This window comes from Myotis lucifugus, unplaced genomic scaffold (assembly GCF_000147115.1).
Source record: "Myotis lucifugus unplaced genomic scaffold, Myoluc2.0 scaffold_108, whole genome shotgun sequence".
Taxonomy (NCBI): domain Eukaryota; kingdom Metazoa; phylum Chordata; class Mammalia; order Chiroptera; family Vespertilionidae; genus Myotis; species Myotis lucifugus.
In genome coordinates this window covers 2052823-2124104 of record NW_005871156.1, presented here as the reverse complement: position 1 = coordinate 2124104, position 71282 = coordinate 2052823, and the positions used below count along the sequence as shown (strand labels likewise).

The 71282-nt window shown below is 41.7% G+C and overlaps 5 protein-coding genes and 1 pseudogene across 10 annotated transcripts in view; 1 reads left to right on the top strand and 5 right to left on the bottom strand.

The window, feature by feature from the left end:
• Nucleotides 1-20986: 20986 nt before the first annotated feature.
• C1D (C1D nuclear receptor corepressor) lies at nucleotides 20987-37736 on the bottom strand. 4 transcript variants are annotated; one of them, XM_014459398.2, is made up of 5 exons: nucleotides 37652-37736; nucleotides 25904-26050; nucleotides 25125-25191; nucleotides 24766-24821; nucleotides 20987-22275 (listed from the first exon to the last, which is right to left on the bottom strand). In XM_014459398.2, exons 2-5 carry the CDS (start codon nucleotides 26039-26041, stop codon nucleotides 22111-22113), a joined length of 426 nt encoding a protein of 141 aa, XP_014314884.1. In that variant the 5' UTR covers nucleotides 26042-26050; nucleotides 37652-37736; the 3' UTR covers nucleotides 20987-22110. The 4 variants fall into 4 exon arrangements, with proteins under 4 accessions (XP_014314884.1, XP_006093055.1, XP_023613221.1 ...); XM_006092993.3 differs by having other exon boundaries at nucleotides 25904-26047; nucleotides 37652-37680; XM_023757453.1 differs by lacking the exon at nucleotides 37652-37736 and adding an exon at nucleotides 27382-27403.
• Nucleotides 37737-38528: 792 nt separating this feature from the next.
• On the bottom strand, nucleotides 38529-39769 carry LOC111826884 (ATP-dependent RNA helicase DDX39A-like). The gene is made up of 3 exons (XM_023757455.1): nucleotides 39656-39769; nucleotides 39262-39367; nucleotides 38529-39030 (listed from the first exon to the last, which is right to left on the bottom strand). Exons 1-3 carry the CDS (start codon nucleotides 39767-39769, stop codon nucleotides 38606-38608), a joined length of 645 nt encoding a protein of 214 aa, XP_023613223.1. The 3' UTR covers nucleotides 38529-38605.
• Nucleotides 39760-40228, bottom strand: LOC102421998 (transcription elongation factor SPT4-A-like). Its single transcript, XM_006092992.3, has one exon. The coding sequence runs from the start codon at nucleotides 40190-40192 to the stop codon at nucleotides 39839-39841; it is 354 nt and encodes a 117-aa protein (XP_006093054.1). The 5' UTR covers nucleotides 40193-40228; the 3' UTR covers nucleotides 39760-39838.
• A 470-nt stretch (nucleotides 40229-40698) lies between these two features.
• LOC102421678 (splicing factor 3B subunit 5-like) lies at nucleotides 40699-41046 on the bottom strand. Its single transcript, XM_006092991.3, has one exon. The coding sequence runs from the start codon at nucleotides 41009-41011 to the stop codon at nucleotides 40751-40753; it is 261 nt and encodes an 86-aa protein (XP_006093053.1). The 5' UTR covers nucleotides 41012-41046; the 3' UTR covers nucleotides 40699-40750.
• A 1033-nt stretch (nucleotides 41047-42079) lies between these two features.
• LOC102421386 lies at nucleotides 42080-42581 on the top strand (annotated as a pseudogene). Its single transcript, XR_001349101.2, has one exon. The product of XR_001349101.2 is annotated as a protein UXT pseudogene (transcript).
• Nucleotides 42582-69800: 27219 nt separating this feature from the next.
• The window catches only part of WDR92 (WD repeat domain 92), a 23456-nt gene continuing 21974 nt past the window's right edge, over nucleotides 69801-71282 (bottom strand). For both annotated transcript variants that reach the window (XM_023757448.1, XM_006092988.3), the window contains one exon: nucleotides 69801-70742. In XM_023757448.1, coding sequence (XP_023613216.1) covers nucleotides 70535-70742 — 208 coding nt within the window. In that variant the 3' untranslated portion in view covers nucleotides 69801-70534. The remainder of the gene's footprint in view (nucleotides 70743-71282) is intronic.

Sequence of the window (71282 nt, the reverse complement as noted above, 5' to 3'; positions counted from 1 at the left end):
CCAACCTGACATAATTGAGGCCTTTCAACAACCGCTGGAGAAAGTTGGTATAATGTCGAAAATATTTCAAGAAATAAACACTTCTTAATTTGTTAATAAGTTCTGTGTCAATCAGCTTTAATAGGGTAAAAGCCCATCATTAGAGGCTCGAGGCAAACTCAGAGCGGCTGCCGTCACCTACTGCCCGCTGGGCCCTTTCCCTTGACTGTTTTTGGTGTGTTTTTTTCTCTTCTAGCAATGCTAGCATGACAAGCAGAGTTTTCTGGTGCCTCTCACACAGCCGGCTCTTCTGTCCACGGATTTGGGTATTTTTCTTTCATTCCCTTGATGATTTTATTAGATCAGCACATCAAGCTGTGAGTTTTGCAAACAGGAACTGTCAACACAAACACAGATAACGTCCCGAAAAGCAGCATTCCCTCTGCCCACAGCAGCCATCACCCTCCGCCCACACTTCCAGCCTTTCCTCACTCACAACGCTGTCCTTCTCCCCAGAATTCCGCTGCAGCCCCACTGACTGGCAATACCCAGGAGTGCTAGTGCTGTCCTTGCTCTTAAAGGGGACAAGCACACCAGAGAAGCAGGACGAACACAGGCTACGCACATGCAAAGAAGTGGCGGTCCACCTTTAAAAGGACATACAGGTGGCCTCCGTCTGCTTAGACTGAGTAAGGGCAGCCTCAAGGCAAGAGAGCGCATAGTCTTGAAAGGTAGAGAGAACGGCCTTCTCAGAGCAGAGTTTGCGATGTGGCACCTGAGCGAGTCCTGAGGAGAGAATGGTTCATGGGGCTGCGGCAAGAAAGAAGGAGGGAGTGGAGGCCCGTGCACGCTGAGCAGGGTAACATAGTTCCTCCCTAGATTGAGGACTTTCTGGAGGCAGCATCCAGGGACACTGAGCCCTGGATGGTTCCACGAAGGTTCCAGCCCACAGCTGGGATTTAAACCCTCAGCCACCCAGGAAATCTAAGGCCTGCAGGTAGACAAGGATAGAATCACCCGGGCCATAACTGCAGGCCATACCGACTTTGCAGCTCACTAGTTGGGTGCACCAGGACAGGTTCTCTGGCCTTGTTGAGCCTGCTGACTGATTTATAAAATGGGATAATCATCGTACTTCTTAGGTCTGGCTGCTGTCACAAAATACCACTGACCAGTGGCTTAAGCAACAGAAAGTGACTTCTCACCGTCTTGGAGGCTGGAGTGAGATCAGCTTGCCGGCACCTCCGGTTCTGGTCCAGGACCTCTTCCTGGCGCGTAGCCTCTTGGCTTTGTCCTCACCTAGTGCAGAGGGAGCTCCATCCAGTCTCTTCCTCTTCTTAGAGAACAGTTATCCCATCCGGGGGCTCCCCCCTGGTGACCAGCCTTATTTAAACCCACTCACCTCCCAAAGGCCCCCCTTCCAATGCCATCACACTGGGGCTTAGGGCTTCGGGGTATGAATTTGAGGGGGGCACGGGCATTCAGACCATAACAAGTACTTGCACGGAGAGCTGTGATGAGCAAATGGAATGGATCCCTGCTGGGCTTGGTTAGCAGGGCGCTGGGCACATCATGGGAACTCACCTGCGAGGGCCGCTATGCTCACTTGTTTAGGGAGTGGGCAGAGGAAGCCTTTCCACAGGCCAGAACCACCAGAGCTGTGCTTGGCAGGCAGTTGCAATGTTTCCAACAAGGGAGTTTTTAGCTTTCACCGGGAGGTAGCTGGGGCCTTGCTCATTGGTCTCAGGACCCCACGCTCAGAGGCCTGGGGTACCGTGAGGGGCATTCTTCCTCCAGGCCTGGCGTCAGGGCCGCTTGGGCAAGAATCCAGGCAGGAGCCTGTGACTAGATGTCACATCCTCATTTGTCTTTTCTTCTGTAACATGGAGAACTTGAGTATAATCCAGAATCACCTGGAGGGCTTGTTAAAGCACAGATTGCAGGGTCCGCCTGCAAAGTCTTGGGTTCAGCCAGGCTGGGATGGGCCCAAGAATTTGCATTTCTAACTAGTTTCCAGCTGCTGGAACCACATGCTGAGGATCACTGGTGTAGACCATGAAGTGGAGGCTGCAGTAGCTTATTTCCAAGACAGTCCAATAATTTTATAAAAGATTGATATTCTGTCCAGCCAGTGTGGCTCAGTGGTTGAGCGTCGACCCATGCACCAGGAGGTCACTGGTTCGATTCCCGGTCAGGGCACATGCCCGGGTTGTGGGCTTGATCACTAGTGTGGGGTGTGCAGGAGGCAGCCGATCAATGGTTCTCTCTCATCATTGATATTTTTATCTCTCTCTCTCTCTCTCCCTTCCTCTCTCAAATCAATAAAAATATATTTTTTTAACTAACAACTTGTTTCAATTGCATTAACTAACACAAGTTGAATTGATTGAATTAATTTAAATTACAGCACTATTCAGAAAAATTCAATATCCACCTAGGATTAATTTTAGCATCTTTCTTACCAAAAGAAAGTTTTGAGTTATTCTAAACTTAATAGAAATAACTTAAGGTCAATTTAAAGGAATTTTTCAGATTTCAAAAGTACCTCAGAAAATAATATTTATTGATGTATCTATTTGTTTATTTGCTATTTAGCCTCAATTTAAAAGATGAATCATGAAGATCTGGGAAGGAGAAAGTATGGAGTTTTTTGTGATGCTAGATAAGGATGGTAGTCCTAAAATTCAAAATAATACTTTAAACACACACCCACACATCTTTTTAAATTAATAAACACATTTCAGACATTTTCATTCGGCATAAAATATGTATCATTTTAACTAGAAACACACATCCTTTTGAAATATTAACTATTCAATAATTCATGGAAGCTAAATAATAAAATGTGCTCTACTAAAAAATGGAGCACGCATAGATTATTTCTACATCAACTGGAGAACTTAAAATTCTGGGTATGTCATTACAAAGTAAAGCCGATTTCAGCAAAATCTAGCCTCATAGGACAATTTGGAAGCACTGTACCTGCTTCTGCTTGTTCCCAGCACCAGATGTACAAGTCACCCCATCCAAGAATCTATGGGCTTTACCTGGGAGAGTCTTTTGAGCCAAAACGTAATGAAAGCAACATATCTGTGAGAGGAGCTAACTCACGTTGTAGAACGAGAACGGTACACATCTTCTCCAGCTGACCTGGGGCGAAAGGCACACAGCAAGCGTGGCGTTCTGACAGCCAGCTCCTCCCCCACTGCGGTCAAGGTCACAGCCCGGCCCTCTCTGGGCACTCAGTCTCCTTACGTGTGTCTCGTGATCATGAAACATTTGACCTTCATCATCATCACTGAAATGTCAGTTTGTTTAAAACATCTTACAAATAGGTGATTATTTCAAAAATTCTTTCAGCCTTTTCATTCAATGTGGTACAGTGAGGCCATGCTTTGACTCAACACCCTGCCCCATAAAGAAAGCAATGGTAGCCCTAACCTATGGTTTGGCTCAGTGGATAGAGCGTTGGCCTGTGGACTGAAGGGTCCCAGGTTCGATTCTGGTCAAGGGCATCTACCTTGGTTGCGGGCACATCCCCAGTAAGGGGGTGTGCAGGAGGCAGTTGATCGATGTTTCTAACTCTCTATCCCTCTCCCTTCCTCTCTGTAAAAAAATCAATAAAATATTTTTTTAAAAAAAAAAGAAAGCAAGCAATGGTAAAGCGTAAAGACAGAAAAACAAAAATAAAAGCTTGAGCTCAAAACCCAGATAAAAATCTCTGTGGGCCAGAAAAGAACATAAATGCGAAGCAGTGAGCTGGACTGGAGCTGCCGACCCATTGGGGTTGTGTCAGAAGTAATGACACAGACAACTTGAAAAGGCCCCCACTGGCCAAAGAAGGGACAATTAGGACATCCAAAAACATAATATCTACAAAATTTGAAACACAGAGTTAATATAAAAACATTTTTAAATTATGAATTTAAAAGGTAAAAATTAATGAAAAGGTAATTTTAAAATACTGAAAAAATAATACTTAGAAAGTTTAGTCACCTTTTGAGAATGCTAAAGAACCCAACTCATTATTCTGAAGGCTGAAAAACAAAAGAAAAAAGTCAAGTACTTATTCAGCTATTCCTATACAAACTGTACCTCAAGGTAACAATCATTGAGGAGGAAAAATTCCCACCTATGAAGTGTTCTTGCCAAAAACAAAAAGTCAAACCCGAATCTCGTCAAATCATGTCAAATCTATGACCATTTTACAGGTAATAAAGGAGGTGAAAGAACATATTAAACCATATCATGGAGGAAAAGAGAAACTTTTCAGTACATCAGTTTTCTTGATAAACAAATTGTAAGAAAGGGAAATGTCAAAACTTTTTATATATTTGATGGTTTTGAGATGTAGTGCTTATGCTTGAAAAGGTTCCTACTAAAGTATTTACAGATGAAATGATGCAATGTCTAATTTTACTTCAAAATAATCCATTTGGAGGGATTGAGACAGTCATATGCTGAGAATTGCAGAAGTTACATTACTAGTTGATATAGAGAGATAGGTGGGGGGCAGGGGGAGACTTCAGACACAAGGGGGATTTCATTGACTCTATCCACCTTAGGTAGTCAGTGTAGTTCAAATACAAGGATCACCTGCCTGCTTGTTACAAATGTGGAATCTCAGGCCACACATCGAACCTCCTCAATCAGAAACTGCATTGAACAAGACTCTTTGGTAATTTGTGTACGAAGTAAAGTTTAAGAAGTACTTTTGTAGGTCACTTTGAAGAAAATTATTATCCTCCAATCCATGAACTGTTGTACTACTCCATTTATTTCGGTCTACCCTAAAGGCTGTCATTCAGTGAAAAATATTTTCCGATTTTTATTGTTATTTCTTCTTTGTCTCATGGATTATTTAGAAATACATTTCTTAATTTCCAAATATATGGGAATTTTCTGGTAATCTCTGTAGTTAATTATCTGGTCATCTCTGTAGTTGTGATAAGAGAATATAATATCTTCTGTTTCATTTCAAGTACCTGAAATTAGCTTTTATGGCCCACTATTAATTTTAAAGATACTTTCCCATATGTGGTTGAAAAGAATTCCACGGGTATTTGGTGCAGAATTCTATGTCAATTAGGTCAAGTTTATTAATTATGTTACTCAAAATCACAACACCTTTGCAATTGTTTTTCTGCTTGTTCTATCACTTACTGAGAGAGGTGTGTCAACAGCAACTAAAAGTGTCCATTTCTCTATTACTTTTAGTTTCTGTCAATTTTGCTTTATACATTTGAGATTATGTTATTACATACAAAAGTAGAATTGTCACATCTTCCTGTGTATCAAACACTTTAGCATCCTTTTACTGTCAACTTTTCTGTATCCTTCTGTTTTAGATGAATCTCATGAAGTTTTCATACAATTGACAATTTTAGTCCATTTATAATTTATCTAATGCCTGATTCTTTTAAAGTCTACTGTCATACTCAGTACTCTTTACCTGTCCTGCCTATGCTATGGTTCTTTTCTTTCCTACCTTTCTGATTTAATTGAAACAACATTTATTATTTTGTTTCTCTCCCATTAGAAGTTATATACTCTTTTAGCAGTGACTTTGGATAGCAACAACTATCAAAAGTATTCTCTGATGAACAAAAGGCCTTAGAATACTTTTTTAAAAATGTTTTTTATTGGTTTGAGAGAGAGAGAGACGGGAGAAGAAGCGATAGAAACATTGATGATCAGCAGCCTCCTGCACGCCCTTTACCAGGGATCAAGCCTGCAACCCGGGCATGTGCTCTGACCCAGGAATCAAACTGGGGACCTCTTGGTAAATGGGATGATGCTCAATCAACTACCAGCCGGGCAGAACGGTTTAACTGCATGTATCTGTCCCTTACAACTTATGTGACATTTTATCATGTATTTTACATATTTTATTCATTCATTCACTCATTTATTCATTCACTTAAAACCTCATAAGACAGCTCTGGCTATTATGGCTCAGTTGGTTGGGTATTTTTTTTTTAAATATATTTTATTGATTTTTTACAGAGAGGAAGGGAGAGAGATAGAGAGTTAGAAACATCGATGAGAGAGAAACATCGATCAGCCGCCTCCTGCACATCTCCCACCGGGGATGTGCCCGCAACCCAGGTACATGCCCTTGACCGGAATCGAACCTGGGACCCTTCAGTCCGCAGGCCGACGCTCTATCCACTGAGCCAAACCAGTTTCGGCAGTTGGTTGGGTATTGTCCCATGCACCGAGGGGTGACAGTTCAATTCCTGGTGGGGGCATATGCCCAGGTTTTGAGCTCAGTCCCTGGTTGGGGGCAACTGATCAATGTTTTGCTCTCATGTCAGTGTTTCTCTGTCTCTCCCTTTCTTTCTCTCTAAAAATCAAAAACTATTTTTAAGAAACCTCACAATGCATTATTGTTATTATTGTTGTTTTATACAATGACTATTAACTTACATTTACTCATATAGTTTCTTTGGGGATGGGGAGAAGGTCTTCGTTCTTCCCTTCATCTCCAGACTTACATCTGGATTCATTTTCCTTTTGTGTAAAGAAAAACCTTTAGAATTTCATTCTGTGGGAGTCTGCTAATGATGAATTTTCTAAATTTAGTGCTTGCCCAAAATGTCTTTATCTTCATTCCTGAAGGGTATTTCAACAGGCTTAGAATTTTAGGTTGGTAATCATCTTTTTTCAGGACTTTAAAATATGATTTAATAGCTTTCTAGTTAAATCATTTCTGTCAGTTTATTACTTCTTTGAAGGCAATCTATTTTTTAAGCCTGTCTTTTAACCTTAATTTCAGTAATATTACCATAATGTGCCTAAATATAATCCTATATAATAAAAGCCTAATATGCTAACTGTCCAGCTGTCCATTCAACCAATCAAAGCATAATATGCTAATGATATGCTAACGTCCCTCAACTGCTCACTTTGCCGTGCACTGACCACCAGGGGGCAGACGCTTCGACCAATAGGTTAGCTTGCTGATGGGGTCCAGCCAGTCAGGACTGAGTGAGATGGGCCAGACATGCCCTGGAGCCCTCCCGCGGTCCCTCGCCGGCTGGCCAGCCCCGATCATGCACCGGTGGGGTCCCTCAACCTGGCCTGTGCCCTTTCGCAATCCAGGACCCCCTTGGGGGATGTCGAAGAGCCAGTTTCAGCCCAATCCCACAGCATAAAAGGCTAATATGCAAATCGACCTAACAGCAGAATGTCCAGTCACTATCACACACACTGACCACCAGGAGGTAGACACTCAATGCAGGAGCTGCCCCCTGATGGTCAGTGCACTCCCACAGGGGGAGTGCCGCTCAGCCAGAAGCTGGGCTCATGGTTGGCAAGCGCAGCAGCAGTGGCAGGAGCCTCTCCCACACCACAGCAGCACTAAGGATGTCTGACTGCTGGCTTAGGCCTGGGTCAGTTGGACATCCCTTGAGAGCTCCCAGACTGCAAGAGGGCACATGCCAGGCTGAGGCACACCCACCCCCCGAGGGCACGAATTTCATGCAGCGGGCCTTTAATTTTATTTATATTTATCTTGTTTCAGATTTGTAGGTATTCTTTGGGGCTTGATGAATTTCATTCTTTCTCCTCTCCTTATAGAACTGCAATTAAGTTAGAGCTTTTCACTTCACCTTTCCTGTCTTTTACCGTCTATTCTGATTATCCTTTTGTTTCCCCATGTTTCATTCTGGATATTTTCTTTAACCCATAAGGCAGTTTACTAATTCTCACAACAGCTGAGTCAATCTGCCGTTAAACCCAACTACTGAGATCTTCCAATGTCATCATTAAATGTCCTGGTTCTAAGATTTCTAATTTTTATTTTTTTTTTAGTTTTCCACCATTGGCCAAATTTCTCTATCTTGCCCTTTACTACCTTTACCAAAGTAAATATGTTTGCTTTGAATTCTACAGCTGATAATTCTAACATCTGGAGCCCTGTGAGTCTATTCCCAATGTGTTGTTTCTGTTGGCTTTCATTCATGTCTCCTATCTGGATATTTTTTATTATGCCCTAAATATTATATTTGTAAAATTCCTTGTAGAGATAATTTGAGGCCTTGCATAATGATGTTTCTGCAGAGGGGATTTGTTTTCTTCACTGGGTGCCTAGAAATACTCTGGATCCACTTCCCATCCACCTTTCTCTGCGCCCAGATTGCAACCCTTTGGAGTCCCAACTCAAAGTCGGGGAGTGAAGTACTAGAACTCTTCTCCACCTTGGTGGGCCCTGGACAACAATCCCTGTTGTGTTAGTTTCATGGAACATCAAAACTATTGCATGAGGCCCTGGGCAGGTAGCTCAGTGGTTTAGAGCATCATCCAGATACACCAATGTTGTGGGTTCGATCCCCAGTCAGGGCACTTACAAGAATCAACCAATGAATGCATGATCACTTGACACCCCAGACTTTATCTCCAAGAAAAGGAAAAAGCAACCTCAGATCCAGGATCACCTCTCTGAGTCTTGCTCTATCTATAAATCCTCGCCTTGGAATTCATTACTACGTTGTTCACTTTCTAGGATCTTTAAACTATTCTTGACTATTTGTTTGCTAGTTTTATTTCAGCTCTTCAAATTGGACTCAGCAAGAGGGACAGTCCAAGTGACTGCGTCTACCATTATTAAAAGCAAAAGACAAATATAATTTCCTCCTTTCTTTTCAATCTTAAATAAGAGGAATTAGGAAAACAAAAAGTTTTCCTAAGTGGTTTCTCGATTTATAATTAGCTAATCTAAAGTAACAAAATATTCATTTGACCAAAATAATGTCTTTTAAAAATGTTGATTTAGGTGAATGGTTATATCAGACTATAACTTCCATATTCTTCAAAATCTTAAAACTGTGTTTCATAGCCACAAAGTTTATCATAGTTGATATAACGATAGATGTACACCCTTGTAGTTTTTTCATTGAGATTATGATTTTTTAAAAAAGGGTTAAAGAGTTTTTTAAATGGGTTAAAAATATTTCAAAGTTTGCTATAACTTTTGTAAACTTTTCAAAATGATTATGTAAGTTTATTAGTCCAAGCGCTATCTAAATAAAAATTGTCATTTTTCTCCCATTATAATTTTTCCATTTTTACTGGATTCAAATTTTAACCATTTAAAGAAATCCAATCTAAATGAAAAAGTATATATTTGACTGAAAAATACTGATTTTTTGAACCTCTTTAAACTAACATTTGAGACTGAGAAACTGCTTTTGAACCTTTTAAATCTCTTCACCATTTAACAAACTTTTGTTGAGCACCAACTATATGTCAAACATGTAAGTATATTGCTAGGTTCCTTTTAAAAATATGTCAAACTCTTGTTCATGTAGTTTGCTGATTTATGTGTCATATTAAACATTAGTGTCTACAACATAATCAGTGAAAAGGTTATTTCCCAGCTCTCCATGTAATGTGTCTAAGACATCTTTGAAATTTCAATATCTGCATTATCTTCTTCATAAAAAAGGAACAAATACAATTGATAGCAAATGACATGAACATTCTTTTTTATTCACCCAGTAAAAATTATCACCTGTGACCAAAATGTTTCTAAAGCAGGTCTAGGACTAATTGGAACTTCAAATCTCTACAGCAGGAATGATACTGAATGAGCATCATAGTATTAGATAAAGTCACAGATGCAACCCCGTTTTATAAATGAGGAAACTAAAGTTGAGTGAGAATAAAAGAAACGTTTAAGGTTCATAGGTCGATGCTCAACCGCTGAGCCACGCTCGCCAGGCTGTATAGTTTCTAAAGAAGAAACTAAATACATCTCACACAAATCTCTCTTGCATTGGGAACAACAAAAAAGCTTCCCCTCACCCCCAAAAAAAAATGTTTCAAAGGGAGGGAATGGTGGAAATAATTTCTCTCCCTTTGTTCTTCGTTTACAGCAGACACTGGCAGCCAGAGTCCAAGCCAGGAAGGTTATCAGCTATGTTCCAGGTCTCAGTTCCTATCAATACTGCTGGAACATCTTATTTGAGTACTCTTAATGGAAAGTGGCCATACACCTCATTATGAGCAAAAAAATTTCCCTATTTTCAAAACATTCATTTCCACTAAGAGTCAAGTAACATAAGGTTCGCACATATATCTAAAAGCAATGATAATGTTGCCAACAAGAAATAAAATCAAACCTGGCTGGTGTTGCTCAGTGGTTGAGCGTCGACCTATGAACCAGGAGGTCACGGGTCAATTCTCCTTGATCCCCGGTAGGGAGCATGCAGGAGGCAGCTGATCAATGATTCTCTCTCATCATTGATGTTTCTACATCTCTTTTCCTCTCCCTTCCTCTCTGCAATCCATACAAATATTTTTTTATAAAAATAAATAAAAACAAGAAGGGCTGAAGCTCCAAGTACAACTGGTAGGTCCCCAGCTCAATAGGGAAAGAAACACAAATGCATTTCTTCCATAAGAATAACCCTCCAGGAATAAGAACAAGATCCTGGCTTTGCCTAACACTCAGCACTCTGGGCAAAAGCAACCTTCCCAGCCAGACCTGGCCAGTGTGGCTCAATGGGTTTGGTGTCGTCCAGAACACAGAAAGATTGCCAGTCATTGATGTTTCTCTCTCTCTCCCTCTCCCTTCCTCAATCTAAAAAAAAAAAAAAAAATCAATAAAAAATCTTTTTTTAAAAAAAAAGCAACCTTGCCGAAACCGGTTTGGCTCAGTGGATAGAGCATCGGCCTGCGGACTGAAAGGTCCCGGGTTTGATTCCGGTCAAGGGCATGTACCTGGGTTGCGGGCACATCCCCAGTAGGAGGTGTGCAGGAGGCGGCTGATCGATGTTTCTCTCTCATCGATGTTTCTAACTCTCTATCTCTCTCCCTTCCTCTCTGTAAAAAATCAATAAAATATATTTTAAAAAATACATTTAAAAAAAAAGCAACCTTTAGAAGTTTCCAGATAGGCTAAATATATTTTTTCTAAAAATCAAAAGAAAATATTTTTAAGTATTGTGTTGAAACATATTTGAGAGAAAGGGGAAGCTGTGTTTTCTCCTAAACAGATTTCAAATATTTATACAAAATAATAAAATGACAAATTTTTGTTACCAAATCACTACCTCATGATTATTTCACATTTTTAGTTGGAGCTGCATATCACATAAAGTATCAGCTTGGAACTAAGCCATTGTAACTTTATAGGAATGGGATGAAATCTTCAAAGAGACTCACATTACTTAAAATCTGCTTGCAAGTGATCTTTTAAAAGAAAAAGGAAAACAAACTCTTGTCTATGAACAAGATCTCCAAACTCAATTTTTCCCTAAGAATGCCCTTTGAAACAGGCTATCTCAAGAGGACAACTCCTTTCCATTGTTCCATGACATTTAAAATCTTCGTTCACAAGTTTCTTACTAAACAAGGTTTTCTTAGTATCTGGTTTGGGTCTTTTTTTTTAACCTTTATAAATAGGAAAGTAATTGATAGGAACCTTGACCAAAGAAACTGAACTAAAAGAAACTGAAAGAGAACTTTACAATATGGTTTTGGTAATAGTAAAGCATAAATTTAATTTTGACACTAGGGTAACATACACTTAGTGATGAGTTGTGTTGGGGTCTCATCTGCTTTAGTTAAATGTCAAGCTTTAATCGCTATCTTTTTTTCTCCCCATCACCCATTAAATCTAGAATAGCTTTCACTTTTTTGTATACACAAAAGCAAAACTAGAAAATCTTCTATGTTCTCTTGCTGCCACCCAGTGGTTCAAATTAGTAAATGCAATAATGACAAATCTAACATGGAAGAGACATAAGCATACCTTTAAGAAAATCCACTGTATGAAAATTCAAATTATTAAAAGTGATAAATTTTAAGCGAGTCGTTATACTATAAAAGTTTACTTTGTTTTGATAAATACTGAACAAAGATGTCCATTCCCCCACCCCCACCACAAATTATAATTCAAGCAAGAATGGGAGCACCGTACTTCACTTTTCATAGTCTCAGAGGCTGGCTGGGGATCAGCACATAGTAGGCACTCAATAACACTTATTTATTTCAACCAACTATATCTTCAAACTGTTTCATTAGAATGTCTATTATAATCAAGAGAAGAAACACAAACAACGTATTTGCTGTTGAGCATATGAACTGATCAATCATAGGCTAAAAGAACACATTTTAAATATTAATGAGTTATCACCAGGTGGGGAGAGTTTCTTCTCCTTATTTCCTATAAAGAGCATGTTTTACATGGCCAGGAGGAAGGGTAATCAATAAATTAAATCAAGTAACTTGAGGAAAGAATTCTTTTTGAGAAATATACCTAGGTGTATCGACAGCGCGCTTCTTAAATAGCTTAAAGATGGTCCGAGTTCAGGGTAACTTGTCAAACCTGGTCAGAATGGCCAGGATGGCTTGCCTACGGCCAACACTAGCAATAGAGCAGCCCATCAGAAACGGGATATGGCTCCAAATCCTGCTTTACTGTCGTGTGCACAGTTACCACTGACACCACATAAACCAAAACTGAACCCAGCTACAGGATGTGAGAATTCAGTGCATGTTGGCCAATGGCAAACAGCACCGGGCTGACCCATCCTTCCCTTCTGTGAAGCCTCCTCCGTCCCTGGGCGGGAGAAAGGCTGAGGGCGAAGGCTCCCTGTGTCATCCCCACAGGCCTAACCTCCCGAGCCGCCCGTGGTAACCTTGTAAAATGAAAATAGTAAGTGCCCACCTCCATCTGCTCATGTAGATCACAACTGAAGTTACTCAAGGCCTGGATCATTCCCAGTTAGGACTGGTGTCAGCTGCCATAAATGCACAGATCCTCACACAGAGACAATGCCTGACATTAATACACAAACACAAGAGCAATTACCATTCAGAGAGGGAGGGGTGACTGAAGAACCTTTTCATTCAGTAGTAAATAATATTTTAAATAGAATACTCTATGCTGGAATATACTAGTACAAGGGGAAAAAAGAGTAAAATTAAGCCTGGATTCCAGCTATAAAAATGACAACCCAGTGGGAATATTAAGGTATTACTTATTCCACTTTAGTCACTTTATCTTGATACAAGGCAAAAACATTTAAAACAATTGGTAAGGAGAGCATTAAAACAATGTCTTAATACATTCAATTGTGCTTCCCAACTCACATATGCACAAACATGTCTTATTTATCTCTGAAAAAAAATATATATTTGTGAAAAAAGATTCCAATACTTGGCTTGTAGAAATGTGAATGTATTGAAGATGTCTTCCAAGGTGCATGGAAATTTAAGGAATTTGAAGATGCATTTTAAATTAAAGCTCATGTCTTATTCTGAATAAAGTGTTCTAGTTGCTAGCTTCTCAGGTGCAGTTCCTAGTTCCACACCAATTTTATCACTAAGAATTTTTTTCTATATCTCCTTTGGTCACTTAAATCATTTTTGCTTTAAACTTCTACAAAAAAATATATGGCAGAACTACGAATAAAAGCTTTTAAAATAAATTATATTACCACCAAATGCTGGCAAGAATGTAAAACAAGAACTCTCGTTAGTTGCTGGTGAAGATACAAACTGGTACAGCCGCTTTGGAAAACAGTTTGGTGGTTTCTTATAAAACTAAGTATTCTCTAGCCATATGATCCAGCAATCACACCCCTTGGTATTTATCCAAATAAATTGAAAACTTATGCCCACAAAAAAACCTGCACACAGATGTATATAGCAGATGTATCCATAACTGCCCAAACTTGGAAGTAACCAAGATACCCTTCGGTAGGTGAATGGATAAATAAACTGTGGTACATCCAGACAATGGAATAGGAATAGTACTCAGCACTAAAAAGAAATGAGCTAGCAAAGCCGTGGAAAGTCATGAAGGAATCTTAAATGCATATTGCTAAGTGAATGAACGCCAATCTGAAAAGGCTATATGTTTATATGATTTCAAGTATGTGATACATTCTGGAAAAGGCAAAACTATGCAGACAATGGTGGCCAGGGGTTGGAGGCAGGAGGGATGAACAGGCATAACAAAGAGGATCTGGGGGTTAGTGAAACTACTGTATTCTGTATGATACTATAATGATGGAGAAATTTGTCCAAATACATAGAGTATACAACACCAAGAGTGAACCCTATGTCAAATATACTTCAACTTAAAAAAAAATAAAAGAGTAAACCCTAATGTAAACTATGGAGTCTGGGCGATAATGATGTGTCAATGCAGGTCCATCAACTGTGCATATTACTCTGGAGAGTGATGTTGATGGTGGCAGAGGTTATGCGTGTGGGGGTGGCCAGGGACCTATACAGGAACTCTGTACTTTTCTCCTGGGAATCTAAAACTGCTCTTAAAAATTGTCTATTAATTTATTTAAAATTACATGTAAGGGGCCCACCTGCAGTAGCTCAGTTGATTGAAAGTCATCCTGTGCACCACAAGGTCGCTGGTTCCATTCCCAGTCAGGGCACATACGAAGGCAACTGATTTCCAATGATATGCATTTAGGCAACATAGTGTAGCTGGGTAACTTCAAATAACTTGTGTCAAAATAAAAATTTTTGTGTCCATATTAAGAAAACACTATTAGTTTTTAGTCTTTACTAGTGTTCTCTACAAATTAAAAAAATTGATAAAAAATCTAGGAATTCCAACTCCTTAAACCCTAATTTTAATTGTTCTCAGGACAAGTTCTAAAGATTTTACATTTTGCTACACTTCTGAAGTATATAACTTCTGATACTGAACAATCAATTTTCATTATAATCTAGTCAGATAGCAGTGAGAAAACTGATCTTGAAAAAATATATAAGCATGTTTGCTATGAACTAGTCTCTTTTTGTGAAAAGTAGGTACAGTAAAATCCCTCCTCCAATTCAGTATTAAGACATTCAAGCAAAGATCACACACACTATCACTGACATATAATCCTATTGCAGTGTCTAACCTTATCTTAAATAACATTAGGAAGTTAAAAAAAAATTATATTGATTTAGAGAGAGAGAGGAAGGGGAGAGATTTGTTGTTCCACTTATTTATGCGTGACCGGAGATGGAACCTGAAACTTTGGTGTCAGGATGACTCTCTAGCCAACTGATGAGCTACCCAGCCAGAGCTAAAAAGAATGGAAAGCAGATTAGAAAGAGAGCCACTTCCAAATAAGAAATCTTATTTTCTGGCGATCTCTGGAATGTAACTTGTCTAAAATTAAAATGAAAAAGTAAACTGGGTCCAAATTTAGGAAAATGATTAAATGCCTGCAGACATTTTTACACAGTATTTTTTATACAATGAAATAATTGCTACTACACTTAACATTTTTATGTTATGTCCCCATCACTGAAGTATTTTATTACCTAGCATTCCAAAAACTAAATAACTGGCACTCACTGGGTTATCTGGGTGTCATGCTGTTGCTTTGAACAAATTTCTTGTTTTTTACTAAAGAAATTACGTGATGACCAAAAAAAAAAATGGTGATCCCACTTAACTGCTGCTCATGTGAGGGATTATCACTTTTACATCATTTGTCTTTAATTCTGATGGTTACTTCAATAACGCATACCGACATTGATATTTCACTGACTCCTCACCCTAAAAATGAGGGGTTAATTTATACTAATCCCCCTTCCAGCTTTTGATGGAAGATTTAAAAAGAATAATATAGCTATTACCTTTACAACTTAAACTTATGACCATATCCATCCACCAATGTTGTGTGGTGCCTGCATTTCTCGCCCTCTGAGGATGCCCCCTGCTCTTTACATTGTCAAGGTTAATTTTGTTTACATTCTCATATTCAATGTAATCCACTGGTGGATTCTAATAGCCAAAAACCAATAAGCAACATTTGGAAGAGAAAATTACACTGAGCCTAAATCATTAACAGTAAGAAACCCACTTCTGAGTTCTCTGGTACGTAACTTGAAAAGAAGAAAACTGGCTCAGCTGGCGTGGCTCAGTGGTTGAGCATTGACCTGTGAACCAGGAGGTCATGGTTCAATCCCAGTTAGGGCACATGCCCAGGTTGTAGGCTCAATCCCCAGTGTGGGGCATGCAGGAGGCAGCCAGCCAAACAATGATTCTCTCTCATCATTGATGTTTCTATCTCTCCCTTCCTCTCTGAAGTCAATAAAAACATTTTAAAAATAAATAAAAGAAAACTGAATAGCACACTATAAAGAATTTGAAAAAAATATTAAGATACTTTTAAAATCTATCCAGACGAATTCAATATGAATTTTTTTAGTGGAATGGCCTCATCCAAGAGCATAAATTACATACAACTTATGTCAAATATTTTACGTATTTATTTCCATTATTTAAACTTGACTGCATTTTATTAGGAAAACACCACATGGCACATAATATAGGCTTGGGGAAAAGCTACTCTTCATGGAAACCTGACAAGGTTTTCTTTCTTTCAGGGAAATTAATTTCTTCAAACCCAGAAAACAAATCTTAAAAGTTGGCACCCTCCATCGTCACTGACAATGTCAGCTAGAGAGGTCTGAATGTTTTGTCTTAAAAGGAACAGACCTGCCGAAACCGGTTTGGCTCAGTGGATAGAGCGTCGGCCTGCGGACTGAAAGGTCCCAGGTTTGATTCCGGTCAAGGGCATGTACCTGGGTTGCGGGCACATCCCCAGTAGATGTGCAGGAGGCAGCTGATCCATGTTTCTCTCTCATCGATGTTTCTAACTCTCTATCTCTCTCCCTCCATTGTCACTGACAATGTCAGCTAGAGAGGTTTGAATGTTTTGTCTTAAAAGGAACAGACCCTTGACATCTCAAGGTCTAAGTCTTGAGATCTTTGCCCAAATTCAAAACTGCTCCTAGATAAGTTGACACAAGTCCCTGGTTTTCTGTAGAATCCCATTTTATCTTGTGTCATAGTTTCTTACACATGTTTTCACACCCAGGTTATTATTCTCTTTAGCTCCTCTCATTTAACAATTAACGGCCATTGTATCAGCCAAAACAAAGTACCACAAACTGGGTGGCTTACACAATGGAAATGTATTGTCTCACCGTTCCGGAGAGCAGAAGTCTAACATCAAAGTGTTGGCAGGGTTGGTTCCTCCTTGAAGGCTGTGAGAGACAGAATCTGTTCCGTGCCTTTCCCCCTAGCTTACTTAATCCCTGGCATCCCTTGGCTTGAAGCATCACCAATCTCTGCCTTCACCTTCATGTAACGTTCTCCCTCTGTGCTTGTCTATGTTCAGATGCCCTCTTTTTATAAGGGACACCTGTCATATTGGATTAGGGTCCACCCTAATGATCTCACCTTCACTAACTACATCTGCAAAGACACTACTTCTAAATAGGGTTACATTACAAGGTATTGAGTGTTAGGGCTTCAACATATGTATTTTTGGAGAGGGAAACACAACTCAACCCATAGCGGCCATTTTTCACATGATAAAGTTTGACATTTTCCAATCACTGCGTATTGTTTGAATAACTGCTGGATTTGCCATGTCTGCAACAGAACCTGGAATACAGGAGGAGCTCAATAAACACTTTTTGAATGAACTAGTGAATAAATGAGACTGCAAGTGAGAAAAAAACAACTGTGGATGCTCAGAGTTGAGCTCAGCTAACTCATTAGCTGAGTAATGCCTTCCAGCATGGAATTTAGCAGGATTTAACATGTGCCACGGCAAAACTGCAAAACACTATATGCCCATGAATCTCTAAGGTCCATGTGATAACTCACAAATGTCAACTCAGAAAGGCATATTCTTTTAATAATAATTTCTTAAGGGAAAAATAATACAGTATCAGAAAGAGGGTATCAAATGATTTGTTTAAATAAGTCAAGAAATGCATTATTGAGAGAGCAAAGATCACTAAATGAGACAGTCTTAGCCAGATACATTACAACATGGTCTATAGGTAGTCCACACTATAGAATTACATCAGAGATGATTCCTTGTTATAATTCTCTCATTTTAATAACTAAGCTCTAGGACAAAGTCCAAGATGAATTGTATACTATAGCAAATTGTGTACTATAACAAGCCTCTATTCTTTTAACCCATGACATTTTTCAACATAGCCTCAATAGATACCTACATAACAAGGAACTGAAGGTATTCTTCTCTATTTCTCCTAATCATCTCATTCAGATCTTATCACCATGAATTTCCTGGGTGCTTGGCTTTAAAATACTGTATTACTATCAACTTTAAATTCAAGCCCTGGGTAGGTCTACATTCATTTCAGCAGAAGCATCTTGAAATGTTGAATTATCATCTTCAATTTCCCTCAGTCATTTATTGTAGCTGCCAAACTGAAATGGTATGCCTTAAAGGCAACACTAAACTGAAAGCAAGTAATAAAAAGAGTCTCTTAAATGTTTCATTTATAAAAGCTTATTTTTCCCACCATCAAATTTTGTATACTGTCTGAAATATATCACTTTGCAAAATAGACAACTTACATGCAGTTATTCTGCCCTGGTACATTTGCTCAGCTTCAAAAATGGGGGAGGTGGGTGGCAGGAACTAGCATTTTTTCAACCCTTTGTGAACAGAGGAGTGACACAGTCAGGATAGTCTGGGTTTGGGCCTTTGTGGGGAGGAATTAAAAGCAAGCCTCCATTGGTAACAGATATCACTATAACTGTCTCCTTTTCTGGATAGCTGCACTATCTTCCAGGTTATATTACAAATTATGTAATAAAATAAACACTTTAAAAAGGCACATGGAGTGGCGGGTCTATGACAGCTCACTCTGATAAGAGAACAAATCTGCAAACTGAACACATTCTAAGCGTTTCCTTAAACTACTGCTCACAAGCAATATATAGCAAATTAATGAAGAGCAAGTCTACAGAATTCTGTAATAAAACCTGTACACCTTTCCCCATAATTGTGAAGGACAGCTATGGAATATTAATATATAAACAAAATATGGTTTGTACTTCTAAAACAAAAGACTTTCAGATGAGGATATAGGGGAAAGGAAATGTTTTATTAGGAAAGTACACCACATTTATATAAAATAGGTTGCTACCAATCTCATTTGGCCCAAGAGCCACTGAATTTATCTGAGCAAGTTTAGTAAGTATGCTAAGGAGGGAGAAAATGAGATGACGGTGCTTTTTTTCTTCCCTTTACACATCAAACTTAGCTATTACATAAGGATCAGAATCACTGTTCAAATCTTTCTCAGTTAATATCACTTTGTCAAGTCAAAATTTGATCATTTTTTGCATAAAATTATAGTTTAACTGTATCATAACTGAGTGATTCCTAAAACATCTTTTACTCCAATGACCTACTTAAGAAAACAGTATCTGGCCTGGCTAGCAAGGCTCAGTGGTTGAGCATCGACCCACGAACTAGGTCACAGTTCGATTCCCCGTCAGGATACATGTCCGAGTTGGCTCAGTCCCGTGGGGGGCGTGCAGGAGGCAACCAATCAATGATTCTCTCTCATCATTGATGTTTCTATATCTCTCCCCCTCTCCCTTCCTCTCTGAAATCAATAAAAAAATATATTTTTTAAAAAGAAAACAGTATCTGTATTCAATGCATGGTTCAGTTTTGAAGCATTTCCTGGCTACATTTGTAGCTAATTTTCAAAGCTTTATTTAGAAATAATGCCAACCCCCTCCTAACAGCTAAGAAGAACAATTTTTTAATCTATAGGGTATTTTAAAAACCAATCAATTTGCCATAACCTCCTAATTCCAGGAATGTAAACCATAATTCAAGCTTCGATTTTCCTCTTAACATATTCTACTTTACTAAAATGAATTCTCATCCTGCAACTATGAACAAGAAAATTGTACTTAAAATAATATTAAAAGACAAAATCTCATTATTTAGTATTAAATTAATGGTCTATAATTCTAGCCTTAAAAATATCTATAGCTATAACCTCCCCAACTTATTAATTCCCAGAGATTAATAAAAGGTGTAATTAACATCTAAACTTAGAGCAGACTGCCATTTGGAACAAACTGTGTTAACAATAACGGTACCAGAGTCAAAGAGAACAACCCCTCACCCTTTATGGTTCTGACTAAGGTTAATGAGCACAATTTGTCATTATTTTCCAGTAACTGAAAATCTGAATTGAACAAAAAGACTACTTTTTTCAAACACTCTATAAAAATAGAATAAAGGCTGAAATCGCCTTATTTAGAACCCAGCAGTGTTTGGCAATGGAAATATCATTAAGTATATGAGAAATTAATAAACAAATAAGCAACCCAGTGCACTACCACCATTCAGCTCCTTTTTATGTGCTAAGTATTTAAAATTATATATAATAAAGTGAGATACACTCAAACTGGTTTCTTTAATCTTCACCTGAGGATGTTTTTATTGATTTTAGAGAGAGAAGAAAGGAGATAGAGAGAAACACTGATGTAAAAGAAAAAGCCATGGATCAGTTACCTCCCATACACACTCTCGTAAGCACCCTGACCAAGGATCAAACCTGATACCTAGGTATGCGCCATGACCTGAAATTAAACCCATGACCTTTTGTGTATGGAACAATGCTCCAACCAACTGAGCCACACTGGGCAAAGCTCAAACTATTTTTTATTTCTACTAGTAAACACTGAAAAAATTATTCACCTAAGAATCTCCAATTTGACAGAATATAAAGTTGGACATTTACAAACCTATAATTTGGCTACTGATTTTCTACAATTGTGTATTTTTTTCTTTATGAAATTAGAAACATACAGAAATGCAAGTTATAAGTTTCTTTGCAATAAATAAGGCCACACATGTACACTGCACTTAATTTTAATAACATAGCTTTCATAAAGAAGTTGTTTAAAAATAAACAACTAAAATTTGAATGAAGGAGAAAAAAATAATGAAATAACTATAAATGTTCTTCCACTTCAAAAATTGTCTGACATCTGAGCCAGAAGACTCTCAGTATCTATCAGAGACTTTCTCTTCATGTCACAGAAAGAGTTCAACATGCTTTACAAAATCCATTAGTTTTTAAGACCATTTCCAATATCTGCTACCATAAATCAAGAAATCCATTTATTCAAGGTTAGTTATGGAAAATTAATCACACAGAAAATTTTAACTTCTTTTTCAAAAATTAAAGTACTTTATTGTACTTGGCATTCCTACACATGATGTGAATTCAAAGACTGAAAACATTAAGGGAATATAATTAAAATTCATAAGGCTTAGCCATAAAAATAATTTTAATATTAGAATTATCTGTAACAAATATTTCAAGAAAATAAATCAGAATATAAACACAATAAAATATCATTTTAGCTTTCTCCTCTGCTTAAGTGGAAGTTAACATAGAAAGTTGTTCCAAAATGCTTGCATGTATTTGACATGACCTCAAAAACATGTAATCAAACATGAAAAGTGAGACTGATAGAACTGTGGGCACTATACATCAGGAACAAAACTCATGAATCTTTCTATTCCTAATGGTTTCTAAAATCTAACTTCCCACTTTCAAGGGCAAGTTTACTCAAAAGAGAATAAATAGGTCAGCTATACAACACTTACAGCCTTTATTGATAGGATGTAGCCATTATGCCCAAATTCAGCCATCAATTACAACTTCATTTCCCATCCACAATTAATGAGAATATATTTTACTTCAAATGGGACATATAGGCAGAGTGCCAAAAGTTAAAGTATAACCTTAAAGTCTTAAATTCACACTTCAAATATCAAAAGAAGCAATTCCCAAAATCATGAAAACATGATGAAGTAACTACACATAAAAAAAACACATTTAAGTCATTTCACTTTTTCTTGTATATAGTGAAAACAGATGTATTTATAACTTTAGACTTCAGAAAGCATACTTCATAAAGTCATTATTCATTTAAAATAGACAAATGTTTACAGAGAACATTTAACTTAAATTTCATAGTTGCTTATAAAATAGTACTTGAAAGGTTGACCTATATAAGGAAACAAGAGTCCTGTCAAGAGAGATGGTAAACTATAAATATAAAATACACCACAACGTTAAAAACCTCACAGTACACTATAGGAAAATCAATAAAGATAACTTCATCTTTCTGGGGGGAAATGTATTTAGCATTACAAATTCAAATGTAAATTTTATATATGAATTCAATAAGGAATACATTTAAACCGTGCATTGCCACATAACCACCTGTTAAACAATAAAAATGATGTACTTTTTGAACATGTGTACATCAAAACCAAAAGGTTATTTTTTACTTTTTCCTTTACTGGCAACTTTGGATGCATTTTTAGGTTTTGGTTCCCAGAGGGCATTTTTCACGAATCTTGAAGCTGCACCTTTGTCCAGCTTGGCAGCCTTCTTCTTGTCAGTTATTTCCTTGACTCTGTTCATGTACACTCTGATTCTTTCCTTAAAGATAAAAAGAGAGAGAAAGGCAAAAGATTTACCATCAGTAAGTTTTTATGCTATACCTCAGTTAAATTCAATAGACGTGTATTTGTTGCCTATGAGGTGGAGCTAGCAAGTGCGCGTGAGCAGGATAAACATACCCGTGCTCTCCTGCAGTTCATAGTCTAGGGGAATATAGGCATCACAAAGTCATTTCAAAAGAGGAGAAACTATACTGACGTCACTCCAGAGGTAAACACTGAAGTGTTTATATGTAGTTATACATTCTTAGATAGCATTAACCTAAATCCACATATTAGCTCTTATTTACCTGAAGTGTATAATCTAAAATAGAAACCTCATATACTTCTAACATACAAACTAAACTCTCCTAAAAATTTTCCAAGCAGAAAATGGGTAAGGCAGGATTGATTTCTTTTTTTAATGTTACCTTGGAGTGTCACAATTAAAATAAGAAGAATGAAAATATACAATCTTTTATTCAATTTCATAGTTTTGATTGATAAGCACATATTTTCTAACGACATATACTAGTATAGTTCTAATCAGACTTAACAAGGTGAGAAACACAATACGTTGTCATAGCATGAAAATGTTCTGAGATCATTAATCAGAATGAAGGACTATTGTAGAGTTCAAATGGAGAAATGAAGGTACGAGAGTCATAAAATAGAGGTAATGATTAATCACTGCTTAAAAGCAAGTTTCATGAAAATAATCAAAACAGTGAAATAAAGGTTGGAGTTTTGTTTTTCTGACACAGAAAAATGTAGAACCATAAAATTTTTTTATTAAAAAAGACTGACAGCTCTGCTCAAAACCCTCTCATGGCCCCTATTTCTCTCAGAATAAAAGCAAAAGTCCAGCCTGGTGCTATTTTTGATTTCTTCCCATAATATATATTATATATCCCCTAACATACCATGTATTAATATATATTTAATATTTGTTTGTTAATTTATTATGTTAATTGTTTGTCTCTTTCCACTCCATAGGCTGACATCTGCCACAGGGTAAGGATATTCATGAGCTTTATTCACTGAGGAATCACCTCACTCGAAAATAATACCTGGCTCCTCCCAGGCACTCAAATATTTGTTGAATGAATAAATTCACCAGTTTTAATGCCTTTCCCATTCATGATATAACTCTCATATACTAACTCTATGATTAATTAGTGATGTCTGTCACAAGGCCACGGAAGGAAAAAAGGTTTATATATTTTTTATTTGTCAGCCCTTGTCCAGAATATGAATGTACTCCTCCAAAAAGTGGGTTCTGAGAGTGAAAGAAGACAGATGATTTTATCTTTTTCCAATGACAGAACCAAGTATTAAAATACTCCAAATAACTTTGTGTTAAAAGAAAAAGAGAAATTTTATAAAGGTGCAGTCCATATTAGAGGGTTGAAAACAGATGGTAAAATGCATACTTCTTAGGATTTAAAGTCAATATCACTGCTCAGATCAAGATCTGTGTATCATATTGCTTTATATTTTGCTTTAAGTATTTTTTTCACAATTTCTGTATTTAAAAATATATTTATTTTCCCTCAAGAACTTTAAAAGAAAATATCTTAGTCCACACATTAACAAAATGAAGACAACAGATCTGGTTTATTCATTTTTTAAAAGTAAATGACCATGTACTTTACTGCTGTCTATGCTTTATTAAGTGGTATGTAACATATATATCAACTACCATAAGACTTTAGGACAATCATATAGTGTCAAGTGTATTCACATTTATATTTACCTTATATTTTATAAACAAAGATTAAATTAATATTCTTATTCATAAAACGAAGTTAAGAAGGTAACCATAAGTTTGATTTCTGATTTTTCTCTTTTAAATTGAATGATTTAATTTTTGAAGTCAGCAAAACCTCTAAGATACCAGACCTTATATACAGTACTTATACATCTAAATGGAATACAAAGACAAACCTAGAAGATTTATTACAGGTTGTAAATATGTCACTAATGCAGAATTACTGGACAGTACACATACAACTGGTGCCAAAAAAGCTTTTAGCTTTGTTGCTGAACTGGATTCTTTACTGCTGAGAAAATGAATTAATGGAAGAATTGAAAAGGTGGGGGAGAAACTTTCCCGTCTTTGCTAGTAAATCAACTAGAATATACTTTTAAGAATTGTGTAAGAGTTTAAAAAAATAAAAGGCAGTTGTAGAGATGAACAAGATTTCAAGAATTTATAGGAAAAATAATATGAAGTTATAAATAATTACTAGAATCATAACATATTTTTCTCATCCAGAGATTTATATAATATATATGAAGCATCAATTCTCTGACAAAGGTAAGAAAAGGAAAAACTAAAGACATGCTGAAATCTGGACTAACTTTCATAATTTCAACTCTGAATAATTTTATTCTCTGCAATTAGTGGATAAAGGTACTGTGAGTTTAACTTCAGGAATACTACAACAAACAGCCATGTAAAGTAAAAAGAAATCCACTGCAATCTTACCAGTTCCTGCTTTACTGGGTGTTCCTTAGGATTAACTCCCTGAGTTGCCAAGTAAACTACAAGAGAAAGATTTCATGAAATAAAATGGTGTATATATTAATGAAGAGCATTAATTAAAGAAACAAAGAAATGTCACACAAATGACTGACTAAATCTTAAATTATTCAACCTCTATATAATAATAAATATGTGTGTGGCTCACAAGCATATGGCATTTTTATTTAAAAGAAATAAATACTGTATCTGACTATTAAAATTGTCATAAAGTATAACTACATATAAAGTGCTAGCATTTAAAAAATAAATCACCCTTGAATCAATAAATAATTTGTTTTGTAATTAACTCCAAATATACATACCCCAAAACATTGAATTTAATGTGTAAGCAGAAACTAAATCCACTTTTGCTTGTTCAAGTGGGTCCAACTATTAGAAAGAGAGAGAAAATAAATTCAAACTTTGAGGACCATCATATATTTTAAATTTTCACCGAGCACAATGTTTCAAAGAAATGTTTTTTTCACGTTTTATAATCCAATAACCAAATGATCTGGAAATAATTTGCAAAAAGAAAAAGGTTTGTTAACCAGTGATTTTTGCCCCAAAATTTTCAATTCAGAATATCATCTTTAGTTAGACAAGGAATGTGTATAATCCAAGAAAAATTCTTTTGAATTATTTTAATTTCAGGAGTTACGATCTGGGCTTTGTATGTCAAAAGTAATTTATCAATATAAACATAGTACATGATGCATTTATGTATAAGAAGCAGGCTAAAATGCTTAGGCAATACCAAAGACAGAAGAAACATAATGAGATTTGTTTTAGACTGTCAAAGTCAATTTACTCTTTTTGTCCTATAGGGTTTCCAGAAACCCTGATAACATCATTGTAATACTTAAAAGGTCAAAGATAGAGTCTATAGAAAAGAATGCTGTGAGTGTTCCTTTTTGTTTCCAAAACCAAGTCAAAATAAAAATATAGTTAAGAGGTATTTCCTAAGGTTGGAGTTTTGTTTTTATCTCCTAAAAACATCCAAACACTTATGAAGTTGAAATAAAGGGGGAAAGGAGCATGCATATATCATTAATCTATTTCTTAGCACAACACTATTTTCTGAATTACATTTTTAAAGTACCTTCTGCAACAACTCATTTCTAGAAACAGACATCATGGTCTTCAGCATGTCATCTACAGCACCAATGGAATTCTCAAATGCTGATAAATACTCATGGATTTCTGCTGGATAGTCTTCATTAATTTCTTCTTCTGCCATTATGACCTACTGAAAAAAAAAAAGTAAATTCTTAGAATTCAAAATAGAGACAGAGATTGTTCTTTAGGTTAAAAAAAAATCAATAGGTCATACCATGTACTTCAAAAGTGCTAGGAGTTAAAACCTGAAGATAATTAAACAAATCTTAGAAAATAATTATAGAGCAACTACGAACTTCCCCTCTTCTTAAGTTGCTCGGGAAGGGGGATGGAGTGGAGAGCAGGGGACAGACCCACCCAAGTCCATCAAACTCTGAGTGCTTTTCAAGAACTAAAGTAATGACTACCAAACATAGAATATCAATAATCAAAATCCTACATTTAAAAAATTTTCTGTTGGAGTTAAAGACCAAGCAAAGCAATGAAAGTGTGATAAGTATATCCCCTAATGCTTGCTGAAAAAAAATAATCTTTTTTTCCCCAAAAAATGTATATTTTAGTCCTTCCAAACCTAGGAGTTGATCTAGCAGCATGCTATATTAAACTACAAAATGAGAAATGCTAAATCTGAAATATCTTAAGATTATTTATCACTAAAACCATTTTCAAGCCTATATATATGTATATATTCCTTAAGCTTCTTTAAAATATTAAGAAGAAAGACAAAAGGCCCATAAATCACATAAAGCAGAAAAGAGGAAACTTGGGAGAAATAAACTGTATGGTTTTCATTTAGGCTAGAGCATACCCTGACAGCCCATTCTTTTAAAATTCACATTTATATCATAATATTTAATATCTATGTGAGAAAATGAAAAATACACATCAATGTATTTCACATGGTATCTAAGACCAAATTTCAGAAGCAGTTCTAAGCCATACATACCTCTTATGTCTTAAAACAATTTTTTATTAGCTGAAAATACCTCATTCATTACATAGCTAAAGAGAACAGCAAGAATGTGGTAAAATAGCACATAGCAGAGCAGAATTGAAGTAAAAAGACTGGGCTTTCCATCTTGCTTGATCACTAACTTTGTCACCTTAGATAAATTACTGAATCTCTCTAGGCCTCAAATACCTCATCCATAAAATGGCCTAATGATCTGTAAAAGACCCTTACAGTTCTAAATGTTATGACTATGTCATTTAACTTTAAAAAGTGCTTTTTGAATATTTAGTCATAATATATCAACATTTCTATTCAACAAGTATATATTCTACTGAGATATCTGCATTCATTAAAAAAAAAGTGGAGTCCAACTGACTATCACTTCTTATGCTGTAAAGTTACTAACTACTGTGCAACCAGCAATTCAACAAAGAACTGCCCTAGCCGGTTTGGCTCAGTGGGTAGAGCATTGGCCTACAGACCAAAATGTCCCAGGTAAGGGCAAGTACCTTGGTTGCAGGCTCCTCCCCAGCCTAGGTCCTGGTTTGTGCAGGAGGCAACCAATCGGTGTGTTTCTCTCACACTGCTGTTGCTCTGTCTTTCCCTGTCTCTTCCACTCTCCCTAAAAATCAATGGAAAAATATCCTCGGGTGAGGATTAACAAAATAAAATATATAAAATAAAAATAAACAAAGAACTATGGTAAAAGAAAAACACTGGGGAAAAACTTGTGACTTCCTATTTCAAAAGACTAACTGAAAACAGATACTTGCCTCTCATCCCTCCAAAAAATCCCTCTAAAATGATAGAAGAAACATAAAAATAAGTCCACAGTAATGCTGGAAACCAAGAGGCACATGCCCATCGGCAAATCCAACAGTATAAATTCCTGAAGTTAAAGAGCAAATGGGATCAGACTGATAGGAAACAGAAAAAAGCCTACAATCCCTTAGAAACCAAATGGGAGAATCTAGGAATAACCCCAAGACAAAGGGCAGTAAGAGCTGGGCCACAAGGGCTGGAAACAGCTACCCCAGTCTCTAGCACTGTCAAAGTAAGGCTCCAGCACCTACTGTCCAAATAAAGATATAAGTACAAGGGATACACTGCAAATAGAGAGAAGACTCAGTGTTTCTTCTCTTCATGTAAAATCTTAAACCAATAAATTTGAAAATGTGAATAAAAATGAGATAATAGGGGAAAAAATCAATTACCAAAACTAACCTAAAAGAAGTATATAAACAAACAGATCATGAGCCTTAAAGGAAAAATTTATAGAAAGTCAAAGATCTGCCCTCCAAAAGGGATACAAGCCTACAAGATATTACAGGTAAGTTCTACCAAACCTTCAAGAAATAGTTAATTCTTCTAGTATTTAACTGGTTAGAATGTAGAAAAAGATGGAAAACTTACACACCTTTTTCATAACATACACAAAAATAAATTCCACATGAATCTAAAAGGTAAGTGAATAAACATATTACAAGATTATATAAAATATATATGTAATCCAAATGAAACGCAAGTGCTATAAAAGGAAAAGGGTGCCCTGGCTGGTTTGGCTCAATGGATAGAGCATCAGCCTATGGACTGAAGGGTCCCGGGTTCAATTCCAGTCAAGGGCACATGCCTGGGTTGTGGGTTTGATCCCCAGTGTGGGGTGTGCAGGAGGCAGCCAATCAATGATTCTCTCTCATTGATGTTTCTCTCTCTCTCCCTCTCCCTTTCTCTCTCAAATCAATAAAAATATATTTTTAAAAAAGGAAAAGGATGATGGGTTTAACTACATAAACACTAAAAAGAAAACAAAATCTTTATGGTAAAAGTACAACATAAGCAATATAAAAGAAACAACCTGGGAGAAAATATCTGTCAAAATATAACAAAGAATTAATTAGATTACACTGAGTTCCTACAAAGCATTAAAACAAATTAAAATAATGAAGATATCTTATCACCTATCAGATTGGTAATAATTTTAAAGATTATCGAAGGTCAATGTTAACAAGGGTATATACTGAAAGTAAAATATAAATTGGCACAGATTTTTTAAATGCACATACTCTTTTTTAAAAACACTTTTTTTATTGATTTCAGAGAAAGGAAAAGAGAAAGAAATATGTTGCTGCACCTATCGATGCATTCATTAGTTGACTCCTGTGGGTGCCCTGACTGGGATCCAACCCACAACTTTGGCACACTGAATTCTGATTCAGGAAATCCTCTTAAGAATCTACAGAAATCCTGATATACATGCATACAAATTTAGCAAAAGAGACTCTTCAAACTCTTCTCCCAATTTCCGCACTTTCTCTTGCATCAGTTTTTCCCTCTGCTGGATCAATTAACCATAAATCTTAAAACATTTTATTTCTCCATCTCATACAAGGAACAAAACATCTTGACTTCATATCCTACTCCAGCTAAGGCTCCATTTTCTATCTCCCTTTCAGGGCTTCTCAAAAGAGCTGCTTATATTAACAGTCTAATTCCTCTCCTTCCATTCTTTCTTGAATCTACTACAAACAGGCCCTCTACTTCTCACTCAAAATTGCTCATCAACATCACCCACACAGCCACACTGTTAAGTTCGATGGTCAAGTCTCAGTCATTTGACTTCATTGACTCCCTTCATTTGGTTTCCAAGGGCATCACATTTTCTTGGTTTCCCTCCTACCTCACTGGCTGCTTTTTTGGTGTCCTTTGCAGTATCCTTCTCGTATCCTCAGCCTCTTAACCTTGCAGTGTCCCAAGGACTGTCCTTAATTAAATTGCATTAATAAACTGATGACTCCCAGGTTTGTATCTCCAGCCCTGACCTCCCTATTGAATTCTAAATCTACATTTCCAACTGCTTACTCAATATCTCTGTTGGTTATTTTAATAGATTCTTAAGTATTATGTACCCAAAGCCTAATTCCTAACCTTGCCTACTATAGTCTTCCTTGCCTCATTTCATGGTAACTCCACCTTTTCAACTGTCCAGCCCTAAATTTTAGAGAAGTCCTGGACTCTTTCCTCTCTTACCCTACCTTTAAGGCATATTCAGAATCCACCTCTACTGCTACCAACCTGGTCCAAGCCAGTCTAAGCCATCGTTATGCCTTGTCTAGATTGCTGCAATAACCTCTTAAATGGCTTCCTTATTTACAACACGGTAGTTTATCATCAAGAAAAAGCAGAGTGGTCATTCCAAATCTATGTCATACCTCTGCTTGGAAACTTCCAAAGGCTTACCACCTCACTCAGAGTAAAAGACAAAGTCCTTACAAGGCCCTAAAAAGCCCAACACAATCTGCCCTCTCTGCAGCCTTCTGTGACCTCAGCTTCTCCCACTCTAGCCCTTGCTCATTCCACTCCAGCCAGGACAGCATCACTGCTCTTCCACATCACAGCAGGCCTGGCCCTACCTCAGGGCCTTTGTACTTCTCCCTTCCTAGAATGTCCGGTTTCTCCTTTCCTCCCCTACCAACAGCTTCAGAGCTTATTACTTTACCTGTCAGATCTTTACTCAAATGTCACCTACTGGTAGGCCTTTCTTGAACACCCTCTTTAAAATGCATGCCCCGCCCACTACACCCCACCCCTTGGGCCCTACACTTCCTATCTCCTCAATTACCTTACAGTCCTCAATTAACATCTGACATATTTAATTCATTTATTGTCTGTCCATCTTAAAGAATGGTAATTACATGAGAACAGAATTTTGGGGGTTTTGTTCACTAGCACAGCCTGACAGTCAATAAACATGTGTTCAATAAATAACCTATAACAAAATCCTGGAAATAATCTATTCACCAATACAGAAACAGCTAACTAAATTGTAGCACATCCATCCAAGAGAATATTATAATTAAGCAAGTTCATTTGGATAAAGCCCAGCAGAACAACGTGGAGCACAAGGTTGAAACTTGTTCTGATATCTATAAGAATATCACAGGCAAGGATGTTAATTTTGAATTCCCATTGCTTCAGTTGTAAACAAAAATGACTAAAAAAATTATTGTTCAAGTAAAAAAAAAAGAAAGAAGTAAATCTCTATGTAGTAACACATAATGAGAAATGGTGAAAAAAATGTCATAGAACACTCTATAGTATATAACACATAATGTATGTGCCATTTGTTTTTTTAAACCTGTATCTGTAGTTACTAGTATGTAGGAAAAGATTTGAAGGAGACATAAAAAAAAAAAAGACAATTCTCTCAGAGAAGGGGCAGGGATTAGGGAGTAGGATCAAGGCAAGCTCATTCTTCATTGTTTGTCTTGTTACTTCAAAAAGCATGTTAAATTTGTAATAAAAATAATCATTACATTTAAATAAAGGCATATTCTAATAAAGTATTTTGGCTTTTAACAAATACTGCAAGTATATTTTTAAAAGCCTTTATTTAAATGTACATTTTTCATCCAATTTTTCTATTAGAAAATATTTTCCCTCTTTAGAATCATAATGGAGATTTTTTCCTGCAATTATTCCCTGTCCCTAAGCCCCAATAAACAAGTAGTTATTTATTGTTAAAATGGGTTAAGGTGAACACTGAAAGCAAGGCAGTAAGTAAGAATAATTACCCTCATTAAATCTGAACGGAACCACTTACCTTTTACTTAACCAAAAAAATTAGAAAAAAGGGGGGCATGACAGTCTGAAAAAAAAAAAAAGGTTCTTTTACTATTAGAATTTTCCCCAAAATTCAAATGATTTCTTCTAACATCTTATATAGATAGTTCCTGAGTACTGGAATGCTGCTGCTCCTTCCCTCCTGTCACTGGTTATGGAAGCCATAGCACCCACAGGAGAAAAGGAGGGGCGCACAGCATCACACACAGAACTGAAGTCATCCACCTCCCTTTCGCCTGACTCTCTACTTCAGGGAGGTCTGTCCAGCCTGCCACATGCTCATCTCTCTCTCAAAGGTCCCAGTCAGGGCAATTCATTATATGGTAACCCTAAGCAGATCCTCTGACTCTTACCACCCCATTTTATCAGAGAACAAGAGTCAGGAGAGTAGCTGATATGAGTATATGAAGAGATCTATTACAAGAAACGGTTTTGTGTAACTGTGGGGGCTGGCTAAGAAAGTCAAAATCTGCAGGAAGAGCATGCTGGAACTCTCAGCCACAAGCTGGAGCTGCTGTCCACAGGTGGAAATTTCTCTTCTGTCAGGGAAGTCTCAGCTCTGCTGTGAAAGCCTTTCAACAATTCAGTTTAATGATCTAGAACAGTGGTTCTCAACCTTCCTAATGCTGCAACCCTTTAATACAGTTCCTCATGTTTTGGTGACCCCCAACCATAAAATTATTTTCGTTGCTACTTCATAACTATAATTTTGCTACTATTATGAATTGTAATGTAAATATCTGATATGCAGGATGTATTTTCATTGTTACAAATTGAACATAATTAAAGCATAGTGATTAATCACAAAAACAATATGTAATTATATATGTGTTTTCCGATGGTTTTAGGCGACCCCTGTGAAAGGGTCATTCGACCCCCAAAGGGTCGCGACCACAGGTTGAGAACCGCTGATCTAGAACAATCTTCCCTAATGTAAAAGTCAACTGACTATGGATTTTAATCACATCTACAAATACCTAGATTGGTGTTTTATTGAAATTCTGGGGACAGCAGCCCAGCCACGCTAACACAGCAAGAAGACCACCACACTCCTTTAAACCACCAGAACTACAGCAAAGAAAGGTATACTCCTGGCATCTCAAGGTGCTATTCTGACAGCATTTTCCCACAGCACCTTTGTTATTCTTGACTGTCAGGCTCCCGGGTAATAAAACTAGATTTCAAATTCCAGCTAACAAATGTGAAAGAAATGACAACTTTTTTTCCCCTCAAAATACCATTTTGCAACCCCTAATGAAATGATAGATTCAGGCAATGATCAACAACAAATAAAAGGATAATGAGGAAATTTACAACGGAGGGGTGAGACTAACACTCCCTGAACACAGATCTGTCCTCACTTTACTAAAAGTTGGACAAACATATTATGAACCTCCTGATGTGAATATGATGTACACAGCATCATCTATGTTTCATTTCCAACTCCCCAAAAGAGTTGAATCTGAATTTAATTGACCCTTTAGAGCTAACTTCCATTTACAGGAAATATGGAGGACAGAAAAATAAGTTACCACCAGAAAGCAAAAAGACAAATCTGAAATGAGAAATGCACTGTAGAATAACTGACCTGGTTTCTGCAACAAGTAAATGGCATGAAGAAAAAAAATAAAGAAAGAAAAGGGAACAGTGGTAGATAAAGAAGAGATAAAAGAAACTTAGGAGCTGTAACAACCAAATGGAATGTATAGATCTTGTATGGATCTTGATTCAAATAAACCAAGTGTAAAAAGATATTTTTGAGAGAAAGAAATATGAACATAGATTGGGCATTAGATGACACCAAGAAATTACTGATAATTTTGTCATCTATGAACATAGCATTATAGTTATGTCAGAAAAATGTCCCTCAGTTGCCCAGCCGGTGGTGCTCAGTGGTTGAGCGTCGACCTATTAACCAGGAGGTCATGCCCAGGTTGTGGGCTCCATCCCCAGTGTGGGGCATGCAGGAAGCAGCCAATCAATGATTCCGTCTCATCATTGATGTTTCTCTCTCTCCCTCTCCATATATATATATAATCTCCCTGGGTAAAATAGCATAACATCTTAAATTTGCTTTATAAAAAAAAAGCTAGTCTTCATGGAGTAATTACACTTTGAGAGCAAGAATAACAAACCTATGTACATTATATCGATAGTGAAATTAGATAGCTAACTCATAAATTAACTTTTAGAATACAATTCAGTTCAGAAATTGGGGGAAACCTAAAATGAAGTATACTCTAGAACAGAGGTCGCCAACCAGTGGTCCGCGGACCACCTGTGATCCGTGAGGTCCGGAAAATTGGCAACCGCTGCTCTAGAATACTAAGCAGCTCTATTACATCTCATCTCAATTCCAAATATAATTGAAGGTGAGGGGAAGGTGGGTTACTGAGTGCTACCAGATCTGTGACAGTTGCTAAATAAAACTCATTAAAACAAGACAGAGCCTGTGGCTTCAAATGAGGTTAGTGTTGCCAACATTCCCAACAAAAGCTGACATTTCAGGGTGTCTCTAATTATTTTATGAATGTCACAAATTTCCTCTTAAAAGAAATCCTAGTATCTTACATCTTATAAGAAATATATGCATTAGAAAATAAACAGACCAAAAAAGTTTAGTCAAATGAAAAACGAGGGAAAAATATTTGCAGCATAGAGATAAAAGGAGCCTCTACAAATCAATTTAACAAACACACACACACACACACACCTACAACACACACACACCTACAACCCAAAAGAAAAATGAACAAAGAAAACCTGCAGTTCACAAGTAAAGGAATCCAGATGACTAATAAGCATGAAGTTATTCAATCTCACTCCTAATTAAAGAAGCATAAATCAACAAAACAAGATGCTATTTTTCATGTCAAACAAGCAAAAATTTAAAAGATTGATAATACCTAGTATGGGCAAAGGTGAGGAGAAACAGCCACTCGTTCACTATTAATTGGAGCGTAAACTGAGCGTTTTTTGGAGGCAATTTGGCACTATGCTTCAAAATTATGTATGTACAAATTCTTTGACCCCCACAATTTTACTTCTCAAAATATGTATTTTCACACAAGGACATCCACTGCAACACTTTTTAAAATACTTTAAAGCAGGGAACAACCTATGCACCCATTAACAAGAACTAGTTGAATAAATTATGATCTATTCATTCAATAAGAAACTCTGCAGCATTGAAGAAGTATGAAGTAGAGCTCAGAGTCCTGAGATATGTTAAAGTGAACAAAAATTGAAGAATAAGATATATATTTATCTTTGAGATACTTGAATATGCATGTAAGTTTTCTCAATGCTCAACTCCTGGGGACCCTATGAATGGGTGATGTCCACAATGTCCTGTCCTCAACTGCCCTTCTCAGCTCCTACAGACTCCTGCCTATGGCTTCTTTTATGGAGCCAATCCATCTCATGTTTGATCTTCCTCTTTTCCTGCTACCTCCTATTTTTCCAACATGACTGTCTTTTCCAAAGAATCTTGCCTTCTCAAGATGTGTCCAAAGTAGGACAGTTTCAATTTTGTCATTTTTGGCTCCAGCAATGTTTCAGGCTTAATTTGCTCTAGGACCAGCTTGTCTAATGATCCACGGTATTTGTAGACCTCTCTTCCAATACCATATTTCAAATGAATCAATTTTTTGCTATCAGTCTTCTTCACAGATAGAAAAGAACAGGGGTAAATAAAGGAATTGTCAGGAAGCTGAGAGGATCCAGGTATTTCAGGCAACTGAGATGACTCAGTTAAGGTTAAATAGTATTAACTTCTGTCTTCTGTGAATTTCTTTAGCAATATTCAATAGGCCTACAAGAAGAATGGTTGCCCAGAATGAGGAATTGGATAGTAGGCACAGAAGAAAGCTAAGGAAGTGCAAAAGAACCTTTAAAACAGCTGACTGGGAGGTAATGGTCTTGAAGGGAGAGAAGTGAGGGTTTTTCCTCTGTTTGGAATAACCCCTCCCCGATCTTCTGGGCTTAATAAAACCTATTAATCCTTTGAAACCCAATCAAATGCATGCTCCTCTATAAAGGTTTCCATATCTCCCAAAGTAGTCTCACCTAACTGAGCCATGCTGACTGGGCTGAGGAGAGGCTTTTAATGCAAAGTGTTGGCCACTCCCTCAGGACTAACATGTCTTGCCACACCTTAGGTATTTAGTAACATTTTGTTAATTGACTAAAACCAATGTAAGTAAACTGGAACCAAATTTTGGAGAATCTTAATATCATATTTGAATTTGGACTTCTAAATATTAGCAAGTCACCACATGGATCAAAAGGAAAAAAATATAACGTACATTCTGGATCTGCTTCCATCCCTATGCCAAGCAGAGGTACACATAATTATGAACTAAGTGAGAGACCAAAGCCAATATCTAAATTTTTTTGGAACTAGAGAGACTTCTGCAGATGTTGCACCAAAATTCTATTACCGTAATGATTTTGTTGCACTGCATTATCTTAGAAAATAATAGTGCAATGTATATACAATCTCTCAATAAACATTGCTATCTTTGGCAGTCAGTCCATGTTAGTGTTACCTGTAATTCTCCTGACAAGATTTTACTGCGAAAAAAATAAGGCTTCGTCTTTTTTAAAAATGTTAACCTCTAAAAAATTTATCACAAAGCCTGATAACAGAGTAAGAAGTACATTATAAAGAGGTTGCTGGAGATAGAGATGAATAATCACGTCAGATTACAAAGAAGTTACTTATAGTGTTTAATTCTAATGTTGAATGTGAAGTGTTTCCAAAATTATAAAGCAGCAAAGTTGCCTTCTAAAACCATGAGGTTTGCTTATGACATTTTCCTCATCTCTGACATCATCATGCCCTGGCCGTGTGGCTCAGTTGGGTGAGCCTCCTCCGGTGCACTGACAGGTGGCCTGTCTGATTCCCGGTCAGGGCGCAGGCCCCGGTGCAGGCTCCATCCCTGGTTCGGCTGCAAGCGCAAAGCAACCCATCCATGTTTCCCTCTCCCATTCATGCTTCTCTCTCTCTCTCCCTCTCCCTTCCTCTCTGAAATTGATAAAGATATATATTTATTTTTTAAAGAGCCATGTAAAAGGTCATGAGAAACCATCACTCCTCAACTGTAATACAACACGGCTATTTAAAATCAGCCGTAACATCTTTTGACTGAGAATTGTTTTTGTTTGGTTTTTTTACAGAGAGGAAGGGAGAGGGATAGAGAGCTAGAAACATCGATGAGAGAGAAACATCGATCAGCTGCCTCCTGCACACCCCCCACTGTGGATGTGCCCGCAACCCAGGTACATGCCCTTGCCCGGAATTGAACCTGGGACCCTTGAGTCCCAGGCCGACGCTCTATCCACTGAGCCAAACCGGTTAGGGCTTGACTGAGAATTCTTTTATTTTGAAAAATCATTTTCCGCACTGCCATTATTTTATCTCTCAACAAAACAATGAGATCTATCGTTTCAAACGATCACAGGGGCTATCTAATGATTTTTCAGGACCAGCCTCCACATGACGGTGAAGCCTCGGTTCCATCTACCATCAGACGGTCCCGACAGGCTCCACCGCGGGCAGCAAACACCTCACTGGGAGCTGCATCTTCGTCAAACCCAGCTGCCCATCCGCCAACAAACAGGGCGACGCTGAGGGTCCCTGCGAACAGAAGTCTGAATCACACTGAACGTTCCTGGGCCACGAAGCACAACTATTTCCTTGAGAGCATCCACTCCTGGGACCGATTTCAGCTGAAGGTGGAAGGAGCCCATCCTCTGGGGAAAGCTACTCCCTCCCCTCCAGCTCTCCCTTCGGCCTTCCTTCCTGCAACGAGGGCTGAAGGCGGCCGAAAATCAACTGTGAAGTCCTCTGTCCTTACATTCTCCGCCTTCCAATCTGCGGGAGGCGGAGCTAAGGAGCGTATAAAAGGCGAAAGGCTGGACCTAAAGAGGCGAGAGGGAGCCAGGTAGGCCCGGACCTGCCAACAGCCCCAGGACTGGCGACGCGGGCGTCCCGCAACCACGCTGTGCCCCACGCGCAGGGGGGCGAGCTCGCCCTCGCGGGGGGCTGCGAGTCCCGGCCTCGCTCCTCGCAGCCAGCGGCGGGGGAAACCCAGGACAAGAGAGCAGGGCTGCAGTCAGTAACAGAAAAACGCGAACCCCAGCTTTCAAGAGTACCTCACTGGCCGGCCACGCCGTCTTCCGGAAAGCAGTGGGGCGGCGATGACGTCACGCGGCGCCGGCGCTGCCTGCGGCGCCAGCGTCGCTCTGCGATGACCTCACGCTGCTTGCCCCGCCCCCCGGCTCCTTTCCTGCTCCCGAAGGCGGGGTGCCGCAGTGCTGCTGGCCAACATTGTGGAAGGAATTTGGGGTGAGGTGCTGGGCACCTTTTTCTAGATTTGTCTTCGGCCAAGAGCTCTAATAGAAGTTGAGCGTATTGAGCTAGAAAAAATGTTACTTCCCAAAGCTTTGTTCATTTTTTTTTGCTTTTCACTGGACCTCATTCCAGGGCCCGGATTCCTACTACTCTCCCATTGATCCCGCAAAATGAGTCTCGAAAAAGCAGCTTGCCAAATTATCCATGGTGAAGGACAAGTCTTTATTTTTCCAATACATCGCTAGGAGGTACTTTTGTAAAATACAGGAAAAAATGAGCCGGTTTTCTTTCCCATCGGATCTGAACACCTGTCTGGGTGGTCATTAAAAATGTATATATGGGACGAACTGCTTCGGCTCAGTGGACAGAGCATCAGCCTGTGGACTGAAGGGTCCCAGGTTCGATTCCGGACAAGGGCACATGCTGGGTAGCAGACTCAATCCTCATAGGGGGCATGCAGGAGGCAGCTGATCAATGAGAATCTCTCATCATTGATCTCTCTCTCTCTCTCTCTCCCTCTCCCCCTTCTCTGAAATCAATAAAAATGTACTTTAATATATATATGACTGACTTGAAAAATGGGGTGAAGAAGCAAAATACAAGCCCATATTTTTATTTATTTTTGCATAATACAAATTTATTGTTACACAAATGTACGGTGTTTGAACAGAAAAAGAAAGCCCCGCTGTCGCCTAGAAAGAGAAGTTGAAGCAGCACGTGGGAAGCAGGGTGGCTCCGGGATGTCAGGTGTGTGGTTAGCGGCTCGGCTCCATGTATGTGGAGATGTCCGTTTCTTCAGGAAGCTCCGCCGCATTGACTTCAAACCGACCCTGAACCTCATTGAGGATTTTGGCATCATTGTCATGAGACACAAAAGTGATAGCCAGGCCTTTGGTGCCAAAGCGACCGGCACGGGCCACCCGGTGGAGGTAGGTGTCCGAGTCCCCAGGCATGTCATAATTGAAGACGATGTTGACTCGCTCAATGTCTATCCCTCGGCCAAACAGATCGGTGGCCACCAGGATCCGCCGCTGAAAGTCCTTGAACTGCTGATAGCGTGCTAGGCGCTCCTCCTGGGCCATGGCCCTGTGGATGGCCATGGCTGGGACGTTCTGTTGCACGAGTAGCTGGGCCAGGGCCATGCAGCGCTGCACCGACCTCACGAAGATCACCACCAACACTTGGAGTGCGGGAAACGAGTTAAGTCGGCTCGCTGAATTGCGCGTACTCCGCGGGAGCCGTCTTAAAACTCGGTTCATATAGATTTGCGGTGGAGTGCGGGAAACGTGTAAACTCGGGCCGATTGTAACTGCGTATTACCAAATATTTGTTTGTAATCCACCCTTTTGGTGGATGGAACAAAACCAAAAGACAGAGCCATCTTATATTTTGGCGGGAAATTCACCCGCACTCCAATTAAACTCTAGCACGTCCAGGAGGTCGAGGAGTTTACGGTTCTTTTCTCTCTCGTTGAGCTTGACATAGTTCTGCTGCAGCCCATGCAGCATGAGCTTGGTCTCACAAAGATAAATTGATGCGAATGAAGGAAGAGTTTTGGGATTTTTTTTCAATTACAGTTGAAATACAATATTTGGAAGAAGAATATCTAAAGTAATTTCAGCAAGCTACGAATATTCATTGTTGTTTTTCTTTTGTTTTTTTCATGAACTATGGGTTCACATTTATTGGCATTTGATAGAGTCCTGACCATGGGCAAGGAGGCAGCCAGAGGTGTGGGTAGGAAAAAAACATCGTACTCCACATACAATTCACTCTGTTAATCCATCAACCCACACCACTCCTACCCCAACTAGTAGTCCAAATAAGATAAAATAGCCCAGGAACAGGCTGTACTGCTCTCTTATCAGTCTGTTGAGCCTCAGAATTGGAGGGTGAGGAGTATTTGAAGCTCTGTCCATTTAGTTTCACAGCAATAAATAAGCAGAGGCAGGAGGCGGTGGCAAAGACACTGGCAGCCGTACATCTTGCTAGGTCTTTATAGCTGTGTCTCTGGATTTGTAGGCCACTCCTCGACTTCTCAGCTCCCTCACGATTCCTTGGGGCAGGCGACCAGTGACTGACACTGCATACACTCCAGGCTTAAAGGTACTGACTCGCTGCCACTTGGAGACCCAGCTGTCCTCTGGACTCATCATTGCAATGACTCCATCAAAGGAAGAGCTGGTGCAGTCGTACACCACCTCCCGGTTACCCTTCATCTGAAGGTATGCATCACAATTATCACAACCATCATATTCAAACTGGTCTATAGTCTTGACCAGCGAACACAACAAACAAGCCCGCAGATGCCGCGTGTCCTTGGGCACCGTCTTCAGAGCCATCCTCTCCACAGGAGCAGAAGAGCGAAATTCTCCGAATGTTCGTTTTTAACTTTTATCTAAAATGAAACAAATAATATATTATCACTATTCATTTTCAATCTTTCATCAGTTGCAAATTCCAACAATTATCCTTTCAAGTTACCCTTAAAACTAAATCATCTTTTGATGAAAGCAATGAAGTCAAGATTCTATACAGTGCTAGTGTCACAATCAAACTAATTTCATTGATTTTTTTTTGGAACATTTTCTGAACTTTATGGGAAAACCAACAGCGACGATCAACTGGCTAAAAGCGAGCCTCCCTATTCCGTCTCACTCCAGTGCCATCTCCCCTGACGCTCGCTGGCTTTAGGGTCGCCAAGGTCACAGTTCTCAGGGGCCCCAACGCTGTGTTCCGAGGGTCCACAGGAAGGCAGGTCAGGAGAGGCCCCGGGAGGAAGCACGTCTGTTCGGGGAGATGCCGGAGCACACAGAACGGGTCCCCGGGTCAGGGCACGCGGAGGTCGGCACACCGGAGGAACAGGGGTGCTCTCCCGCACAGCGCGGACCGGCGGGACCTCAGTTCTCCTCGGGCTTGTCGGCCGGCGGTCCGCAGGGCTGCAGCATCTTCTCCATCACGTTGAAGCGGACTCGAGCTTTGCTCTCGTTCTCCGCAACCGCGAAGTAGTTGAAGAGGTCGAAGTGGCCCATGTAGGAGCAGTAGGAGTGGCGGTGCTGGTTCACCAGCCATTCCCACTTGGTGGTGTCGGCGTGGCCCGTGCCGATGTACTTGGACTGCAGGTGCTCCAGCTGGCTGTGGATGGTGTAGCGGTCCGTCATCTCGCCGCTTTCCTCCTCGCTCTCAGGTCAGAGGCCTTGGCAACTGGGAACTGTCCTAGAAAGCCAAGCCAGAGAGGGACCGCTCTGCCGAACCTCCGGGCCGGCACTGGCGCGGGAGAATGACGTCTCCCAATCAAACTAATTTTAAAATATTACCAGGTGCAAGGTGGTCCTCCTGCACATGATTAGAACAGTTCACACCACATGGGACTCACTATGAACTATGAAGGCAAAAATCGTATCTTAAAATGGTACCTATATGGTCGGTCGGTCGGTGCAGGCCCTCTTCCAATTGCAGACTTCTGACTTCTTGTATTCTCACTTGGGGAATGTGGCAGGCAGCTCTCTCAGGCCTCCTTTATAAGGGCACAAATCCCATCGTGAGGGCTCCACCCCCAGGACCTAATCCCATCCCAAAGCTCCAGCTCCTAATCCCATTAGCTGGCCCAATAGGATTTCAATTTATGAATTTGGGGCATGGTGGGAGTCACAACCATTCAGACCATAGCACTCATCTTCATTTCACTGTGTACCGGAAGCCAGTCCATCCTTGCTGCTTGACACAGTCGCTGCAGGGAAGAAACATCTGCACAGCATATGTTTCAAGGGACCTGGCGTATACGGCATACTGTTCTTAATATGTTTGCTCGCCTTCTTGGCACTATGTATTTTAACCAAGGTCACCTCTCCAAGAAAGGTTGTTTCCCCAGGTAGGGATTTTTCCCTGAAGTTGGGGAGGGAATAAAACCCCTTAACTAAGTGCCAGGCGCGGGTAGTTAATCACTTTAACTATGAACAATCACACTTAAGCTACATAATCTTTACTCCCTGGAATGGAGGTAAGAAACGCCCTAACCTTTGGAATAGAGATTGACAGGATTAAAGTCAACCGGCATAAATACACATGTAATAAGGCAATCCAACACAGAGCTTGGCTAGAGATCCTGGCGAGGCTGCTGATCAACTGAACCCTGTCTCCGTGTCATTCCTGCTTCGCCGACTCCGTCCACACCTTTGGGGACCCCTGGACCTGCTGGGGCTTTCTTATTGCCCAGGGCTCTAAGGAGCGCATCATGGAGACGCCCCCTAAGCGGCAGGCCATGGGGGAGAAAGTGCTGCGCTATGAAGCTTTCATCTCTGATGTGCTGCATCGGGACCTGCAAAAGGTACTGGATCATCGTGACAAGGTATATGAGGAGCTGTCCAAATACCTTCAACTGAGAAATGTCATTGAGCATCTCCAGGAAGCTAACCGCTCAGAGTTACATATGCAGGTGGATTTGGGATGTAATTTCTTCGTTGACACAGTTGTCTCAGACACCTCACGGATCTATGTGGCCATTGGATGTGGTTTTTTCCTGGAGTTGACACTGGCAGAAGCTCTCAAGTTTATTGACCATAAGAGCAATCTCCTCACAGAGCTCAGCGACAGCCTCACCAAGGACTCGATGAATATCAAAGCCCATATCCACATGATGCTAGAGGGGCTTAGAGAACTGCAAGGCCTGCAGGATATCCCGGAGAAGACTCATCATTGACTTCTTCCCCCCTCTCCAGACATTAAGGATCCAAGTTGGTGACTGGGGGCAAGGTGGTTATCACTCTGTGTCACACTCTCCTCCTCTGGAGAAGTGAGATCATGTGGATTGGACTAAGATAAAACATTTAAGCCGGAACCGGTTTGGCTCAGTGGATGGAGCGTCCGCCTGCGGACTGAGGGGTCCCAGGTTCGATTCCGGTCGAGGGCATGTACCTGGGTTGCGGGCACATCCCCAGTAGGAGATGTGCAGGAGGCAGCTGATCGATGTTTCTCTCTCATCGATGTTTCTGGCTCTCTATCTCTCTCCCTTCCTCTCTGTAAAAAATCAATAAAATATATTTTTAAAAAAAAAGATAAAACATTTAAGCCGAAACCCGGTTTGGCTCAGTGGATGGAGCATCGGCTTGCGGACTGGGGGGTCCCGGGTTCGATTCCAGTCAAGGGCACGTACCTGGGTTGCGGGCACATCCCCAGTAGGAGATGTGCAGGAGGCAGCTGATCGATGTTTCTCTCTCATCGATGTTTCTACCTCTCTATCCTCTCCCTTCCGCTCTGTAAAAAAACAACAACAACAACAACAAAAAACAATAAAATACATTTGGAAAAAAAAAACGTGTCTTGCTTTATTCGTTTATTTAAGTTGTAGCTCAAAGGAACAATAGGCATATTACACACAGTTCCAGTGATTATACAGACATCAAACTTACTTATTTTTTTAATCCACAGATCCTGATCACATATTCCTTTTCGTATTTTAAGGAAGCCTCGCTAACCATCTATTGTCGTTATCTAAGCATAGTTAGAGGCATAAAAAAAACTGGTTAAAGTTAAATTTCTACAAATGGGAAGTACATTTGGTAGTAAATTGTGTAAGAAATGGTCTGATTGGTCCTCCAGTTTGAAACTTGAAAGAAAGTAATAGGATTGTAATTACTTTATCATCTATTAACATAATTCTGAGTATAACTGCACTACACTAATTCTTAGAAAGAAGCTGAACAGAATCCAGTTTTGGTTTGGATTTTTGTTAACTATATTTTCTGACAAAATTACTAGATATTAAATGCAGTGTGGTATCCTAAATTGGATCCAGGAATACCAAAGTGCATTATAACAAAAAATTGGTGAAATCTGAATAAAATTTGCAGCTTAGTTAATAATAATATGCAGATGTCTTAGTTTTAACAAATGTTCCATGTTAATGGAACATTAGGGAAAACTGGTGAGGGGTAGACAAGAATTCTCTGTATTATAGTTGGAATGTTTCTATAAATATAGCATTATTCCAAAATTAAAAGTTCATTTCAAAATTATTTGGTGGCATAACATTCTTCATTTACTTTAACCACACAACCACAAAGAGATTTATTTTATATATGTGAAAGGTGTAGCAGTTTTCCCAAGGGTCTCTCTTAGTCCTTTGAAATAAATCTTTCTCTTTTGAATCATCAATCTGTCCTAATTCTCTCAGATTTCCTCCTCTTTAATAATACCTGGTTTAACTCTGCCCTGTCCCCATTTGTCCATGACTTGCCATTTCCCCCATCACTTTGCTCAACTACGTAAAATACAGCATCTTTTGCAACATTTGTGATTGCACTTTGCAGTAATGCTGCGTTTTCCTCCAGGGCATTGGGAAGGAAGGTGATAGGACAGCCATGGGCAAACTACAGCCCGCGGGCCGGATCCGGCCCGTTTGAAATGAATAAAACTAAAAAAAAAAGACCGTACCCTTTTATGTAATGATGTTTACTTTGAATTTATATTAGTTCACACAAACACTCCATCCATGCTTTTGTTCTGGCCCTCCAGTCCAGTTTAAGAACCCATTGTGGCCCTCGAGTCAAAAAGTTTGCCCACCCCTGTGATAGGACCTAGAGTTAAGAAGGGAGGGATATTTGAGAGGAGACTGATTTTATACGTGGTCAGTTTTTTATAAAATGACTTGTACAACCTCAAAACGGTAGGAACACAGATAATTAATTAATGTTTGGAAGGCAGGGAACCCTGTGTCTCCACTTTCCCTACACTTTAAATTCATAAAGAACTGAGGAAATAAAACAGCTGATGAGAATTGACAGCCAATGGAAAAAAAGGCAAAAGGCCCAGGAGAGAGGTAAACAAGGGGTACAAGCTGGATTTAGAGATTGTCTTCAGTCCATGGAGAATTAGGGCATGAGACTCTCAGAAGCAAATAACAACAATAACCAAATCCCTGTCTCTGCAAGGCTATGGCTCCATAGAAGGCAGGAATTCACACAGGCAAGTGGAAATTCAACACAGGCCCACACCCAGGTATAATGCGGTCCCCCAAACAGGCTTGTGTTCGCTGTGTCTTTTGTTTGTTTGTTTTTGTTTTCAGATTATCCTAAAAGGTAAAAGCTCGCTAAGTGCTAATTCCCAAGTTGAGAACGATTGCTTTAAGAGGTAGCAGAGGAAAAGGCAGTATAGTGTAGTGGCACAAAACACAGCTATAAAATCAGAATTCCTGGCTTGTAACCCTGGCACGGAACTTAATAGCTGTGTGACCTTCTGAAAATTACTTTCCCTCTCTGTGTTTCAGTTTCCTCCTCTGTAAACGGGGGTGGAAATGGCATCTTCCTCATGGGGTGTTAGCAGGATTAAATGAGACAATCTAAGAGAGGAAGGCACTGCGGACTCCCCCTAAGTGTTCCATACTCAGCCAGTCTATGCTACGGAAGGGAAGCCGACGAAAGGGTCACAGGTCTAAGATTCCTTCCCACTGGACAGCATTCGCTTGCATTTACTTCGTTACTTTCTTCCTCAGAGGTTGAAAGGAGCTCCTGATAACACTATTTTTTGCCTTTTCCTTCTGTATTCAGCAGCCCTTTTCCTCTCCACACGTTTTCTTCTGTTTCTGTGAGGAAGTTGTGGTGTTGGCTGATAAACATGCCAATTCCTTTCTGGTTTGGTGCGATCATCTTCACATTGTCAGCTTTTAAGGTGTTTATTCAAGGAATAAAGGACAACTGGGAGTGTTTTACGAGACCGTTATGACATGCTATGCCTAGTTTGCCAGGTGAGTGAGTCCAGAGGCTGAAATGAGCTTCTTTTGCTCCTTGCTATGTGTTAGTGGCTCAATTAAACGTCCCTTAAAGCAGGGTTTCTTCTTGTTCCAGGAGTGGGTGGTTAGGAATTGTTTCGTTTGGGGATTTTGCCCCAGAGCAGGTCCTCTGAGGCTGAGGGAATTCTACGGCTCTATTTCCAAACGTGTTCCGTGGTTCCTCAGGCTCCCCCCTGCAGTCTGTGACCATGACTCCAGAACCACCAAGAAGCTGGGTCTTTTCTTTTTTCTCATTTACCTTAGGCAACATCGGTTAATAACATTATATACATTTCAGGTGTACAACTTTATGACACAACATCTGCATACTCCATTGTGTGCTCACCGACCAAAGTCTAGTCTCCTTCCGTCACCATATATATTTGAATCCTTTTATCTTCTTCCTCTTCCCCCCACCTCTGGTAACCACCACTCTGTTGTCTGTCATCTATGGGTTTGTTTTTTGCTTTTTGTTTTACATCCCACATATGAGTGAAATCATACTGTTCTGTCCTTGTCCATCTGATGTATTTCACTTAGCATGATACCCTCACGATCCATCCATATTGTTGCCAATGGTAACATTTCATCTTTTTATGGCTGAGTAGGACACCATTACATCTTTATCACCTCTTCTTTACCCAATCATCTGTCAAAGGACACTTAGAATGTTTCCATACCTTGGCTATTTGAATAGTGCTGCAATGAACATAGAGGTAGTACATACATCTTTACCAATAAGTGTTTGGGAGAAGATATCTGCAAATGATAATATATATTAAAAACTCTCCTTAGTTGACTCAGTATGGCTAGTTTTAGCAACAGGGATAGGACAACAAGACCAGGACCTGGCCTGGTTCAGTAATTCATGATTACAAAGTACTTCTGGTTCTCAAAATAAATGGGAAAATGGGTATGTTGCTAATTATGACTGTGATTCAGTAACTGGGCTAATGTTGAAGGGAGGGACGGGTTATCTGCCAGTTTCCACAAAAACAGAAAACCTCTGAGGGGCAAATCTCACACACCCCAAAACTTGGGCGTGGGGAATGAGCAGGGGGAAACTGCAGGTCAACACAAATGTTTTCAATGTATTGGGAACTTGGGGTGCCCTTGCTGGAAACTCAAGCCCCAGTAGCCCTTACCAAGCAAGTTAATTTATAGAATCATAAATTACTATGAATATTTGAAGAAGTGCTGGGTTGTGCCCTTTCCCAGAAAAAGGCGGGGACCGGACAAGCCAGGGAACTTTGAAGTTGAAAAAATTATCCAGATAAACTCAAAAACCTGTTTATGCTAAAATAAACTAAATTGTAGAAATGATTATCCTGGTAACAAACAATGTTTGTTCTTAAGGACAATGGGTTCCTAAGGACAATGACCTCTTCCTGCCTCTCTAATATCTTTTTCAGTACCTGATACATTACCATAATCCCATGTAGTTGGTGATTGGTTAGTTGATCATTAGATTCGTCCTTTTAGCGATTATACAAAGAAAAGACTAGGAAGTGTGTAAACTGGTTAGTATAAAGAAAGAAACCTGCCATCATTTTCCTCACCTTGGAAATGTTTGAGTAGAGGCATTTGAAGTAATTTGTACTATTTCAGACTTGCTGTAAGTCATGATTTTTGCTAATTAAAAAATAAATAGCTATCCATGAAGAGGGCCTCATTCTCTGATAGATCTCCTATAAAATCCCATGGAGTAAAATGCTTGCATCTAGATACCAGAGATAATGGTTTTGAAAATTCTAATTACCAAAACTGGCTCAATCTTATCAGCAAAATAATTAACTCTCCACATTCAGACACAAAGTATTTAATGCGAAAGATGAATAGGGTGTTGTGTAACTTTATTTGCTTGTTTTGCTTTGTTTTACAGAATGGGTAATGGACATTTCTCATTTTCACTAGCAAGCATCCTGCTTCTTTAATACCAAATGGGGTAGAATATCTGTTCTGGGGGTTTTAAAATTGATTTCAGGAAGGAAGGGAGAGGGAAGGAGAGATAGAAACATCAATGATGAGAGAGAATCATTGATCTGCTGCCTCCTGAATGCCCCCACTAGGGAGCAAGCCCTCAACTTGGGCATGTACCCTGACCAGGAATGGAGCCATGACCTCCGGGGTCATAGATCAACACTCAACCACTGGGCCACACTGGCCAGGCCAGAATATCTGCTTTTATATCTTATGTCAATAGCATATTTTTTCCTTTCATATCAAGTAATAAGATGGCCCTAATACTATGTTCACTACATTCCCCAAGTGCCTGTTAGTCTCCGGAGAAAAAAATCTTGACAAGATCAAGTCTTTCTCCTCTGGTAGCCTGCCCCCCACCCCAGGCTGACTCCTTGATTGCTTCCTTCTCACTCTCACTTTCCTCGGTGTCTTTGGCCATCGCTGCAATCATCTAATAGCAACTGAGAGCAGGTGGCATAAAAGTATAATGCGCAGATAAACGCAGGAGGGAATTCGATCTGTGCTCAGATCTGGCGCTTCATTTGTAAACTCCTCACCTAGATTTGGGGTTCTTAAGGACAGTGACCTCTTTCTGCCTCTCTTTTTCAGTATCTGCTACATCTCTTTTTCAGTACCTGCTACATTACTATAATCCCATCTAGTTGTTGATCCTTTTTGCTATTATGCAAAGAAAAGACTAAGACGTATGTAAACTGGTTAGTATAAAAGAGGAAACCTGGCATCATTTTCCTCACCTTGAACAAAAATAGAGTGGAAATGTTATACTAATAAAGTTGTTAGCAGGAAGAAGTACATCCATATTATGAAGGAAAAGAATATGTTTTGTTCAATAAGTACATCTAAATGTAATGTGCAAAGAACTTTAGAAAAAATTCCTAGTTCTATAATGTAATGACATTTTGATGAATTTTTTATTCTATTCCCAAATATTCTTTGAGAGTTTTCTATTATGTCGAAATTAAGAAATATAAAGGGACTTGGCCAGTTTGGCTCAGTGGATAGAGCGTCAGCCTGTGGACTGAAGGGTCCTGAGTTTGATTCCAGTCAAGGGCACATGCCCGGGTTGCAGGCTCAATCCCCAGTGGAGGGTGTTCGGGATATTACAGTGTTAGAGGTCTCAAAAATAGACTTGGTAAAGGAAGCTGCTGCTGCAGCCATACTATTTCAGATAAAGCAAGTTTTCAGACTAGGTGGTATTTACATTAAGCCCTAATGTAAACCAATCAATGAATGAACAGTATAGTTGAGCATTGAGTACCTATGTTTGCCTTTTCTCTGTTTAAATGTTTGCCTCAAACTGAATCAATTCAATTATGCTAACATTGTAGCACTTGGCCTAGATCAAGATAATGTAAGAACCAGAAAAGACAGTCAAAGATTCCAAAGACTGTGGCTTAATGAAAAGTAAACTAGTTGAGATGACCAGTCATAAGGCCACATCCCATATCTCTACATTAATTTGTAAACAGTTGGTACAGGTTGAATTGTGGCCTCCTGCCCCCTCACCCCCAAAGGATGTTGAAGTCCTAACCCTCAACGTCTGTGAAAGTGACCTTATCTGATAATAAGACTTTTTAAAGATGATCCAGCTAAGATGAGGTCAATAGGGTGGACCCTAATCCACTATGCCTGGTGTCCTTATAAAATGGGGGGAAATGGACACAGAGACAGCCAGGGGGGGAGGCAGAAATCAGAGTGCTGCACCTGAAGCCAAGGAACATGGAAGACTGCCGGAAAGTCACCAGAGGACAGGGGAGAGGACGGACCACATTCTCCCCCACAGCCTCAGAAGGAGCCAACCCCGCCAACATCTGGCTCTTGGACTTCTGGCCCCAGAAGTTGAGACAGATTTCTGTTGTTTAAGCCACCCAGTTGGTGGTACTTGGTTAGCACAGCCCTAGGAAATGAATACAATGATTTTTCTTTATGGACTACACAGGTGGCCCAAACAGGAAGTTTAGGCCTAAAACCAGTGTATGCCTGCCCACACGCAAAGATGTATCAAAAGCTGAGAACATATTATGAGCACCTAAGGGGGAAAGTACTTTATGTCGCAAGCTTTTTTTTTCAAATTAACTTTATCGAGGTATAATTTAAATACAATGAAATGTATTCTTTGTAACTGTGCGATTCAATTAGTTCTGGCAAATGTGAGACCATTCCAATCAAGCTATAAGGCATTTCTGGGAAAGTTCACTCATGTTCCTTTCCAGTCAATCTCCCTACTGGTGTCCTAGGCAACCACTACTCTTCTATCACTTGTAGATTGATAGTGGAAAGTCAAAAGTTATATGTGAAGCCCTAGCCGGTGGCTGAGTTGGTTGGAGCGTCATCCCATATACCAGAGGTTGCGAGTTCGGTTCCTGGTCAGGGCACATACCTAGGTTGCAGGCTCAATCCCTGGTCAGGGTGTGTACAGGAAGTAACTGATCAATGATTCTCTCCCACATTGATGTCTCTCTCTCTCTCTCTCTCTCTCTCTCTCTCTCTCTCTCTCTCTCTCCATTTCTCTCTAAAATCCATAAAAAGATATCCTCAGTTGAGGAAAAAAAATTATACATGTATTTTCTACTGTGGGGGACATAGCACTCCTAACCCCCGGTGTCCTTTAAGGGATAATTGTAGTTCTAGGATTCTGTTAACAATGTTGTACGATACTCTCTTATCAGCAGTGATTAGCATGAACCACAGTAAGAAACACATATTACTTTATGATCCATACTTGATGTATTACCAAGACCACAGTTTGATGAAAGAATACTTACTATTTATAAGGAACTCTGATTTACTCACTTGCTCCTTTATTTATGCAGTCTATCCTATCTAATAAAGAGGGAATATGCTAATTGACCCTCACACCATCACAAAGGTGGTCACCCACAGCCAATAGGGAGGGAATATGCTAATTGACTGTCACACCCTCAAAGATGGCAGCCACCACAGCCATAAGATGGCGGCGCTCAGTCCCCTTAGCCATTCCAGGGTGGCAGGCAGGTGGCAAGGCCAGGCCCTCCCATAGGCGGACCTGGCCTTGCTGCACGCCTACCTCTGGAGTCCCCCAGTCCCCTCAGCCCCCCAGCCACCCAGGGCCGACCCAAGGCACAGGTAACCAGGGCCGTCTGAGGTTTGCACTGCCAGCAGTGGCAGCAGCAGAAGTGTGATGGGGGCGTCACCTTCCCCTGATCGCTGGGTCACCTCCCACCCCTGAGGGCTCCTGGACTGTGAGAGGGGGCAGGCTGGGCTGAGGGACACCCCCCTCCAGTGCATGAATTTTCATGCACCAGGCCTCTAGTATTAATACGATTGTATAAAATGGTGGAGTAACATCTGTTTAGAGGACAGGAATATAGAAAACAAGAACAAACATCCAATTTGTCTTTTTTGATCTTTCTGAAAATCTAACTGAAATTCTCCAGGGCTCATTGTTTCTTTCGTGCCACAGAACAGTAGGCAGCCCACAAACCTGATATTCACGTAGAAGGTTTACTGTAGAAGAACCTTTAAGCATTTTCATCACCATTTTGTGAATAGGAAATATAATATAGATCCTATAACGTGTCCTTGGTCAAAATGCATTATCCTCAAAGTGGGTACAGAACTTCTGCCCTAAGTCTTTCCACTTAGTACTCTGCACTGCCCTCTCCTGGTGAAGTAAAGAGCACATCCAAGTAGCTCAGACTCGCAAATCCTAGGCAATTGCATGCAACCTTTGCTCAAGCAGTAAGTGGGCAGACATACATGAACTTCCATTCACCTCTGGACTGAGAAGAAAAAGGGAAATGAATAAGGAAAAAAAGAGAAGAAATCATTTGGATATGTCTAGCTTTGGTAATTCACATTAAATTAGAGTTATTCTTCATCCACCCATCTACCACTTAGGTCCTTTTTCTTTTCTTTCTTTCTTTTTGTTCTTTTTAAAAAAGAAATAAACACAAAATAGTTCATCAAAATAGCAATGACTAAGAGGTTGGGAAGAAGGAGTCCAAGTTTGATGTTGCCTTGTTTCTAACAGGATTTTTAAAAAATCCTAAACCCGAACCCTATAATTTAACCCAACTTGTCACTACCCTCTGATTAAAGCATTTTTTAAAGTAACAGATAGAAAGCTGAGATCTGCATTGAGATAAAGATGGTTAGCATAGATCAAAAAGAATTGTACGTATGTCAGATTAAGTGGCAGGATGTGGGGGAGTGGTGGGTCCCATATCCAGTTACTTTATGCACAAGTGCATTTGCTGAATGAATGCAGGTCCTCTAACCGGCTAGCCTTGCACAGACGGAAACCGGGAAATTAATGGAGGGCGATCTATAATAGCTAGAGTGTTTGTTCTGATATGGATCCAAGACCACATTTCTCCTAATTAGTAATATTGCTATAATTTTTTATAACTGCCTATCTTGCCCTGCCCAGGATAGTAAATTATTTTTGAATCTTTCATCTGACATTTCTGAAGGGGTCAGCATTATGCTGTAAGTACTCTGTATTCCGCATGCATAAACCTAGTAATTAGATATAGACAGACGATTTCCCTAACCCTATTAGAAGAAAAAATATTTCACATACCTCCCTAAAAAATTCCATTGAAGGCATTTGGGGGGCAAATGGGGCAAGTCATGTGGAATAATGTCAATATCAACGAAGTGGGACTAGTTTACTTGCGAAGTAAAGTGGAGAAGTCACACCGTGGTTCTTTTTCTGGAAGTATGAGTTACAATAGAGGAGTGCTGTAAAGACCACAGTTAAAGCCACATATTTCTTTGGGAAGCCATTCATATATTACCCTCCACAATGAAGACGTTATTGGCTAATCAAGTCAGGCTATAAATCAGAGAAGTGAAAAATCCATGTTAGGGGAATTCTATGCAGTTAACACGGGGGTCACTTCCTTAACATAGTCACAAAAACCTAAAAGTCTAGAGCTAGAAAAGACCTTCTCATTTGCCTTCACTAGGTTTAATTACCCCAGTTTAGTAATAATCGCATGAAATCACCTTTTAGCTAAAACGATTCCATACTGCATAATCCAACAGGCCAGGACTAGGGTGAGGGGATGGAGGCACTTGCTTCTGGCACAAAATTTAGGGGGGGAGGCGGGGAGAGGGGAGATATCCCAAACCTTAGTAATCAAGATAAATAATATTTTCACTTCCTCCACCCAAACCCCATCTCTGTTGATGCTGGCTTTACTTAAAATTTTGATATGTTGTTCATAAGGGATTTTTTGCATTGATTTTGATTTTTTAAAATGTCATTTATCTGGAATCCTGAAGTTCAGGGCACCCTGAGTCAAGTGCTTTCCTCACCTCACACTAGCCCTGGACCCGTAAACCCATTTCGATATTGATATAACTCCAGATTCAGAAATTCCTTACTTGCATCTAACCTGAGGTTTCTCACCCTTGGCACTACTGACATTTTGGATGCCAGATAACTTTTTGTGGTGGGGGTTCCCCTATAGGATGTTTAGCGCCCTCCCTTTCCACCCCCCACCGTCACTGCCAAATCACCCCTGGTTGGGAGCCATTGATCTAACCAAGATTTTCTTATGCTGCAAACCAGCCCATTCCTCTCGCCATGTCCTCAACAGAGATAGAAAGCAGCTTGTCATCGTTTTCTAAATAACAACCTCATGAGATTCTTTGCTTTGTAGAGTGTGTGTTTACTTCATAATCTGATTAGAGGGATGATAATCAGGTTAGCATGTCTAGACTTACCAAGGTCAAACCCCTGGCTTCTGTAAGGTTTATTCCTATCTCTTATCTGACATCTCAGTAGACCACTTGGCCATCTGATTCAGGAGCTTCTTCCAGAAGTTTAGAGATGCCTTGTAATTATAAACCTTTGGTCAAACTGTAAACTTGACTCCCTCATTGCATTAGGCCACAGAGATTAGTTACCCCGCTGACCACATTCCATTCTCTTCAAAGTGAATTTCATCTTGGAATTTATCGATAACCTTTATTTAAGCTATCATATCTTTTCCATCTCAGAAGCTAAGGCTCTAATGAGTCAGATTATATTACATAATTCAGCAATTCAACTGTCTCTGTGATCTTAGTTTTTTAAATACTACAATTTTGGGAAGCCGTTTTGCCTGTAATGAGCAGGCAAGATTTAGTAAAGTAAAAGCCAAATTCATTACAAAAATGTTAAAGCCCAGAGCTAGACTTGGAGATCAAATTCCACTTGGAAGGTGAAAATCCATGTCTGGATAGTAGTTTTGCAACATATTGAAAAGTCTCGTAATCATCCATGCAAACAGCAATATAAATTATAAATAGGTAGTCACGTAGGTGAGCTAGAAGGCATTCCCAGTGATACACAATCTGCCACCTTCACCCTCCACTCTGTTGAAGTTTGATAAAATTCTGGGTATATATGTGTTTTCTCTTCTAGGTAAGAATGATGTATGTGAGGGTCAACTTGTATTCAATATTATAGCAGCTGGGGTTGTTAGCTGCAAGCACCAGAAACTAACTGGCTGATTAAGCAGAAAAAAAGTGTTTGTTGCTGAATAATTCAACATTCTTGAGACCAGGCTAGAAAAGAGACCTTAGAAGGAAAACTGGGCAGCAGGTGGAACCCAGCCAAAAGCATACCACCTAACGCCTCTAGTGAGGGAAACACCACCACTGCCCGACCACTGAACAATGAATGCTGCAGGTTGCCCAGCAGACACAGGCACTGAGCTTTGGGAGATGCTGTTCCTGTTGCCATCACCTTGGTTCCTCTGGATTCCCCACTGGCTCTGCCTCTTTATGTCACCAGCTCCCAAGCCAAAGTCACTAGCAGGTACATCTGTTTAGTCAAGCCTGAGCCACATGCCTACTCCCTAGCTGCAAGGGAGGCTGTGACAATGTCTAGATTTTCCAGCTTCTAAAGTGGGAGACAGGCAGCTAAGGAAATGACAGCTGCCCATTACAGGTGTGATTAAGGGAGGTAATCCTATATATTAAAAGGCTAATATGCAAATTGACCAAACAGCGGAATGACTGGTCACTATGATGCGTACTGACCACCAGGGGCAGACACTCAATGCAGGAGCTGCCCCCTGGTGGTTAGTGTGCTCCCATAGGGGGAGCACTGCTCAGCCAGAAGCCGGGCTCATGGCTGGCAAGTGCAGCTGCCACGGCAGGAGCCTCTCCCACCTCTGCAGCAGCACTAAGGATGTCCAACTGACAGCTTAGGCCTGCTCCCTGCAGCCATCAGTGGGACATCCCCTGAGGGCTCCTGGACTGTGAGAGGGAACAGGCCAGGCTGAGGGACTCCCCCACCCCAGTGCATGAACTTTGTGCACCGGGCCTCTAGTAAATAATAACAGATTAAGTCTTGGGCTCTTGAGCCAGACTATCTGAACTTAAATTTATATCTATCACTATCTATATAACATTGGTCAAATTACTTAAATCCTTAATGGTTTCTATTTCCTCACCTCTAAAATAGAGGCAGTACTATTTCCTGCCTTGTGAGGATTAAATAAAAATGTCCCTGTAAAATTGCTTAGCGCATACATGGTACATAGTAAGGATCTCTGTACATCTCTATATGTGTGTATGTGTGTATACACACAAGTATTTTTAAATTAGTGTGTGTGTATGCCAACATGCAACCTTGATAGCAGAGATAGAGTTTCTCTACCCCCCTTCTCTCCCCTCCTGCCAAATACTGAGAGAGCACTTGCATATCTCAGACTGTTTATTTAGTTTAATGAAGGACAAGGCAGCTCAGTTTAACTTTGGTCTCCCTGGTTAAAGCATACGTGATCTAGCAGAACAATAGCAATGAAGAATAATTATAATTCTGCATATGCTAAAGTAGCATAAAAATGAAAGTTCAGAGAAGGATTGGATTAATTTTGTCTGGGGAGTTAGAAAAATCACGATAGAAGGAACTCAATGGGAAACATGAAGAATAGATAATAAGAAATTTCCAAAGTAGAAATTTCCAGAGGGACTTGTCTCAGGCATGACAACCTCTCAGCACAGCAGTGCGAGTGCAGGTGTGCATGGGAACCAGAAAGAGTTCCCAAGGACAAGAGTAAGGGGTTGCCCTGCTGACGTGACTCAGTGGTTGAGCATCAACCTATGAACCAGGAGGTCACGGTCCAATTCCAGGTCAGGGCACATGTTGGGGTTGTGGGCTCCATCCCAGTCTGGGGCTGTGCAGGAGGCAGCCAATCAGTGATTCTCTCTTGTCGTTGATGTTTCTCTCTCTATCCCTCTCCCTTCCTCTCTAAAATCAATAAAAAATAATTTTAAGAAAAGACCAAGGGGTTGATGGGAAGGTGGGAAAGATGAACTGGGAAAGGTGGACTGGGGCCAGATTGCCAAACCCTTTGGGGCACACCACAGTGGTGTCTTTTCATCTTCGAACACACATGCCAGTAAGACTGCTAAGAACTGACCAATGGCCCTGGCAATGTGTCACATCATCAGTATCCAAGTCTGAGGTCATTTGTTTGTGGTAAGAGTTTTAATTCCTGATGAAAAGTTAAATCCCAGGGGTTAAGGATGACTGAACAGGCACAGCTTGTCCCAGTCCTCCCTTTCGCTGGGTCTCCCTTCCCTCTTAGCCTCTATCCCAGGTGCCCAGGCCCCCAGGGGGGGTGGGGGGGGCCTCTGCCTGTGAATCGCCCCAATGCAATCCTGCCAGAGGCTCCTGGCCCTCCTAGTGCTCCCAGCTCCACATCCTGCTGGGCTTCATCCACCTACACGCCTCAGAGCCCCAATTTCTGTGTAATGGCCGAGACTGAGAATGGCGGATGCTGCTGTCCCAGCCGGCGGCCCTTCTAAGTAAGGCAGTGACCTAACAGTTGGGCTGGACTCCCCAGGCACACTATGAACTGCGACCTGCATTTCTGTTAGCTCCTAGACCTACATCTTTCCCAACCTCTCCACCCGCCCAGCCACAGTGAGAACACGTGCCTAATAAAGGCAGGAGAACCTTCAGAGCTCCCAACATAAGGATGCTTGGAGCAGGATTCCTCCAGGAAGTCTGAGATGGGAGGTTGCTCTCAGGAAACAGGCGGCTTTGGGCTGGGGCCTGAATCTGCTCTTTCCTTCTGGATGTAGGCTTTGGCCTCCTGTTCGCCAGGGCCATGACTCAGGCTTCTGAGCCCGGTGGCTCCAGCAGCCCCCTGACCCGAGATGAAGGGGTTGGCCCCTCGCTGTGGAGGGCTGTCAGCACTGTGCAGAGAGCTAGGCAGATTTCTCTGCGGTTTTGTTTCAGCCGCCAGGAGCCCAGGGGCTGTAGCCTGGGGAGAACCTGGGGGAGGGGGCGGGGGGGTTGTCAGGAATTGAGAGGAAACCCAGGGGGCCTGCGCTGCTGAGCCTGGGTGAGAGGAGGAGGCCCGGATGGGCCACGGCAGGGCTGCTGCAGGGAGGGCTTCCACCGCAGGGCCAGCTCTTCAGTAACCTACTCCTTCAGACCCCAGGGTTGGATAAAAGTGAGCCATTGCCCTGAGACAGACCCAGCCCTTCAGGGCAACGTCTTTTCCTCGCGTGCTTTCCTCCCGCAGCAAGCAAATGCGAGGAGCCGGGACTATGCCGTGGGTCACATTGAATTCACCCGGCTCTTCTCAATCTGCAAGCGAGAAGCATTGCCAACCTTGGTGTGTGCACCGGGGAGAGAAAGGACGGGGCAGAGGCGCCATGGCGAGGCCCAAGGAACAGCCTGAAAGGAAATCGGCAGCATAAAGCGACACAGTTTGCAGTCCGAACCTCCTGACATGCTGCCTTTGAGGCTGCACTTGGCACCGTTCTGAGCAGGGCCCGCGAACTTCTGTGTCCAGTCGCGTTACCACCTGCTTCTTACCCGCCTGCGAGGGCTGTCAGGGGCCAGCCATCCCCTCCGTGGCAGGAAGTTCCCAGCAGAAGCTTGCACCTGACCCACACCGACTGCGGCCCGCACTGCTCTGGAGGCTGCTGGCGGCGGGGAAAGGGGCGCTCTCCCCGCGAAGGACTCCGTCTAAGCCAGCGGTTCTCAACCTGTGGGTCGCGACCCCTTTGGGGGTCGAACGACCCTTTCACAGGGGTCGCCTAAGACCATCGGAAAACACATATAATTACATATTGTTTTTGTGATGAATCACTATGCTTCAATTATGTTCAATTTATAACAATGAAATTGGGGGTCACCACAACATGAGGAACTGTATTAAAGGGTCGCGGCATTAGGAAGGTTGAGAACCACTGGAAGCCAACTGGAATCACTCCCTCCGGCGGAGTCTAGAGGCCGAGATTTAGAATGGACTAAACAGATGAACCAGTCTGGGCTGGTTTATATCCTCTGGCCCTAGCGGGTTTGGCTCTGTGGATAGCGCGCCCACCCCCACCTGCGGACTGCAGAGTCCCGGGTTTGATTCCTGCCAAGGGCACATGCCTGGGTTGCAGGCTCCATCCCCAGTGTGGGGCGTGCAGGAGACAGCCGATCCATGATTCTCTCTCATCATTTATGTTCCTCTCTCCCTCTCCCTTCCTCTCTGAAATCAATAAAAATATATTTTAAAAAAATATTACACTCTCCGCTTTTGTCCAGCAAAACGCATGGCCAGGTAGAATGCCCCTACCTTTTTAACAAGTAAAAACTAACAGACAAGACCCCATCTGTGAGGGAGACCTCTTGGGTGCCCTCTCCTCCGTCACCCTCCTGGGGCACCCCTAGCCCATCACTAGAGATGGCCTGGCGCTCTGGGCCCAGGCTGGCTGCTGGGGGGACCACAGTGCCTGGGGGCTGGGGAACGTCAGGGAAACCAAATAGCTGTGGGGAGAGTGTCATCTGCATGGGAAGTGGGGGAGGGACACTCACGGGGTCTCCTCCTCCCGCCCCCCCGAGGCACTCTGACTGGACGAGGCTTCAGCAGGAAGAGGCTGGGGGGTGGGGGTGGGGAGGAGATAAACTCTGAACAGCATCCCCAGGACCACGGGTCACAAACACAGGCAGCTAGCTGTCAGGGAGTGAAACGGACCAGGTGTAAGGCAATACAGGGTTGGGGGGCGGTCTAAAAAAAGCATCAGAAAAAAGGACGTCTACAATATTATTGATTTGTTTTTTAATAAAGAAAGCTTTCTTTTTAAAATAAAGACAATAGTCTGAAACAAAAACAAAATTAGTTCCTCTCGGCAAAGTAGTATGTTTTCTTGTATTAGGCATGAGGTCTATGTTCCCTGCTTCCTTTGACTGTCAAGAGGCTCAAAGCTGTATTTTGTGTTTCCCTTTGATTTTTTTTGACACAGCTATCTTTCTCCCTTCCCACCCTCTCCTCTCCCAACACACACACACACACACACACACACACACACACACACGCACACACTTGCCTGGTAGTCTGTATAGATGTGACATAGGTAACATAGATATAATACTGGTTAATATTTCAGAGTTCTTAGTTTATTATTACTAAATATTAATATGTACCCTGGACAGTGTGGCTCAGTTGGCTGGAGCGTCGTCCCATGCACCCCGGAGTTGCAGATCCAGGTGGGGGCACATGCCAGGATTGCGGTTTGATCCCTAGTTGGGGTGCATGCAGGAGGCAACAATCAATGTTTCTTTTTTAAAAAATATATTTTTATTCATTTCAGAGAGGAAGGAAGAGGGAGAAAGAGATAGAAACATCATGAGAGAGAACCATTGATCGGCTGCCTCCTGCATGCCCCCACTCAAGCCTGAAACCCAGGTATGTGCCCTTGGCCAGAATTGAACCCAGGACCCTTCAGTCTGCAAGCCAACACTCTATCCACTGAGCCAAACGGGCTAGGGCTCAATGTTTTCTCTTACATGGATGTTTCTTTTTCTTTCTCTCCTTTTCCCTTCTGCTCTCTAAAAAAACCCCACAAATAAATAATAAATATATTAATATGTGCAAGGTCTTGTTTTTATTTCCTTCTCTTTTATGACTTTTCACATAAAACTCTCTACTGAAATGCTTAAACTCAATGGAAAGGACAGTTAGATTAAATCTAAATTCTGGCTGTGTCAGTGAACTCCAAGGTATCCTAATTTAAAAAACAACTTGTTATCCTCATTTTAAGGGCTTTATTTCTTTTTTTTATTTATGGTCTTGTTTTTATTTTACTTCTTTTTTTTATTCACTATCATCTCTATCTGCAAGCCAAGATTATGAATAAAGATAATATACTTTAGGAAGGTGCCATAGATTCAAAATTAATCTCTACCAAAGTTAATTTCTGCATAAATTAAGCTGAATGGGTGTATCAACACCATAAATTATGTGCAATAGGTATAAATAAAACATGAGCCCGGGTTTCCTCATTTATAACTTCATTTCTAAGACATGTCAGTGTAGAAAAGGCAACGTTGTTTTTGTTCTTTTCTTTTTTTAAGCGCTGTTGGGCTAGCTGTCTCTAAGATTATAGGAGATATTGTAAAATCAAAAGATTTCCGCTCTGTGGCTGAAACAGCTAAAAATCATAAGTCTACAGAAAAATTCCTTCTGTGTACGTATGAAAAGATCATCACCCTCCTCTTGAAACTCCCAAACAGTAGAAGAATTGCCCATAGAGATTTGAGAGTGGGGTGGGGAGAGGAACCAACAGCTCAGGGTGGGGGAGGAGGGTTAGGAAGGTCGTTCTGCTGTATGAGGTAATAGCCAGTTGTCAGCTTTGAGTTATTCTATGGTTAAAATTCAATTCTTGGAGAAAACTATGAAGTTGGATAAAAATAGGATGACAGGGTGACCCAGGTGAGAACGACCTGTAGTGGGCGCTCTGGTGCGCTCCTTCCCCTTTACTTGGCCAGTGCACACCCCCCTCCACTCTGTGAAGTCCTGCCAGCCTTGCCTGGGAAATTGTGCCCTGCCCCCCCCCCCAATCCCACCAAGGCCAGGGTGGCCCATAGCCAATGACAGCACAAGAAGCCAGCCTCCTCCCCTCAATTCTGTCGTGAGGTTTATACCCCAGAACTACATTGTCTGATATGGTAGCCATTAGCCGTATGTAGCTACGTAAATTCAAAATTCAGTTCGTCAGCTTGCCATATTTCAAACACTCAATGGCCAGAGGTAGCTAGTGGTCACTGGACTGGACAGTGCCAACTATACAAACATGTCCATCACTGCCGTAACATCTATTGGACAGCACTGCTCCAGGGTCCATCCGATGGATGAGGCCAAGGTTTTACCTCAGGCAATGTCCTTGCTCACTCTTCCCCCCTCCCTATCCTGCTTCCCTGCCTCTTTCGCGTTTATTATTATTATTATTTTTTAATTTAAATCCTTACCCAAAGATATTTTTCCCATTGATTTTCAGAGAGAGTGAAATCAATTGGTTGCATCCCACATGGGCCCCAACTGGGGCAGGGATCAAACCTGCAACCCAGGTACGTATGTGGCCTTGACTGGGATTCGAACCTGAGTCCCTTTAAGCACTGAGCCATGCTGACCAGGGCTCCCTGCCTCTTTTATTTGTTTGTTTGCTTGCTTTTTTGCTTGCTTGTTTCTGAAGAGCACCCCCTAAATAAACTACCCACACCTGAACCCCTGTCTCAGGCTCTGCTTCTGGGGGCTTCAATCCACACCCTTTCCTCAAACCTTGCCCTATGCATCTCTTCCATCTGGCTGTTCCTTAGTTATATCCTTTTATAATAAACTGGTAATCTAGTGCGTAAACGGGTCTCCTGAGTTCTGTGAGCCACTCTAGCAAATGAACTGAAGCCAAGGACAGGGTCGTGGGAACCTCTGATCTGTAGCCCGTAGGTCGGAAGTATGGGTGAGAACCTTGTGACGGTGTCTGAAGTGGGGCAGTTTTGCAGGAGTGAGCCCTTCACCTGTAGGAACTGAAGCTATCTCTGGGTATATAGTGTCAGAATTTAATTGAATTGTTTGGAGACTCACCTGGTGTCCAGAGCATTGCTTGGAAATCCCCTCCTCATGTTGGAATTGGTGCCAAAACCCCTTTAGTAACTAACATTACTTAAAAGTAAGTTTATCTTGTAATTGCAGACTTTGCAGATTTCCTATTGAACCACTGGGTTAAAAATGTAGACTCCTAGCCGCACTCCAGACTTTCTGGGTGGGTAGAAATTTGCACCAATAGCTGCCCCACGCCCCCAGGTGATTCTTGCTCAGAGGGGCTGCCCAGGCTACTGCCCAGCTGTCAGATTCCAAGGGCCTACCACACCCCAGCACCTTTGATGGGCCTCCCAGCAGAGTGGGCCAAGAGCACAGCCCTGCAGTCAGACTTGCTGGCTTGAGTCTTGGCCCTCCCACTCTATAGCTGGGGGACCACCAGCTACCTGCTTAACCCTCAGCCCTTGTTTCCTCACCTACAGAATCAGGCTCGTGATTGCATCTAACTTGTAAGGTTGGAAGGGTGTGTGATGGTTAATTCCACGTGTCAACTTGACTGTGCCACAGGATGCCCAGATAGTTAACAAAACATCACTTCTAGGAATGTCTGGGAGGATGTTTCCGGAAGAGATTCACATTTCTATGGGTAGAGAGAAGAGTGAAGATTACCCTCACCTATGCAGTGGGCATCAGCCAGTCTGCTGAGGGCCTGACTAGGACAAAGAGGTGGAAGAAGAGAAAACTTGGTCTCCGCTGGAACTGGGACAGCCTCTTCTCCTGCCCTCAGATACGGTTGCTCCTGGTCTTGGGCCTTCAGACTCCGTCAGGGACTTACACCATTGGCTCCTCTGGTTCTTAGGCCTTTGGTTTGGGACTGGAACTACACCACGGGCTTTCCTGGGCCTCCAGCTTGCCGACTGCAGACTGTGGGACTTCTCAGCCTCCATCATCATGTGAGTCTATCCCTCATGACTCATCTCTTTCTGTCTATCTCTATATAATGGTTCTGTTTCTCTGTTTCCCTAACTAATGCAGACTTCAACATATCTTTTTTTAGGGGACACAAATCCACTGATTACCTAATACAATGGCAGCAGCCGGGGAAGTTTCGATTCCCGTCAAGGGCACATGCCTGGGTTGTTGGCTAGATCCCCAGTAAGGGGGGTGCAGGAGGCGGCCAATCGATGATTCTCTCTCATCATTGATGTTTCTATTTCTCTCTCCCTTCCTCTCTGAAATCAATAAAAATATATTTTAAAAATAAATAAATAAAATAAAATAAGAGACCCATCTGATGAAAAAATGTAGCATCTCTATGGCATAAGAAAACTGCAGAATCAATCATTCAAAACTGCTGTTAAATCAATGTATTTCCTGTTGGTTTGTCAATATGGCCTTTTTCAATTAGACAATTTTATTACGGTGATAAATACCACCAGCACACTTTAGAAACTGCTGCTCTGAGTTATGGTTGGTTTGGCCTAACAATCCATATTGCTATTGAGTAAATGTGCATGCTGTGGCCATCCAAAGATGAACAGGCCTGTCCTGTCCCTGGTGGGGTGTGATCACCTTTCCCCACAGGACCCCTCCTGACCCTTGTAGCAACCATCACCTCCCTCACCAGGTCCTCACCTACCCCATGTCAGGAACCCCACCCTGCTGATGGCAGGTGTCATGGGCAGTGCCAACAAAAGAGTTCTGACCCCAAACCAAATCCCACTTTTCTTGGCAAATAGGGACAGCAAGTAAAAACCCTTTTTAATCTGCATGAGGTTCTGTAGAACTTGTCAAATGGCAATCAACTGGGGCCAAAGTCCAGTCACCTCAGGGGAACCCAGGGGATGTCTGAGTAACGTGTCATTGCTACCTGCGGCATTGGGACTGCTCCAGAACACGGGGACATCCTGGCTGCTCATCGGTATAATGGGGATGATATATCTACAGTTGGAATAATTGCATAAGAAGGTGTATGGTACCCTCCTAGCTGGTTTGGCTCAGTGGCTAAATAGAGTGTGGGCCTGCAGACTGAAGGGTCCCAGGTTCGATTCTGGTCAAGGGCACATGCCCGGGTTTCTGGATTGATCCCCAGTGTGCAGGCGGGGGCATGCAGAAGGCAGCCAATCAATGATTCTCTCTCACCATTGATGTTTCTAACTCTCTTCCCTCTCCCTTCCTCTCTGAAATTAATAAAAAAAATATATATATATAGCCGAAACCGGTTTGGCTCAGTGGATAGAGCGTCGGCCTGCGGACTGAGGGGTCCCGGGTTCGGTTCTGGTCAAGGGCATGTACCTGGGTTGCGGGCATATCCCCAGTAGGAGATGTGCAGGAGGCAGCTGATCGATGTTTCTCTCTCATCGATGTTTCTAACTCTCTATCTCTCTCCCTTCCTCTCTGTAAAAAATCAATAAAATATATTTTTAAAAAAATTTTTTTTTTAAAAAGAAGGTGTATGGTAATTCCTCTGGCACACAGCAGATATTCAGAAAAGTTAGTGGCTCTGAATCTATTGAGTACATTGACAGGATGAGCCTCGTGCCCCAAGGAAGGTTGGGCCTAACGATCCATAGTTGCTGTCTTTATTTCCCAGCCCCCTTTCCTCCCATCCTTCCATTTTATTATTGCTGTTCCTCTTTTTGTGATGGAAGTCCCTGCTTTTTGGCCCGTGAATGACTGGTGGGCAGGGGTTTTGCTTCCCCTCTGAACTGGCGGTGGGACACCTCTCTGAGCTTGCTAGTCTTCTATATTCGATGGCCAAGATGGTGTCACCGGCATTGAAGATCATGACAAACCACAGAGGGCAGACAACTTGGCTTCTCTCCTTGTTTTAAGGGCACCAAAGCATGAGCAGGCAGGATCTGAATTGGCCCCGTGGGTCCTACTCCCCTCACACACACTGTGGCCCGCCCTGGTGTGCTCCCCAGGGGTCAGAGGACAATCCAGGCCTAAAGAGGTGGGGTAGGGTGACCAACGCATCCCAGTCTACCTGGGACTCTTCTGGTTCTCATGTTAAAAGTCCAGCGGCCCCCAGGACAGGTGGTCCCTCCAGGTGGGGCAGCACTGGCACGTAGATTTCAATGGCGTCTCTTGGAGGCCTTTGTCTGCCGTGTGCCGTGCAGGTGTCTTGGCAGCTGCCAAGTGCCTGGCTCACTGGATTTCCACTGCCTTCCATCTTGGCTTCAGGGATGGCTCTTCCCGGGGACCAGCGCCAGCTTCCCCTGAGTGCGCCTGCCTCGGGCCTAGGGGGCCTGGTGGGTAACAGCCCAGCCGAGGGACCAGCCTCTCCCAGGGGACCGCCTCCCCGTGGCCAGCAGGCAGTTAGACATGAGCCACACTGAGCAGGCCCCCCTTCCCGGGGCTTTCCCAGGTTGGCTAACAGCACTGCGAGGAGAGGAGGCCCCAGCGCAGAACAGCAGCCCTGCCTCCGGGCCGTGGCTAATGAGTCTCTGAGGGCTGAGGCCAGCAGCTGCGGCCATTGTAGCCTCTTCTGCCAGCTGTCTATCCTTCGGGGGTAACCCTGTGGCCAACATCAAACAACTCCTCAGCACCCACATGTAGCACCACTGGGGCATCCCCCTCCCCCCTCAAGAATCCTCACCCCCTGGGAGTTGCCATCTTTGTGTCTATGTCCTCCTCAGGGCTCTGCCCACACCTACCCCAGTGTCAGTTTCCCGTGTTCTCGCTCTAGATATCTTCTCGCTTGTCTGGCCTGGCTGGTTTCCTCTCAATAGCCCTTTAGGTTTGAGGGGGGCTGCCTCAGTTTCCAGAAGGTCTATGCACGTCCTATCCCATGTGATGGGTCCGTTTTATAGGTTACAGGTGCCGACCTGGAGCTAGACCCAGAGCCCCTGTGGAGCAGGCGGGGGGGGGGGGGCGGGGGGACGACAACGACACACTGAGCCTCCTGAAAGCATCTGCTGTTCTGGCCGCCACCCACCAGCGCCTGGCTCCTCGTGACTGTGCTGTGGGAGCCACCCCACCCCCCTCCATGCTGCTTGGAATTTGTGGGCATATCCATAGGCCTGAAAAGGAGAATACTCCTTCTCCCCGGCCATCACAATTAGCTCAGGGAGGCAGGGCATGGGTGCAGCCAGGTGGGGACTGCTGAGGGAACATGTCCATTGTGGTATCTCACCTGGGATGGCGTGCACCTGGCACTGTGGCCACCATGGTGGGGGGGGGGTTGGGGGGGGAGCTGCCTGTGGATGCAGCCAAGCAGAGGAGTGAGAGCGCAGGCTCAGGGACACAGCCTGTGAGCTTTGCCTCTTGCTTCAGCCACCCCAGGAGATCACTTACCCCGGGAATTCACTGTCACACACTCCCCTTTTAATGAGTTAACCCAGTGTGAGTTACGTTCTTGTGTCTTGAACCCAAAAAGGCTGTGTGTCCTTCTGTTCTCCTGAGCCATCTCTCTTTCTCCCCGACCTGCACACACATCCTGTCATCAGCATCCTCACTCCAGGCAACCTCCCCTGATCTGTCCGACCCCTTCAAGCCCAGGTCAAGACTTCCCTCGCTCTGTCAAGCACCTGTTGTCGTTTATCTGCTGGCTCACCTGGCTAGCATGAGGCAGCGGCCTGCCTGCCACGACCCTGCCTTTCCCAGGCCCCTCCTTCAGCATCTGCAACATCTGGGCCAGGCACGTGTGCTGAGCACCATGCTGCAGGGTCCTGATTGAGGCCAAGGTCAGAGGCCCCGGGGTTCGGCCCATTCTGTGGTTCCCACTGGCATGTATTGGTCCCAGCTGGTTCTGGCTTTGCCCCACTTAGTACTCACCTTCCTTCCCAGCTGTCTTCCCTGTGGACTCCACGCCCCAGCATTGGACCTGTGGATGGCAGCCTTACAGAGCTGCTTCACCAGCTCCCACGATTTTCTAAAATCAAACCCCTATAATAAATCCCTAGTGACCTGGCTTCTTCGATTGCTACACCACGCACATCCTCCAAATAGAGTCCTCTCTAGTATGTTTATCTAGAGTCTATTTCTGATGCTTGCAGCTCCCAAATCCCAACCGTACACAGTGCATAATACATAAGAAAACATCTTCAAGTTACAAAGCACAACATACGCGCGTGTTCCTGTTACTTTTATTAATATAGACAGTCCAGGAAAGACAAAGAACTCAGGGGTCAAATATACAAATGCAAGTCTGAATTCCGCCAGAAAATGCTTGCATGGTTTTGGATCAAGTTACCTACTCTCTTTGAGCATATTTCCTCCTCTGTAAAAAGAAGGGGGAAGCCTAACCGGTTTGGCTCAGTGGATAGAGCATCGGCCTGTGGACTGAAAGGTCCCAGGTTCGATTCCGGTCAAGGGCATGTACCTTGGTTGCGGGCACATCCCCAGTAGGAGGTATACAGGAGGCAGCTGATAGATGTTTCTCTCTCATCGATGTCTCTAACTCTCTCTCCCTCTCCCTTCCTCTCTGTAAAAAATCAATAAATATATATTTTTAAAAAAAGAAGAAGGGGGGAAAAAGCAGTCAGGGCTAGGTACCCATGCATACAAGCTATCACTAGCTTCAACAAGAAACAAGCTCATTTGCCGGTTGTGGAGAGGCAGTGCAGGTGAATGGGCTCGGGCAGGCCTGGTGGCCCTCAAATCATCAGGCACCAGGCTCCTTACCTCCTGGGTTCTGCCACCCCTGCAGCACAGGCTCCCCATCACAGTCCGTGGTGGCCAACAGAGCTGAGAGGGAGACTGGCAAATGTCATCTTTACTGTGTGCGGAACTGGGGCTCTGAGGAAGGAGAGTGGCCGTGGGGGAGCACAGTGGGAGACAGTAACGGGGCTGTGGAGAGGGTGCGATGGGAACCGGTGCCAGCCCCTGCCAGGCCACCCACCCAGGGTCTCTCTACCCCTCCCTTTTCAGTGCTTCCTTGCTCTCTCCTGATTTCGTCAGATTCCCTTCCAAATCAATAGGATTTATGACCTCAAAATAGTGAAACTGATTGGGAAAAATGCATCAAACAGCTGCCACCTATATATTAAAAATATGTGGGTTAAGAGTCTGAGTACTAGAGATGCACAAGCCATGTTTCTACTCCTGTCAGCGGTCGGGGGGCTTCTGGCACGCAGCTTAGCCTCTCCGGGGTTGTTTCTCAATTGCGAAGGTCTGCAATAGTACTGACCTCAGAGTTTCATGGTGAAGATCAAAGAATATAATGCAGCAGAAACACTTAACATAGTGCCTGGCACAGAGTGAGTGCTCAGGAAATATTAGCTGCTATTGTCAATATCTTTATGTACGTTCTCTCAGCCAAGCCTCTCCGGAGACATGCCAACGGCTTTCCCTCTGGTCTCACTCCTCACCACACTCTTCAATCGCCTGCAGAGCAGAACTGAGTGAGGCCTCTGTGGTCTCTCCTGTCCATGGAGCTCTGCTAATGGCTTTGGGAAATCTGCAGCCCCATTGGCCCTTAGTGGTGAATAGACTCTTCTCAGATTCCTGGGCCTGTCTTCCTCAGGTTCCGTGATCTCCCAGGAGTTCAGGGACCCTGGGTGGGAGGTAACCATTTCCCCTGGTCCACTGTGGGAGCCCTGGCTCAGTCAGTGTGAGGGCCAGGCCAGCGCTCAAAGGGTTCCAAACCTGTTCCAGGCGCCCTCTGAGTGTGAATGTTATCTCTCACCAGATAAGGGGCTGTGCCCAGCCCAGATCAAACACTTGTTTATCTGCAGGGTGCTGAAAGCCAAACCGCTGCTTCTGTTCCTTCCTGGTCCTTTATTTGCTTACTCTTATCGCCTCTGACCTGTGGTGTTGTTTGCGCACCTGATCTGTTTCTGGCTTGGTTAGACTGAGAGGTGCCCTGCTCCTCGGGGCGGGGAGGCGGAGGGGGGGGGGGGGCGGAATGGAGTGTGGAGTGGACTCCTTAGGTGGCACAGGGAGAAGAGGGCTGGACTAGGGGGTCAGGAGATGCCACCCCCCGAGTCTCTCTCACTTGAGTCTGTCTCTAAGGGATTCTGGGCTCATTGGCCTGCAAGGGCTCTCTCAGAGCTGACATTCCAATCTGCTACGAAAGACCCAGTGTGAGCATTCTTCAGCATAAGGAGAGTTGAAGATTTAAAATGAGCAGAAAGTGTGCGTGCCTTCGGCCTCCTGGGTGAGGGAGAGTTGTGAGTCTCTGACCACACTGTTTATTTTGTGCTGCTTATTTTAGCTGTGTGGTCCACTGAGCCAAAAGGAGGTTAGATGGGAGGCCTGCTCATTGGCTTGTTCGTGCAGAAACAGCTTGAAAAAACAATGACCATATCCCATGCAAATTCAGAGCAAGGAAGGTAGTGGGGGAGGGGATTCTAGAATGTTTGCAGGAAGTTAGGTGGTGGTATAAAGAAGTCCTTACTTTGAGAAATACTACTTCATATTATACTGAGAATTATAGAATCAATTGGTGGTGGGAGGTGGAGGCATATATACTATTTTAGTGTACAAGGTAAGTCCTCACTTTATAAAAAGCCCAATGTTTCCTTCTGGAAGTCAGCTCTCATGGTGCACTAAAAATAAGATTAAATCTAGAATAAAGCTAATCATAAGACTTTTGAAGTGTTATCACATACAGAATGTGACTTTTCATAAACACTCCCATTTGGGGAAGAACCTTCTCTAAGATAATCTTTTTTGAGGCCCAATTTGACATTTGTGCCTACAGTAAACTGAACAGGAAACGTTTTGCCAGCTGCATTTGAAAGACAAAAATCATTTTCTTCTGTGATGAAAGCTTTGCAATGCCCACATTTCCCCACAAGAGGTCAGGGCAGCACAGGGTCTTTACCTTAGGTGAGTGCCTCCTTCCAGGGGAAGACAATTCACCCAAAGTGGTCAGGCAGATGCGACAGTAGAGTCTCAGCATAATTGAAAACTCCAGGTTTTTGCCAGGCCCTTGTCTGGCAATCCATGTGTCTTTCTCCCATTGATATTTCTCTCTTTCTCCCCCTTTCTACCTCCCTTCCACTCTCTCTAAAAATCAATGGGAAAAAATCCTCATGTGAGGATTAAAAACAAACAAAAACCAACCAAACAAAAAGCAGGGATAGATATTTTTAAAGTTCAATTTAATTTTACTTTCATAATTATGTCCATAGTATTGTTTTATCCAAGATTTTGGGCTTTTTTTAAAAGTTAATTTTCTGAATTTAATATTCCAAACAAGTGACTTTCCAAGAACCCCTGAAATCATATGAATTTCATATATTACAAATGTTTTAGGTGCTCTGTCTCTGGAATGCAGGAGGGAGGGTAGGCTTAATGAAACTGTGATACAATTAATACCTGAGCTTAGCCAAAGATATGAACAGTGAAGAAACAAAGTAAGAGGTACTTATTAAGCATTTATAAAGCAAAAGAAGTGACGGTGTTTATTTTATTACTACTAAGTTCAACAAATCAGATCTACCATAGATTTCAAAAACAAATATTTATTCATAAAATATATTAAAAAGTTTGACAAAAAGGTTACAAAACCCCCAAAACTTGAACATCTCAACATCACTTACCATAGTCAACAATGGAAAGTCTCACTAATTTAACTCTGTTTCTAGGTAAAAAAGAGGTCTCTGTAAATCACAGTATTTCATTTTATGAGTTACAATGCTACACACAGTTACCCAAATCTATTTTGACGGCACGCTATGGTAATTTTGTGAAGTAATGTTTTGTACTGAAACTTAGTGACTGTAAAAGCTCTCAAAGTGTATTTATGAAGGTTAATTCACAGTAGTTTCACCAAGGCAAACCATCCTACACCAAACTAAGTGATCCCTACCATGACCATGTGAACACTGAAATGCAACACAGGTGTTTATTATGAAATATGGACTTTGGGATGCAGAACAAATTTAAATATGGTGAAATATAGACAAGTACCAACTTTTATCACAAATGGAGGGAGAGGAACGGAGCTGGCTCTGGACACCTTGGTGCCCCCTGTGCAGCAGCAAACCAGTGACCAACCAGGTGGCTGGAGCTCACCGCTGGGCATTCCACACCGAGAGAGGCGAGCCTGAGGTTTGTATCTGGGCCTTTTTCATCAGTCAAAGCCAGCCTTGTCCAAGGAGAGTCGGAGGATGCAGAGCACATTCTAAATTCTATGAGTGTTCCGCTGGAGGGTTTCAAAGTCCAAAATCTTCAGATCAAATTTTATTGAGTTTTGTAATAATCAGTACTCTCACCATTTGATCAAATGAACTACAGATGCAGAGGCCCCTTTTATCTGGACTCCAGTCCAAACTGGAAATGGGCTGGGTAGACAATGTAACGTTCTGCAAAAGGCTGACGGAACCCGCAACTCCCATCTCTACTCCTTCAGAATCTTTCTTTGACCGCTGAACAGGGTATTCGCTGAAAGCAAGAACAAAGAAGGTATACAGCATGTGCAAAGGCAAAAACTGCAACTACCATTTGCAGAACCTGTCCAAACACTTCCAGAATGGATGGCAGACAATTGATCCATCCATCCTCTGAGCTCCAGGCCAGATCCTAGGACCTCTGTGTACCACTCTATGGGCAGGCACTGCTGGGAGGAGATTTTAGACCTAAACATCATTGCTTCAAAATGCAAAAAAAAAGCCATTCTGAACCCTGTGATTTTCTTTCAGCTGAAAAGATAAATTTATAAATAAGAAGAGTTGAAGGTGAACAAGTTATAAATACTATTTGGGCTAAATTTGAGAGAAGGGGAAAAGAAACATCCCTCCCAGCATGGAGATGTGTTCCTAGTGAAATACTGGGGTTTTGCTCCTCCTTAAAAGGCCTTTTAAAGCCTGTGAGGTATCAACTATGATACTATCTGTATTTTATAAATGCTAAGAAAGGCCAAGAGTTTCAGGATACAAAGCAACTGAGAAGCAGAGCAGAAATACAAGAAGTGATAGGTAGATA

Coding starts and splice junctions, on each gene's coding strand:
- C1D (XM_014459398.2), bottom strand. CDS start 26,041: ATGGCAGAAGAAGAAATTAATGAAGACTATCCAGCAGAAATCCATGAG. Junction 24,822..25,124: donor ATTAAATTCAATGTTTTGGG/GTATGTATATTT, acceptor TTTCTCTTGTAG/TTTACTTGGCAACTCAGGGA. Junction 22,276..24,765: donor ACCCAGTAAAGCAGGAACTG/GTAAGATTGCAG, acceptor TTTATCTTTAAG/GAAAGAATCAGAGTGTACAT.
- LOC111826884 (XM_023757455.1), bottom strand. CDS start 39,769: ATGGACAGAGCTTCAAATACTCCTCACCCTCCAATTCTGAGGCTCAAC. Junction 39,368..39,655: donor TATTTGGACTACTAGTTGGG/GTAGGAGTGGTG, acceptor TATCTTTGTGAG/ACCAAGCTCATGCTGCATGG. Junction 39,031..39,261: donor CGTGCTAGAGTTTAATTGGA/GTGCGGGTGAAT, acceptor CCGCACTCCAAG/TGTTGGTGGTGATCTTCGTG.
- LOC102421998 (XM_006092992.3), bottom strand. CDS start 40,192: ATGGCTCTGAAGACGGTGCCCAAGGACACGCGGCATCTGCGGGCTTGT.
- LOC102421678 (XM_006092991.3), bottom strand. CDS start 41,011: ATGACGGACCGCTACACCATCCACAGCCAGCTGGAGCACCTGCAGTCC.